Raw genomic sequence first — 66,990 nt, 5'->3', positions numbered from 1 at the left:
GATTTCAGCCACAGATTTCGGTGAGTTTTTGACGTAATTAAACAAAAAATCGCATACCGATTATTGAATGATTATCATAGATTACGATAATTCCTTGTATTTTAGTTTTTCATGATTAATAAAGATATTCATGAAGGAGTCGCACAACCACACTGAAAAATGACAACGTCTGCGAAGGAATACAGGTGCAGCCGCTTCGCGACAGCGACTGCGTGTAGTTACAGCGATCCCCATAGTATAACACGTAGGTTGCTTGTAAACAAGGGGGTCCTCGGCGCAGTTGACCAATCGTGCACACGTATTTCGATCACTTGTCTTGGTAAGCAACAAGGCTGTTTACGCGATGTTTCAGACGAATTTATGAATGAAAGTGAGTAGCATGACATCATGCCATGACCATACTTGGAATAAGCAGAGGTAGAGCTTTCTGTAGGTACCAAATGTGTCAGGGTTCAACGCAGAATATCTAAGACACGATCGCCAAAAGAACAGTCATTTTCGCCGTAAGCGAAGGCGATTTGGTCTTTAGACGTAAGATTTTGGCCAACATTTGAGATTGACATCCCACTTTTCTCTTCAAAATTCCACATTTTGTAGGCTGTATTTTGAAATGTTGTTGATATCAGTCAGAAACTAGAAAATTTCCCCTACAACGTGATACCAAAATGTCAATTTGGTCCCTGAGGTAGGTCATTTTTTTACCTTTTTCGGGCTGTAGCGCGAAATCACATTTGCCGAGAAGTTTCGGGTTTTGCCAGAGCGGGTCTCATATAGACGTACGGCAAATCAGCTCGTACACATTAGGTGACGTCACTCAAATCCGATGTTTCTTGTAGCGAACGGAGCTACGTGGTCATGGAAATTTGGGTGTTTTTCAATCTCAAAAACAGTTTGGGGGTAAAGTTACATCGTCTAAAAGATATCCAGTTTTGTTAACTAGCTTCTTAGCTTTCCGTAGATATCAAACTTGTCATATTTCTAGATTCTCTATAAATTTCTGCTTTAACAAAACTTATTATTCAATTGTTTTCGGAGAGGACATTTTTTGATGGAATATGCATCTCATTTACACTTCTGTACCAAATTTTTAAACTAAGTCCTAAAATCACGAAACATACAAACTGCAAATGTCCTCAATTCATTTGTCCATTCAGATGCAATATAATCATATTATAGGTGATTAGTTTCATAGATGCACACTCTTAAACTTTGAAAAAATCAAATGAGACTGAAAAAATTACCAAAAATGGCTCATTTTGACATATTCTGAAAAATATTCAAATTGTACCTGAAAATCTTTTGCTGTTTAAGGTCATGGTAACTGGGCCTGATCGTATGCAACAAAAGATTTTGTATGTACACCATTTTTACGCAGGATGTTCATAATGTCCAAATTAACAGTGTGTACCCTGATTGTAAAACAACCCATATGCAGCTTGTTTACTTTACGTTGTAGAATACTTAAATATTAAAGAGGTTTGTGTTCAATTGTGCCTCTCCTGAACTTTGAAAGAAGGATATTACAACTAAAGCACTCTTTGGTAGATGAAATGGCATGTTCATCACTCTGACAGTAATTTGCCTGCAACATATATACCTTCAGAAATAGGTTCTTGTTTTCGTTGTCACTTAGATTTTTCATGAGCAAAATGTATTACCGTAATCTCTCTTGACTGATGGCTTCTGGCTGTATTTGACTCCACATTGATAGAATCTTCTGGCTGCCTTGCATTGCTGGGAGAATGGCTGGAGTAGCAGGCTGTTATGAATAAATAAAAACAATGTTTTCAATAATTAATCTTTACAATTTAAACTAACTGTATGAAGTCTTTCTCCAGTACAGTGATGCAACTAGAATCAATAATAATTCATAATGTCCAAATTAACAGTGTGTACCCTGATTGTAAAACAACCCATATGCAGCTTGTTTACTTTACATTGTAGAAAACTTAAATATTAAAGAGGTTTGTGTTCAATTGTGCCTCTCCTGAACTTTGAAAGAAGGATATTACAACTAAAGCACTCTTTGGTAGATGAAATGGCATATTCATCACTCTGACAGTAATTTGCCTGCAACATATATACCTTCAGAAATAGGTTCTTGTTTTCGTTGTCACTTAGATTTTTCATGAGCAAAATGTACAGTAATACTGTCATTTAGGATGTTGAAAGGTGTGCGACAAAACCCGTCGCTCGCACCACCTTTCAATTCCTTGCCATCACCATGGGTAGAATTTAAAAACATGCCAAATAATTTGATGGCAAAATCTGGAAAATCACATGATCCAAATGCAGTTTCATATTTTCCTGCACAAGAGTTCAGTCTGGTCTATTAATTCACCTTTTTCACAGTGAGTGGAAAAAAAACTGCAATGGGAAAGGATGTGATCAATGAAGACACTTACTTCATACGTCGGCATTGAGGTGAGACATTGGGTCATTATTAGTTTGCCCTATCTATGAAGAAAGAAGGTGAGAGGGCTGGAGATGGCAGCCATCATCCCATCAGAAAAGAGAGTATGAAGAAAGAATAGGAAAAGATGATTCTAGAGTACATGTATTGGCAACTAGGAACTCTTCAGTTGACCTGTTGATTACAGATAGGCTGTTGATTACAGATAGGCTGTTGATTACAGATAGACTGTCCCAGTGCCTGAATTTTAGTATGGGATTTTCCACATTTTTATAAGCCTCAAACCTGTTGCAAACGTGAGCAGGTCGCCCAGGCTGTTTTCATCTGCAATGAATTCACTATGTGCATATCCGTTGCAAGTATTCAGATGTGAATCCACGAAGGTTGTTTGTGAAGTATGTATAGTGGTACAATGTTTTCTGGTGTGGTAATGAAAGAATACATATTGTATGCAGATGTGGACTTAGCATGAAGCGATATCAATGCATAATTGTGATATGGCTGGGTGCCATCTCATGCCTTTTAAATTTCTTTCATTGAAATTTATCTGCTCTTCCCAAAGGAGTTGCTGGGGGGAATTTCTGGGGAACTCCTTCTCCAAGGTCTCCTTTTGCTGCTTCATGACTTTTGAAAATGTTTCATTCTCCACTTCATTGACTGCTTGAGCTTCCATATTGAACTTTTTTTTTAAATTTGTGTTTTCAATCTTTGAAGCTTTTGTTTGAGAGATTTCCCTTTTTTTTTTCCTGTCTCAGATGTTTGCTTAGATAAATACTTTCTGGAAAAAAGCTTTACATGAAAGGAAAGAAAATTTTGTCTTCTTTTCAAATCGCTTCACCCCCACCAGTGCCCTCAACAAGAAATGTGACATATTTCAACATATCGCATCAGTATACGAATTTTGATGCCAGAAATTACACGTTCTATAGATAATCCGGGCTTGTGCGCACACCGCTTGTGCACTTCTTATGTCCACAAAGTTTCACAATGCTCCTCCTCTGGATCCTGAAAGTTTTACCTCTTCATTTTTTAGCACACGTGAAATATTATAAGATATATGAAAGTGTTTTCATATAAATTCAAAGTAATGCTTACGAAACTGATCATCCATTTTGAAACCTTTAAATATGACATGGATAGTGTTGCTGTAATAATGATTTTAAGTATTAGGGCTAAAATTGTCAAAAATCCCTCACATCCTACACCCACAGCACAGATTTTGCGTCTTGAACAACAGTGGATAAGACCCAGTAGTATCCGATGTCCTATTTTATTAAAAAAAGCATATTTTTGTGTCCTGATTGACAAAACGTAGGTTGATTTAGACTCTCTTAACCTAGTTAAATTTCAGGCATTTTTTTTCTGTGATCAACGGCTTATTAAGCGTGAAGCCATCATTGAAATGATGAAAATTCCTGTGAGTCCTTAGTTTTATTCAGATTCATTTTAAGCTTTTTTTTTTTTTTAATATTTCATTCATGGCATGTTCACAGGTCCAAAAATTCCTAAAAAGACTTGTTTGAACCTCTTTGAAATTATTTTTATGCCTCCGCCACGAAGTGGTGCCGGAGGCATTATGTTTTCGGGTTGTCCGTCCGTCCGTCCGTCCGTCCGTCCGTAATGAATTTTGTGGACAAGGTAACTATCGAAACCTGTTGAGGTATCCTAATGAAACTTGGCATGTATGTGTATTGGGGGGTGAAGTTGTGCCTATCAACTTTTGGGTGCACATGCTCAAGGTCAAAGGTCAAAAGGTCAAGGTCAAATACATAAAATTTCACTATTTCCACCATATCTATTGAATGCCTGAAGATATTTTCTTGAAACTAAGTGTATACATGTTTTACCCAATTAAGATTCTCTGGTGAAAGTTTGGGTCATGAGGTCAAAAGTCAAAGGTCAAAAGGTCAGGGTCAAATACATAGAATTTCACTATTTCCACCATATCTATTGAATGCCTGAAGAGATTTTCTTGAAACTTAGTGTATACATGTATTACCCAATTAAGATTCTCTGGTGAAAGTTTGGGTCATGAGGTCAAAGGTCAAAAGGTCAAGTAAAAATATTAAAACTTCTTTTTTTTTCTCCGTACCTTGGAAATTTGTTCAAGGTATCTTCATGGAACATAGTATATATGTGACCCGCTACAACAAAATGATCCTAAAGTCGGGTGAGGTCGATTATTTGAAAATTGCATGACAAAATTCCCTAATCTTTCTGCTTTAAATTGATATATAACACATCTTATGAAAATAATCGGGTGCGGAGATATCGATGTTTAAAAGAGAGCATGTCGAGACGTATGTGAAATCACTGTTTCGAGAAAAGCGCCCTAAAAGTTTTCCTTGCGACGCAATCGCGATCAAGGGGCACGTAGTCAGTTTTCACCTCCGGACAATAGAAGGTAAACCCTAGCAACCCCCGAAATGCTTATTCAAGCACAGCGTCGGCGGTCTCCTCACCGACCAATCAGTGACCAGGATGCCAGGAGAAGCGGCTGGACATAGCGCACCCCGCCCGCACGCACCAGTCGACTTGGCAGTGTGTGAGCTTCACGCTTCGGTTAGCGGCAAGCAGCAAACTGACCAATGAGATCACTCCGGTCGTTGTTAGGGGTGGAGCCTGTCTGTGGCGCTCAATCCAAATTTTCGAACCGGTTTCTGCTTGGTTGAAACGCCAAAAACATGGCCCAGAAAAACGCTATTTTTTGGTCTTTCCTTTCATCATTTTGCTTCAAAATTTCGACAGATGATAGAAGACATGTCAGACTCCAATAATATGTCAAAATAAGAAAATCGTAAGTTTTGACCAATTATGATGCTCTGACTTCAAACTCGATTTTCACAGCTTCGACCGTGCGCGACTTTAGGACCTTTTTGTTGTAGCGGGTCACATATATGTACTGACTGGAAGTGATTATCTAGAGAATGTAGGGTTCATGGGGTCAAAGGTCAGGGGTCAAAGGTCAAGTGCAAGACTTCAAAATTTTACTATTACCCTCATATTTATGCAATGCCAGCAGGGTTATTTTTTTACACTTGGTGTATGCGTGTGTAACCTAATAGAAATTCTCTGGAAAGTTTTTTTTTTCTCTTTTTGCCTCAAAGGTCAAAGATCAAGTGAAAGTGCTGAACTAACTTTTTCCTCCATATCTCGGAAGTGGCTCAAGTTACCTTGAAACTTAGTACATATTATGCATGTTCTACCTGAAAGTAATTATCTTATGAATTTTAGGGTCAAGGGCCAGATGAAAATGGTAACAATTTACTATTCAATCCAGAAATTGCACTTTCCTCCACACCTGTACCTTGAAAATTACTCAGTGCCTAAATGTATGAATGGGTCAAAGTCAAGTTAAAGTCCTTAAATCCCTAGATACATGCTCTCCTATTCATCCAATTAAACCTACGTCAAGGAAGGTGAACATTCAACACATTTGTGACAAACTTGTCATTCCAATATTTTGCCAATTTTGTGAAAATGTAATCACACAGTGTCGACATGTACTATCTAGACCTATTGGGAAAATCATGCATTATGGCGGAGGCGTACCAGTCGCCAAAGCGACATTTCTAGTTAAGTATGAAATGATAATTTTGTAGACTAAGTTATTCATAGAAACATCGTCTTGTTAGCCTTTATGAGACCATAACATGAGAGCTGTAATTCTAAGTATTTGCTAAATAATGCAGAAGCAATTGAAAATTAGTTTTAGAATTCAGTGTTGGGTTTATGTTGCTTCTTCTTTCATTTGCATACCCCAATTGTGCTATGACCACATAATATTAGAAATTCACCTCATTCTCCTTCCACATCTTGACCACTCTTGATTTCAACCCCTCGATGTCTCTTTGAATGTTGACTTTTTCTGGCAATTGCAGGAGATTGAGCTCCGAGTTGTTTTGCTGCTATCATCTACGACAAGAGAATGTTCTTCTCCTGCATTATTCTCTACTATCAGTTCGAATGGCCTCTCCATCCTAGAATTATGAAGATAAAACAAATATCAATTACAAGCCCATTATCCTTTTCCTTTTCAACTTCTGCTAGGCCAATCCGGTATATACAATGTATGAGTACCTGTATTGACCAACATGGTAACACATGGTGTATGTTTCTTTGTTGTTCCGTCTGTCTGTAAAGTGATTGGCACATTGCTTGAAATAATGGCATCTTTAGCAACATGTTTTGAGAGAAGAGCTTGTTCAAAAGCCATATACCTAATGCACGTCTTCAATTGTTTGTGAGCAGTCACATTTGCCTTTTCTGTTTCCCTAGCACAGCTTTCTGCCTCAGTTGCATGGCTCTCTGCCTTTCTTTTTTGCTCTTCGATTAAAAGATTAAAAGATCAACTTTTAGAGACTATTTTCAAAATTTTCAAAATGACACAAAACCCCCTGAGAACATGAAAAGTTTTCATGACTCATACAGGAATGTAGAAAGTACTTCTATACACAGAAAGGTCTCAGTAAACCATATTTGGATAGATCATTTCCAAATATGGAGTGTAACATCCAAGGAGAGCCATTGAGAAAAAGGAGGTTAGATGGTGCATTGGGGACTACTCAGCACAGTGCACCGTCAGTGGGTCAAATTCCCAAAATGTCTCCGAATATTGATTACCTGGGTTATGGTAATTCTTGCTTAGAATAAGTGATAGGTACTTTTTAGGTCAGTTTACTGTAACACACACTGTAAAGTTCTTGTTTAATTCTGATTTTATGCCACTCGCACTGGTAGGTTCTTGAAATCACATTGCCCTCTCCCGAACAAACAAGGAAAACGACCATGAAAAAAAAAGAACAACAATTTGGTAACTGGTTGAAAACTTCATATGGGCAATTCCGCAGTTAGGTGGACATGACATGGATAAAAGAAATGTGCCTCTTTATCTTACCCTTTAATCTAGGTATCAACTAATGTCATGGATGTTCACCAATCATTAGGGTCTTTCAAATTCAGTAGATTTTATTTTTCGTATTCATTGATTTTGTGAGATCTAAAACCATCATTTAAAATGTACATGTGGGACTGGGGACGCTGAAATTCACTTAAATGCAAATTACAGTGGGTTCCTTTGAAATTTTTTCCTCAAAGTTTTGCTAAAGGGTAAAAGATGAATACATTTAAATGCTCCAGAAGTCATGTGACATTACAAAAGGGTGAAATGACCTGCTCATCACACAGGGGGCTTCGTGTTTGGGCTGGTCGCAGTTCTATTGTAGCGCCCATATAGGGTCTACGTACTATTGGTGGCCTAAACACAACGTTAAAAATAAAACCCATCTAACAGCATATGCCCTACATTTTATCACAGCATAGGGCATGATAATGCCTAGAACTGTGCCTTTCTACGTAGAAATTGATAAATTAAACCTTACAAGCGTGTAGGAAGGGGTGAACTGACACTAACTTGTTACTGTTACTCAGTGTTCGACGACAGTTAGGCCTACGCTACAGTAGCCTGTTATGCCCATAGCTTTACCTTTCAGTCAAGACACCAACATCGTAAATCATTAGGTAGAATGGGCGCTTTATAAGAGTCCCTGTATTATTACACTTGTACTTGCAGTTTCACCGAAATAGAGCCCCCACAATACTAGTATAACGTTAGCCTTCATGTAACTTGTTACAATGTTTGGATAGACACATTACTAATTAGCCATGAACAGCTAACGTTAGCACTGGCGCTTCAGGGATGGACAGCGCTGTATACAGCGGCAAGGCTCAAACTCGCCAAAAATGTAGGGCGGTTAGTGCACATCTTAACATCTTTTATCTTTGGTTACTGAGTCCCAGAGTTATCAAACACATTCTTAAGCATTCATACAGTAATATGCTCACCTTTAAGCAACTTGGTCAAGCTTCCGTCAGATCATGCCCTCAAAAAACTCCGGCCTGCATGACTTCTGCCTTCAAGACCAACTCAACTGTTCGAGTCAATAGCGTTTGTTTGCAAACATGGTAGGTACAAGTACATACACATATTGTGCACTGAATGTGTGTGTATGACTACGCTATCTAGCATCGCATGAAGCAAAGTGACGGCCAGCGCCAATTCCGGTTTTAGGCGGTTCAAGATAGCGCATGACGTCATTTACAAGTCATCTGATTGGCTGAAAGTTTAAGTCCTTGTTAGATTTAGATTGCGAACAGCTTCGACACTCAACTTTTAATCGAAGCCACCTAAAATAAGTCTTAAAGACTTAAAATATTTTAAGTCGTAAGAAAGATTTAAAATTTAAGTCCTAGAAATTAAGAGAGTATCACTTGCGCTCCAAGGTCACTCTCCCCTCCAAATCTTGTCCCCGTACCTGACTTGCTTCGCGGGGATGAGGGGACAAGTCCCAGCGAGCGTTCGCATTATGGTTTTGGAGGAGAAAGTCCCACAGCTCGGGACTTTCCCCGCGACGCGGGGCCCAAAATGAATGCGGGGAAAGAAGGTGCCGTGGCCGTGGTTGCGGATGTTGTTGCCATGAATGCTGGTCCTGAAGGTCCGGATTCTGGGGGAACGCAGTGTGATGATTGCGTGTGTTCGTTAGAACTGCCGTCATCGTATGGAACTGCTGATCCCTCTCTGTCTGCCGTGCTCGTTCCCTTTGTTCTCTCTCCTCCCTCTTTGCTCGCATATTTTCCCGATCTGCGTTAAGGATGTCCCTCATCAACTGCAACTACATGTAGATGCAAAGATGCATTATTAGAACTAAAGGAAATAATTGCATCAGTAAATGCTGAAGATACATGTCAACAGATGAATGAGTCATGGACTGATGGTACCTTTGTTACAAAGAATTTAGCACCTACAGTGTTATACATGCCTCACATTTTCAAAATCTGTGCCCTAATAAATCATTCAAAGAAGTCCTAGGAATTACCTCTCAAAAAAAAAAAATATATATATATATTATATATAATATAGCTTCATTTCAAGACAATACATATAAAGAATAACTTGAGTGATATTTCACAATTATGATGTCTGCACGAACACCCAATATGGCACCACAGTCACTGTGATGCTTAATGTTGTTTGCTCATGCATTTGAAACTAGTGCACTTTGCAGCTTTAAACTTAACTTGCAACTGGCCCAAACTTGACGATATATTCATGAAAATCATAGCTTCATTTTAGATATTTTAAGGGGTAAGGCTTAGCAGATCACTAAAAAATAGGTGGAAAAATATATACAGTCAGAAATATCTAACATCCAAAAGTCATAGATCAATTATGCATATCCTCATACATCAACAAAGAACATTTTTTTTTATGTCACTCAGGTTCATTTTATTGAAAGAAGGGAAAAAGAAAGAAAAAATAACTTTTCTTGTACTTAACCAGCGTTGCTGTAGCTGCCTCGATGGAAGCCACAATCTCAGTTGTTGGCACGTTGAGCTTTCAAGGAGACTCGTGAAAGCACGACAACCAAGTCAAGCATAAAGTGGGCAAACTTCATGAGATCATGTTGCCGCAGTTGCTTGAGAAATTGCTCCATATTGAACTCAAAGTATATCATCAATGACACATGAGATGGGATGGGCATACTACATATTGCAAAAAAAAAAAGATGCACTGTTGATGTTTAAGCTGAATGTAAATATTTACCATCACACACAAGAAATATTGGATGATTCGTTATAAGTTCATTCCCCTCTATTCTTCATCCAATCTACTGTAGTCTACTACACTTACATCTAGCCTTTGTCCACATGGCAGTTTGATGACTTTGTCCCAAAAGACACTGTTTATCACTTCACTCGTCTCCAAAACTATTGTGCACACCGTTGATACACCAACACCGAATGTGTGGCTGATAGTTCGCATTTCAGTGTTGGTGGCCAGCCTCCACAGCGTGATGGCAAGTCGGTGCTCTGGTCTAATTGCCCATCTAAACTTGGTGTCCATACGTTCAATTCTGTGTCCAATCTCTTGTAGGATATAGTTGAACGTGTCCTTCGTCATCCTAAATGGCAAAATGTGGGAAAATAATAAAAAAAAAAAAACACAATTCTATTTTCCCATAGTACTTAAATAGAAAGATTAGATGAGAACTTACCTGTTTGAAATTTTATCTTTATTTTACGAGGGACTTGTAGGAAGAGAATACATAGAGAGACCCACTTTCGCATGGGCAGTCATTTTTCGAAGCATCAAATGTGGCTACTGGATATTTGAAAGATTATGGAGAACTTAGCCTCTAGTTTGAAAACTTTGGGAGGGAGAGGAGGGAATGTATTCTCTTCTTACAACTCCCTCGTAAAATAAAGATCAAATTTCAAACAGGTGAGTTCTCATTTAATCTTTCTATTTTACTTCTAGAGTCTCCGAAAGAGACTACATTGAGATTTTGAAGCCCAGCAGCCATATTTGTAAGAAAGATAACAGAAATGACTCTATGAATTGTCATTTACCAAAAAGGGTAAATTGTTTATCTTGTCTGGTCATTTCTTTAGTAGAGCAGTTGTGAGACACTTGCTCCCATCATCGAGCAAGGGTTTGCTGTAGAACTTTCTGAAAGTTTGTTCACCCCAGACTGTGCAGTCTGGGATGACGTCCAAGGATGCCATCAAGCTCCTCAAACCAAGGGGCTGTCTTTCTTTCTACCCCACTCATGTTATGGTCTTTAATATCCTCATACCGCTTCCGCAAGTATTTCATCCTCTTGGTCACTGCGTCTGCTGTCCGCAGTATCCCTTGTTGTTTCAGCGCCTCACTTATCTCAATGTGGGCAGCTGCTCTCTTAGGGCCATCAAGCATGGCCCTAATTCATTAATCTAATTCAATTATTTCCAAAATTAACAGTAAACTGTGTAAGCACAATGTTCACTATCATAAAGAACATCTTCAAATCATATAAGCCCTTTTTACACTTGTGTTTCTTAACCCCGGACTTTCTCTGACCCAGGACTATCGTTAGTCCCGTACCAATTTTTTCAGCTTTTTACACTGGCCAATTAGTCCCGTACTATCTCTTGTCCGGGGCTAAGGAGAAAACTGACCTTTTTACACTCGTATTTCTTAACCCCGGACTTTCCAAACCACATGAATATTCATGATTACGCTGTGCACTGTACACGTACACGCACGCACCGGCAGCACTCGATTACCTCGTTTCTGATTGGTCAGTGGGGGTCGGACTTCGTCTCCGTCACTTAGCCCCGGATTATTTTTTCGTTCTGTTTACACTCACTTGCTTGGCACCGCAATTGCGGTGCTAGCACCACAATTGAGGTGCTAACCCTGCTATTTTGCAGGGCCAGATAGTACGGGATTATCGGTGGGGCTAGCCTACTTTGGCAAAAACGAGTGTAAACAGAAAGTGGGCTAAGGATAGTCCCGTACCAACGGTGGGGCTAAGGCCCCCCTTAGCCCCACCGTTGGGACGGGACTAAGTAAAAATTTACAAGTGTAAAAAGCCCTTTTGAGACCATCACTTGCCCCTGAACAACAAACAGTATGCTTATTCACTATTGCCCAAGGGAGGTCACTCAGTAATTGGAAGAGCCCTGACGTACATGTGTTCAAGAACGGCAGGTGTCTTAACTATACGAACACCTGCACGCACACACCGACGTACACACTTAGAGAATTTACTCCCTCTGTATTGACCAGTAACCAAAGTTCATATTTTGTTCTTTATTTATGAAATGAAGAACTAATTAAGTATGGAATGATGATCATCCATAAGAGTGAATATGAAGAAAATCTTGAAGTAAAAAAAAAAAAAAAATCACCAGGGGCACTTTTGTCATGTACAAGTCGAGTGATTTCTTCTCTTGTCCAGCCAGTCAGTTGGAAAATGTGTTCACGTGCACTAGCCATGGCTGGGTTGGGGCACCAAGGCCTCCTCACAAACGCAGCACAATCAAAACTCTCATCAAAGTTCTCTTAATTAGTCTGGTGTGTTGCACTTAACAAATCAAAAATCTAAGAGCTCAATGTAAAACTAGACTCGGAATTTGTCAAGACTGACAAATTAGGTGATCCGATCTCTTCGAAAATCAATGATTTGAGTCCTGATCCAAATGAAGAGTTTGTTTGCAAAAACCGATAAGTCCATTTTTGAAAATTTTGAAGTACGGTCTCTGTAATAAAGTACAAAATAATACCTTTTAAATGATATATTGGTCACTACATATAAAGGTACATTTTGGAAGTTATGGTCAAAAGAAGCACAAATTTTCTTATTATTCTCTTTATTTTTCTTGACCTTTAATCGCAAATATCTCCATTCGGCAAATATGGACTTATCGGTTTTTGCAAACAAACCCTTCAAATATTCATGACCATACAGGTTTCATCTGTGTTGACGGGACATTGGCTGTGTGATGTTTGGATTCTCATTTAGAAAAGGGAATGAGATCTGCCATCTTTGGTACCGAATTCCGTATACACTAACGGAAATACAGAATGAAGTATATTTGACCTTTGACCTCACTTTGCACACCTAAGATGGCGTCTAAGCAAAAAGTGATTATTTTATGAAATGATTCTTGTAACATGGTCTTTGCGTGTGCAAAATATGGGAAAGATAGGACATGTATTCACCAAGATACAGGATGAAACATTTATGACCTTTGACCCTAATTTACATACCCAAAATGGTGTCCGATCAAGTAGTTGTTATATTATGAAATAATGTACGCGACGTGTACTAAACATGGGCAAAATATGGGACTGATAGCCATTGTTGTTGTTCATCTATTGCACAGAAAGTAGTAGAAAGAAAGAAAAATAAAGAAAAAATTATGTTATTTTATAGAAATTTGAAGGAGAAGCATAAAAAAATCAGAAAAAGATAAAGTAAGGAAAGGGAGATTCAGATTAACTAAAGAAAAAGAAGAAAAAAGTGTTTAAAAAAATTAAAAAAAAATTGGCAGGGGTGAGCCTCGAACCAGGGACCTTAGGATTACGAGTCGGATGCGCTACGCAATGACCTATTTCATTCTCCATAGGCCCTGTGTATTAAGCAAAATGACGCTGCATCGAAGCCTCGTGTCATTTTCAACCAAGTTTTTCGACGGGATACCGACGTCGTATGAAAAAATGGAGGGCACACTTAAGATAGCTCAAAGTCTCAGCTACAACATACTAAAATCTGGGAGAAATTCACCGAAGCATAAGTGAGCTAGTGCTCGAATAAGATAGTCATGTCAATTTTCATTTCCAGAAAAACTGCACTCCCATAGAGATAACACGTAAACTGGTCAAATTTGACAAGATTACTTTCAATCCATTTTCACGAGGTGATGCCGTCATCTAATCAAAATGTTGTTATTATATTAATGAAAGAGTATTTAGTAAGCTACAACATACTGAAATTTGGGTACAAATTGGCAAAGGATAAGTGAGATACGCTCGAGTGAACTTGAAATTTGATGACGTAATTTTGAAAATTTACTTCTTTTATTTTATTAAGAGATTTGATATCTTTTAATCACTTTTCCAGCGTCGCCAACCCATGAAATGATATTTACAACTCATCAGCTTTCAGAATATGTAACGAAAATGGGGGGTCACCGTCGATTCTGACGAGTAAAATCGGATTTAAAATTGGCGGTTTTTTGGCATAGTTGCACTGTATATCGCCATTGACGCGCGCGCGGAATTTCAACTTTGACGGGCCCGTATGACGTCATATTGAGTCGGATTGACTTGAAACTTGGTAGAAATATTCCTTGACATTTCAGGCATCCGATCAAAGTGAAAAAATGGGAAATTTCTATTGCATAAGAGTTGTGCGTGCGTATATGTGCGCGCACGTACGCGTCCGTCCAATTTTTTCAATTTTTCAAAAAATGCTCCAAATTGTCTGAAACGTATGCAAAAAAGTTTTGAGCTCGATTTGAGCATACAAATATTTCAACGCGCGCGTACGCGCACGCTTTAAGAATAAATATGAATTTTGAGAATATGAGTAGAATGCGCTTGACTTGAAATATATGTGACGTAAATTTCATTGAATAATTCCATTCCATTAATGAGATATGAATGAGAATGTGTTTTCATATAATGACGTCATAGTGACGTCACGGTCGACTGATCACAATGATTTTACTTGCGCTGTCGTCTTTGGGACATGATACATACATGGTATAATTTTGACATTGATAGGAAGAGGACTTTCTGAGCTAACCTCTGCACAACTTTTGAGGAGAAAAAAGAAAAAGAAGAAGAAAAACAAAGAATCAGTACAGATACAGAAGGTGATCCGAGAGGATACTCGGATCACCTAAATATGGAGTTTAAATGATAGTATGCCAGCTCCTACAAATGAAATCAATTAAAAGATAAACTTTTAGAGACTATTTTCAAAATGGCACAAAACCCCCTCAGAACATCGAAAGTATGAATCGTACAGGAATGTAGAAAGTACTGCAGCTATACACAGAAAGGTCTCAGTAAACCATATTTGGATAGATCATTTCCAAATATGGAGTGTAACATCCAAGGAGAGCCATTGAGAAAAATGAGATTAGATGGTGCATTGGAGACTACTCAGCACAGTGCACTGTCAGTGGGTACCCGCTGCATGCTATAAGGATTAGAACCAACACTTGCTGTCGGGCGAAAGCTCGGTGGTCTAGTGGAGATGACGCCTGTCCGGTGATCAGGAGGTCGTAGGTTCGAATCCTGCTCGAGTATGTACGCCCATGATTTTTTGTCATGGCTACTACTAAAAACACTGATCAATTCAGTGCTTATTTACGTCGATGTAGGGCAATTTGTCAATCAGTTGCAATGAAAACATCTCGACGGAAGAATTTCATGTCTTGAGTTCGTTGTTTATTTCTCCTAGATCGCAGAAGCCAATAATTCTACCGCTAGAATTGAACACAAGGCCACTTTACACTTTCATTTCGTCGAGGATAAGGCATACATTCCTCTTGAAATCCAGTTCCCTTTCTAAGTTTAGTTCTTCGACAATTTGTTGTAACAGGTCTGCATTGAATCCGGGTGAAGAATCTGTGAAGTGTGTGTAATTGCGTAATGTGTTTTGATGTGGAAGGTTGAGAAAGCCTGATTTACGTAGGAGAGAGTAAGCAGAAGATGATGAGTACAGGGCAATACTCAGTCTGAGTAGAGCTGGATGCCAGCGCATGCTCCTGGGTGCAGTGGTCGATGATTTCACCTGCTGTTGCCAGAGTATTTTTTGAGGTGAATCTTCTGGCAACGATTCAAAATATTGTGTAACTGTTTCATCTGTCAATATGCTTGCGAAAGAATCTGCCTGGTCAGCCGGTAAGTCTTTTCGATTGTGTTTGATTAACTCAGCCATCCTGTGCTCCATTGTCGTTATTCGTTTCTTCATGCTTTTAATTAAGGCTTTGGAATTCCTCAATCTTGCTTCCAGTTCTGTGCGAGGCAAATGCTGGAAGGGAACATACTGTGAACTACTTGTAGTTGTGGTGACTTTTGACGCAGCCATAGCCAGCGTGCTCCTATATATGGAGCAAGGTCCACATCGTGGTATGTCGGAGAGAAGTGGGCAGCTGTCATGCCTAATGGTGGCAGCGTCTGGCAACAAATGCCGGTATATATGCAGGTTTCTGCAATAACTGTTCGTCAGATAACACAAATTCAGCATTTCCTTCGCACACTTTCAGCTCACTGAAGGTCTTAAGAAATGACTGCACGTGTGTGATCTGGGCTCACCAGTTTGCCATATGCACGAATAGTCCATGTACCATCCTTTTTTACCGTGATTACCTTGCATGAGTTCCCATCTTCATCAAGTTCGACTACATGAGTTCTGTTGCTTCGATGATAAGTGTTGGATATTGCCCTCCAGCGTCCTGTAAAACATCTTGCAATACATCTCCAAAATTGTGCTCATCTTTCGTACACTTGCACTCTTCATCATGGGGCAAGTACTTCAAGTTTCAAGTTTCTTTATTTCACCAAGCAAAGAAGATATAAAAACAAACAAACACATACAACAACATTAGAATACAAGTACAAAATATCACTTAAACAGTGTAAAAGGAATTGCTTTGGTAGGCAGCAGCCAGAAAGGAAATGTCCCTTATTTTCGGCTGACCTGAAAACACTCGTTAAATTTCTGTTACCAATGTGTTCAAAGCAAGACTAGTAAAACATAAGAACAAGACAAGACTAAGACATAACAATCAACACACAAAGACAATAACAAACACCTGATGTCTCAAAACGTAAAGGGTAAAAACTGATACTCTAACTTAAATGAATTTGGTTGTAATTATTGAAGAGAATTTTTTTATAACCAGACTTAAATATATTCAATGAGTTAGCATTGCGTATTTCAAAGGGGAGAGAATTCCACAGAATAGGACCACTGTAAAGAATAGATCGTTGATAAAAAGATGTACGAGATAGAGGTAGGTGAAAATCACTCGCGGTTCGCGTATTGTAATTATGAATTTGATTATTGTATGTGAAAAAGTCCAAAAGAGTTTTTGGTAATATAAAGTTCTTACATAGATACATAAAGACTGGTCGCCAATATCCCAAGCAACTTAAAAGTTCCAGCATTGAGTCAGCTTGTGAAGGGTGATATTTGTCGGTACCGCTTTTCTCCGTTTGTCCTTCCCTCCTTTCCATCTATGGAGTTTCCCATTGCGTCCACAACAGATTGACGGAGGGTGTATTTCGCTGTTGTCTTCGTTGACATTGAATCCAAAAGCTGACTCAATGCTGGAACTTTTAAGTTGCTTGGGATATTGGCGACCAGTCTGTAGTTCACCACCACAAAGTCTGCACAGACTCTTCAGCCACTCCTTGTGAGTTTCTGTGAGGAATAAATAAAAAGAATAAAAAATACAAATGTATCATCTAAACACTCTAGACAAGTCGTGAAATAAAAAAGTTTTTTTAGTTCTCATCTGGAGGACGTGTGGTCATAAATTCAAGATACTGAAGAAACATGTTAAGTCTAAATTGAGACAGTGCTCTTTCTCTTAAAGGGAAGATAAACCCCAAGAACAATGTGGATTGAGTGAAAGCAGCAACATTAGTAGAACACATCAGTGAAAGTTTGAAGAAAATCGGACAATCGATGCAAAAGTTATGAATTTTTAAAGTTTTGGTGTTGGAACCGCTGGATGAGGAGACTACTAGAGGTTATGACGTATGAGTGGACTACAATATCAAGAAAATATAAAGAAAATACTACAAAAATCCATTTTTCATGAAAATTACAAATTCCATCAACTTGATATTGACATATGTTAAGGGTAGCAATTATTCCCCCTGCTTTCTGAAAGCGGTTGGTCCACTGCTCTTTGATAATTCTAGAAAAGTGAATTTTTGTTGAATATCCTTTATATTTTCTTTGTATTGTTGTCCACTCATACGTCATATCCTCTAGTAGTCTTCTCATCCAGCGGTTCCAACACCAAAACTTTAAAAATTCATAACTTTTGCATCGATTGTCCGATTTTCTTCAAACTTTCACTGATGTGTTCTACTAATGTTGCTGCTTTCACTCAATCCACATTGTTCTTGGGGTTTATCTTCCCTTTAAGTTGCTTGGGATATTGGCGAACAGTCTGTAGTTCACCACCACAAAGTCTGCACACTCTTCAGCCACTCCTTGTGAGTTTCTGTGAGGAATAAATAAAAAGAATAAAAAATACAAATGTATCATCTAAACACTCTAGACAAGTCGTGAAATAAAAAAGTTTTTTTAGTTCTCATCTGGAGGACGCGTGGTCATAAATTCAAGATACTGAAGAAACATGTTAAGTCTAAAGTGAGACAGTGCTCTTTCTCTTAAAGAATGATTAGCGAGTGGAATAAGTTGCCACCATTTGTAGTTGACAGCCCATCTGTAAACAGTTTCAAGTCTAACATAGAGAGGTTCTGGAGTCAAGACAAGAACAAATACAACCTCGAAGGAATATTTTTTTTTTTTGGTCCATGTAATACAGTTTCTGCACAGCACCTAACAAAAAGTAAATAATGTCATGTAATGACCACACCAAGCCGCAAGTTGTGTTTAACTTTACGCCCACATTCAAGATGTATGTTATCAAAGGTACATTATTATTCATATTTTAATGTAAGAAATAATGAGGTTTTAAGACCCAGTGTCAGAATGTTTTATTATGTAAACTTGTTTAATTTAATACATGTAAGTTTCCGTACAGTTAATGACAATGTTGCCTTATTACTGGTTTATACATTAATACATTTTTACATACGTTAATACATTTTGCTTGAAGAATAATTTTACCTTGCTGCAGGGCAATTTGTCGATCAGTTGCAAAGAATAAATTTCATTTTTCTATTTTTCAATCCAATATTTCTAAGTCAGAATAATCTATCCCTTGTGATTGGACTGTACATTTGAGTTTGTTTGTTTGTTCAAATATGCGTAACATTAGCATGACTAAAATTAATTCATATTGACAAGAAAACTCAAATTCTAAAAACAAATTTGCAAGCAAGTCTATGGTGAGTTTATAGATGTCAATAACTGAAGACAATATCTCAAACATTTTTATGCAAGAAAGAATGTCTCACATTACATCGCATTCATTGTTCTAGATAATCGATAAAATATGAGCTATCCAGCCATCTTCTCAGATGGAAAATGAACAAACGAACATAGCTTAAAATGACATTTCCATAAACACACATCATATGACATGTACGGGACTAACCCGTGATACATTCAGCACACGTCTTGTGTAACACCGTATCCGAGCGCCCCATTTGAGTATGTAAACAGTGGTGCAAAGAACCCACATTACTACATAGTGGTCGCCATTGGTCGCTTATGCGATTGAGTGAATCTTGAAGATTGCGACCTGCTCTTTAACATGAAATATCTCTCAAGCATCGGCGGTAAGCGGAACATGTTGTCATAAAAATATGAAAATAATAATCATAAAATACGATTTCATAAAAAAAAAATGTAATAACTCGCCCATTTCTGGACGTATTTTTACAAATCAAGCATCATTGGAATCAGAATTTCTCAGGGAAAACATCGAAAGACAACACGCATGTATAGTACCCAAAATGAAGAACTGCGCATGAGCAGACCCTTGGTTTGTCCAAAGGAGAAGAAAAACTCTTTCCTCCACTGAATTTTCGTCGCGGCAAGGAACCCATGACATCAAACGGGCTGCTCCGAGCTTGCAGCTGTCGCCGCTGGCAAGACTGAGCTGACAAGATCGCTGCGGCACTCTGATCTTCGGGTTAGATTACGAGTGTTGCGTAACTTGGAGGACATTCAGGGTCGTAAAACTTTCTGTTGTAACTCCAGTTCTCTCGTACCTCCTTGCTTAAACTCCATACAGTAGAAACCCAACATGACCTTAGCCAATGGTACTGAAGAGCAGTATTTGAGGGAAGTAACTCATCTTCACATGATCCTAGCCATGTAGCCTGCCTAACTTTATTCAATGCATTTTCATGCTGTTCCATGGCTGTATATCCACTAACACTTGAGAATAATTGAAGTGGTGAGTCAAAGTTATGGAGGCAAGCCCTTTCTGCCTTAAAATAAACACAAAGTATAAGTCTGTAGAATGAGAGAAGACCCATTTCACTGTTATTGTCAACAATGCTACATGCTAAGTTGCTAGTAGCTTCTCCTGAAATAAACGATGCATACTGGAAAAACATAGTCATGAACTTACTTTTGCCTAAATGGGCAAAGTATGAAACAAAATCACACCCAGAACATATGTACAACATTTGAATACATTTCAAAACATCAACATTACTAGAAATCAAAGCAGACAAATCAGAATCAGCTCTTATAGCATCTTGCAAAACATTTACGTTAAGAAATCTTTCCTCCCCAACTTTAGCGTTATACTGTATGCAGACAATCTTATCTGAAAAGTCCAAAGGCAGACTAATCATCCCAACATCTCTATCAACAGAATATATCAGTACATGACCCCGTTTACAGTGCGGGGCTGGGCCGAGCCGCGGCCGAGCCGCGGCCGAGCCCAGCCTCAATTGCGAGGCCGGGCCCCGCAATTTTGTCCTTTTACACTGCCGGGCTCGGCCGCGCTTTTGATTCAAACCTTTCAATATTTTGCCGTAGTGGCGCTCTGCTTGTAAACAAATGCAATTTGGTATTGTCTGGTTTTCAGACCCTTTGCCAAATGAATTCCGTGGCGACGAAGTCGCCGCTGGGGCAAAGGCCTTTGCCGAAGGAAAGAATCCTTTGCAGGACAAAACCACCTTAAACTATACTAGTTTTCGATGTTGAGGGGGTTAATATCCTGAATAGCAAAAGATACAGGCAGAGGGTTTGGAAGCCAGACTAAAATTGGCCGCGCAATTGGCCGCGCATTTGGCCCAGTTTGCGTTTACACCAAGAAAAGGCCGGGCTTGGCCGCGGCTCGGCCGCGGCCGAGACCACCTCCAGAGCGAGGCCAAATGCGAGGCCAATTTTGGTCTCGCATTTGGCCTTTTGCGCGTTTACACTGAAGCGGGGCTGGGCACGGCCGCGGCCGAGCCGTGGCCGAGCCTCGCACTGTAAACGGGGTCCATATGTACAAGCAGTGTCATACACGTGTAAAAATATTTGTGTGTCACTCTCTTCATGGTTATGAATGAGTGAATGATATTCGACCCCCCTACTAGTAACAGCAACACCTGACCACCCTGGTGTGGAGTGTAGGCCAACATGACACCCCCCAGATGTTATAAAAATCTGCTCATCTTGCACCTTACCTTTCACAAGGTCCACAATTTTTCTTGACAGGTATCTTATAAGAGCATGCTTTGACTTGCGAACATGAAAAAAATTTAAACCAATTTGGTGGCGGTAATGTATCATCATCTATATCGCTCAGTGCTGTGTCAGAATCTTCATTGTCTTTATCCCTTCTTGACCTTTCAATTCCTTTTGGTGACATACCTTGTGTATCCACCTGATCAAACAGAATTCTTACATCTTTGAAACCTCTTCTGAAATGGGTCACAACCCAAATATCAACAATAAAACATGCATACTCACTAAATCTCTTGAAGTGCTTCAGTGGTGATGTATAAATTAAATTCATACATTCAGCCACAAGACATGCTCCCTGTTGAGTAATGGTTGGACGACCAGATACTACTTCATACTTGCTTCCTTAACGTTTATCAAGAATGTCATATATCACATATTTGGCACCTTTCTGGGGTAGATTATTGCGGTCACATATTGCTCTCGGATTTTCAATAAACTGACAGAGTCTACTGATCGTTTTTTTTTTTTTTTTTTTTTTTTGTTCTTGAGAAGAAGCCATCAAGCGCTCGCAACAAAGAGTTACGGTCCTAATTTCTTTCTGATAACTTGAAATCTTTCTGCGAGTAACTTTGGGTTTGGCAAATGTTTTCAAGTTATGCTTCCTTAAAACTGGCTTTTCTACACTATCCTCCTGAAGTATTTGAAATTTACAGAAATAGGTGTAAGCATCCTGTCCTATCTTTCTGTATGGAAGTAAACTGCTTTCTTGGTCTTTTGAAGCAGGAACTCTAGTAAATACACGGTATAAACCTGGTTCCTGATCTGGCCTTTCAAAAGAACCGTGTAAAGTTTCACTACAGGGTTTTGGTTGCTGAGCCATGATTGAGGTACCATTCCAGCTACGCACTTGGTCTGCAGTCACAGCAGCATGTGACGCGAGAACATCAATATTATCAATGGTTACATGTGTGAAAGAATCATCATTCAGGGTTGATAAACATCCTTTTACATCTCTGACATCTTTTACATGTTGTAAAAATCTATCAAGGGTGCTTTCTGAGCAAGACAATCCTAACCTATTCATTATTCTTAGTAGCTTTGATGAATGTGACATTCTCTTTATAAAATTGGCCATAATTACATGGAAGGGATAAGTACATGAGTCGGTCATTGCAAACTGCAATAGGAAAACTAGAACAATTCTTCGGATTCTTCTTTGCATTCCATGCGATGTACTTTCATTTGAAAATGATATAAAGTCTTTGGTAAGACAAACGGAAGACTGTTTGAAAAATCGCATTTCTTCTGTATTTGCTGTAATTCCAAATGATGGGATCAAATGATGATACAGCATCTACTAGATTAAAATCAGCAGTTCCCTTTTTGGAGGCCTTAATCAATTTGTTTATATCATCCGCAGTCACTTCACACCATGGTGCTGAAGCATCAGCAACTGGGGTAGGGATCTTGCCTTGGTTCGGAGGGGCGAGTCTTCCCAAAAGATCCACCCAATATTGTTCCGTCCCCTCTGGGAAGGTTGTGGCCACACCTGGAACCTTACTGTCCAGAATGTCTCTGCATGTGCGGCCCCTATCCTTCTTCCAACTCTGCTGGGTCTGTCGGTACTTCCATTGGGATTTTCTTTTCTTTGTCCCGCCCTGCTGGTCGGCCCGAAGGGCTGCAGGGCGGCGTGGTGAGGTGGCACTTAGGAGCCACTCCTCCAGCTTACCCATCAAGAGGTCCTGAGCTCCCTCTGGGGAGGGGACCCGAAGGCCCAACTCCCCAGAGATCCTCACAAAGGCCTCTTTCGGGGTCACCGGTGGAGCTATCCCCTCGCTCGAAGCTAGCGTTGGGCCCGAGCTGTCATCCGTATCGGCCGAAACCGCAGCGGCGGCCTCGATCGATGTCTCCACGGAAGAAGGGGGGCCAGAAGTTTCTTCCGTGGCTTGCTCGAGCCCAGGTTCGGCAGGGTTTGCTCCCACATCCGAAGCCCCTTTACATCTCATTTCCCTGAGGAGGGCTGGGTATCTGGCATTTTTGCGCCGCATACCCTTGATGGATTCTATTGTCCTGTGTGGCACAACTTTAGATATGATTTGGTTTGAATTATAAGTGGAAGCGGGTGCGGAAACCTCCGCACTCGCTTCCAGTCTCAGCTCCTCCTCATCCCACCTCATCTTCGGGTGTGCCCTGATGACATCGGCCACGCCCGAATGGTATTCTTCCGGGTGGGACTTCTACTGTTCTATTTTCTACCAGCTTAGGCGGCAATTCGCGGTTTTGCACCAATTCACACTTTTGCACCTTAACATACGTTTCCTTTGTAATCTTGCAAGCCTTCTTTATCAGGTAAAAAATGCCCTATTTCAAACTGGGATTTCAACTCTTTGTACAGCTATCACTGGTGTATTCTCTAAAATACTGTCACAAATGATAGTGAAATGTGTGTGATAAAACACATCATTTGCATTACCTTCTTTCAATTCCTTACCATCACCATTGGTAGCATGTACAAACATGCAAAATATATTGTTGGCAAAATTTGGAAAATCATATGATCCAAATGCAGTTCGATAATATCCCGCACGAGAGTCCAGTCTGGTTTATGAATTCACCCTTTCGCAGTGAGTGGAGAAAAACTGTTGGGAAAGTATGTGATCAATTAAGAATCTTACTTCATACGTCAGCATTAAGGTGAGACATCGGTTAATAATTAGTTTGCCCTATTCAAGAAAGAAGGTGAGAGAGGTGGAGATGGCAGCCATCATCCTAGCAGAAAAGCGAGAAAAAGAGGAAAGGATAGGAATAGACAATTCAAGTGTGCATGTGTTGGCAACTAGGAACACTGCAGTTGTTCTATTGAGCACAAATCTGCAGCGTTAATATCATGCTTGGTTCCAAAAAGTTCAGGTAAGAAAAACATTTCGTCAGGTTTTCCACTTTCAAACTCTGAGTTCTTGGTGAATGGTTTATTTATTTCGTGAACAACGTTAGTTTGATACAACATAAAATAAGTACATTAAATAAAATAACAAAAAGAAGTTGGAACACACCTAACACAATTCATTAATATACCTTCTTATTATAATCATTACATGCTCATGAATGGAATGTTGAGAGAGTAAAAGCAACTTTCAAATTTCAAGAAGAAAATTTAGAGACAGGACTTGGAGAACAAGTTTGAAAGAACGATTGATTGTATGAAAGAAATAGACTCTAGAGAGGGAAAACGTGAAAAATTACGCACTTGTAGATTTTTGCTTTGTCTGTTGAAACCAGAATTTGAGGTTATATGATGAAGTTTTCAACAGATGAGGAACATCACAACAACTATATTTTTCTGTCAGTGTCAGCAGGATTCATTGTGTAATGTCCAACACCATCTCCATTCTCCATGCTCCATGCACATCTTGTAAGATTTTCGATTGCATGATGTGCCATCGGATGCTATTGCTCTGACTTTAAGTCCGGCTGTTTCAACTTTCAAAACAGCTTGCATTACGCAGTCATAAATTTCCCCACTGTAAAGGGTAGATGTGGGAAAAAATGCTACAGCTTCTTTCAGTAAACAAAATAAACTGCAAACCATTATAACAAAGGTATGAGTGGCTAGTTCATTAGAAGAGTCTTTCTTTACATGTGTTTCGAATTCCTGTAACTCATTGTTTATGTCACCAACATTAATGAAGCAAAGTAATTGTCCATTTGAGATTGAATACACAAGCCCAGATTTCAGTTTCATCTCGTCACAGACAAGGGTCACATTTCTTTGCCAGTCTATTTCTACTGCAATTATTCATTTCCTCCAACATTTGCTGTATGATATCACAATGTACACCTGTCTTGGCATCAGTGAAATGTGTGTATCTGTGGAGTGTAGCGATCACTGGTAAAATCATGAAACCGCTGTCTTTTATCAGGTTATATGCTGCAGGGGATTTACTGTGAATTGCAAAAGCCCAGCGAATGATAGGTGGGTGCCATCGAATTTGCTTCCTGTCAGTGTGTTTAAGGGCTTTCATTTGTTCCTGCCTTAAAGGGGAAGGCTAGTAACTGATCAGTGGGAATCAGTGGAAATGCTAGGAGATGATTGTTCCAATCCTTATGGGATTCATTCAAGAGTTCATTGTATATCTATTGTTGTGTGAAAATGATTTGCTTCAGAATGGTCTCATATTTAAGTAATGTGCAGTTTAATGCTTCCAGGTTAGCGTCCCTGGTCAGTGACGGAGCATTAATCTGCACATTACTTGAATATGAGACCGTTCTGAAGCAAATCATTTTCACACAACAATAGATATACAATGAACTCTTGAATGAATCCCATAAGGATTGGAACAATCATTTCCCAGCATTTCCACTGATTCCCACTGATCAGTTACTAGCCTTCCCCTTTAAAAGTTGTTGTGGCTAGTCATTCTCTTGTAGTTTTTTTTTTTTAATTTTCATCTGAAGCTTGCTCTACAACTTTTTCCAATACATTTTATTGAATTGTCTTTCAATACAACACTCATGTTTAAACATTTGTTGTACCCTGTCCTTAAGTCTATTTAGTTGCTGCTTCACCTTTACATGATCTTTCTGTATTTAAAGTTTTTGTCATTCTTGATTAATTGTCTCATTCTTTGCAAAAACTTGATAATGTCATCGTTTTCCCAGTGGCATGAAGTCCAACCAATCTGCAACTGTTGGATACCAGTTCATCCCATTGCTCTGTCGAACACAACATGTTCTTTCATTTTTCGCTCTTCCTCCGTGAGTTGGCGTTGGAAGACTGGAGGGCGATCCTCTCCCTGTATTGTACATGGTAGATACACACTGACCAGCGCATTGGTCAGAGGACTCCATAGGTTGTTCAATGGGATTCTGTGCAGAGTCTCCGGGGCAGTGAGATGTGATGATCAGTGCATCCAGATTCATATCCTTAAAAAATTGTCCATAATAAAATTCGTTCATCTGATGATTTACATTGAAATCTGGTCCTCCATCGACCACCAAAGTTACAACGGGTTTGAAATCGTCCTTGACCAGAGGAGCTAGGTCAGCCATGTGTGTTTGGAGATTTACTGGGGTGTGAGGTCCTCTAAGTATCACGTGTCAATCACCATTCACAGGTTTCCTGAACATGGGAGATTAAAAAAAAAAGTTTGTTTAATAAATTTCAGTTACATTGCCATCTACAGTAATGCACAAATTTTCTATTCCATCATCAAAGGCTTAAGATATTCTGTAGTTTCTTTTTCCTATTTTTTGTGATTTATTCCATAATTTAATGTGCTTGTTTTTCAAATAGATTCTTTTTTGAAAACTAGGAATTCAATTAAAAGATACTTTATAGTGAGAATGAATTAATAATGAAATTTGAAAAAAAGTGTGATTTATAAATTCATTTATCTGCACAGCATCACATTTTGCAGAAACAAAATTCTTGAACAGAAATTGCATGAGATTGATATCTGGTGAACCCCGATATAACGAGCACCTCATTACAACTAGGATATTTTCCCGGTCCATTATCATTGTTATGCCTCCGCCACAAAGTGGCCGGAGGAATTGTGTTTTCGGGTCGCCCATCCCGTCTCGGTTCTCACGATATCTCAAAAACGGTTTGAGCTATCAACTTCAAACTTAAACCCTGTATACATATCAAGGGGGCAATGATATGAGTAGATTTTGGTTTATGGAGGTCAAAGGTCACTGGGGTCATTATGAACTTGAAAATAGTCCATTCTCGCGATATCTAAAAAACAGTTAGAGCAATCAACTTCAAACTTGGACCATCCACCTAAGCATCGTTTCTGCAGAATCAAAAGAATCACAAGCTCAAATCTCTGACTGAAAAAAATTATTCTGTATGTTTTCAACATTTTCATTTGTAAGGTCATAGTTACCTGCAAATAATAAAATGACAGTAAACAAAATATAAGTAAATAAACAAATATACAACAAAAATACAGTCTGACATCTCTTATCTACCCATGTTTTGACCACAGTTCATCCTGATAAAGGATTTGGCCAGATACACTGTATGGCAGACTCAATCTGTATTACATGTAGCTGCCAACCCAATTCTAGCTACACGTGTAGGACTACCATAATTAACGGTGTATAAGCCACGATTTTTCCGTCAGGAGAAAAATAAAAAACGGGGGGTGCGGTTTATACAAGGTACAATATTTTTCGCCTCGGGTCATGCTGTGTTTTTGCAATGTATAAGCTTTCGGCTTCGTAAGATACTAAAAAAAAATGTCTGATGTTTACTTCTACGTTCGGAAATGAATAACAGTAAAAACATACGGCTCCGTTAGATGCTAAAATAAATTTCAGATGTTTGCTTTTACGTTCGGAAATGACTACGGCTCCGTAAGATGCTAAAACAAATGACAAATGTTTGCGTTTACGTTCGGAAATGACTAATGGTAACATTCAGCTCCGTAAGATGCTAAAATAAATGTCGGATGTTTGCTTAACGTTCGGAAGTGAATAATGGCAACATTCAGCTCTGTTAGATGCTACAATAAATGTTGGATGTTTGCTTTTACGTTCGGAAATGAATACATACATATAACGCAGTGCTTATATAGCGCATATCACTACCGTGGTGTTTTTATGCGCTTTAAAGGAGAGGGATGAAAGTAGAAAGAAGAAATGTAGTGTACAATATGTGTACCATAAATGCAGAACCAAACTCATTCATAATACTTTTCGAACAAAAATGTCTTGAGAGCAGTTTTAAAACTTTAACTTTTTTAAAACTTTTACAAGTTTTAAACTTTTACATGTAACAGTCGGCTCCGTAAGATGCTAAAATAAATGTCGGATGTTTGCTTTACATTCGGAAGTGAATAATGGGAAACATTCAGCTCTGTAAGATGCTAAAATATATGTCGGATATTTGCTTTGAAAGTTTGACGTTCGGAAATGAGTAACTTTTCTTTTTTTTTTCTTTTTTTAGGTCAAAAGTCGGGGGTTCGGCTTATACACCGTTAATTACAGTAGGCATCATGTACTATACGCCTGTAACATTTGCAAACATCTGCAAAAATCACTGTGTGATCTGTCCAAATAATGGAGAGATCCATTCAAAATGAAACCAGGTAACAGAGGGCGGAATGTAAGATTATATGAATAACGAGGAGAGAAATTTGACAGCACACAATCAGCAGGTGTGCATAAACATCAAACAAAAACTAGAAGTATTACCAATTGTTCAATTGTACCAAATCATGACTGGAAAAGAAACTTCATGTGAAAAAAAAAAAACATATTTGTAGCACTAATGTCTTTCCTAAAGTTTTCTGAATTATTTCAATTTGAATTAACATCTACCTGGGTCATAGTGGCCATAAAACGGCGGCAATTGGTGGCCCGGATTCTCTCTGGAGACACAAGCTCTGCCTCTTGTGCCACAGATACTACTGCATAACCTCCTCTGATGACTCCTGCTCCTGTTCAATAAAAATATAATAAAATGAAATTAACTATATGGATATTGGAATGTGCACAGTTGAAGTAAAGGTTTAGCGAGATCTTTAAAGTATTGCATATTCTGACTGATATGACTTTAAAATAATGAGCTCAAGATGAAATCAATTATTGTCCCTCAATATTTGTGATTTGGTTCCCGATCCCAAAATGTATTTTGATCATTGTCCTCATTGTGTACATACATCTAGCAGATTTGAAGCTGATTTGTTAATTGCTTCTCTAGGTATCTCAAGAACTTTATTAAGAATGTAATGGTCTCTATAAGCTTTAAACATAATCCAGAAATCTAATCAGATCATTATCTCTCCTATAAATATACATGCGCAAGGTTTAAACTTGACCCGTCGATCAGTTCTAGAATTACCACATATAATTATATGCTATTTTACAATACATGTATGTGATGACCTCTGTGACCTTTGAACTTTGACCGCATGATCCAACAAGGTGGTTCTCGACCGAGAGTCGCATGTTTTCACAATCAATAAAGCAAGCAAATAAAGTTTTGACCCTAGATGACCTTTGACACCATCCTCATCAACTAACATCTGGTATTGGTATTACCCAAGGATCATTTGTTCTAAGTTGGAAGGAAATTGATGTAAAAAATAGACAAATGAGAGCAAGTTCAACAAAAACTTTCAATTTTGTAAAAAAAAAAAATAATATGCACATGCCCTTCTATCACTTAAAGGGGTCTATAGTTTTGGTTGAGTCCTAATTTCAGGTTTCTTACATTTTTGGTGAGATAATGAGAAACCTCTACTGAAACATGAAAGAGCATGTAATTCCATGAGGAATTCAATGTTTATTTGATGAAAATTGGTTTTGAAATGGCTGAGATATCCAAAACAGAGCGATTCTAATAAGTGTGGGACCCACACTTTATTACGATTGCTTTGTTTTACTTTGTTTTTGGATGTTTCAGTCATTCCAAACCCGATTTTCATCAAATAAACTTTGAATGCCTCTTAAAATTGTATGCTATGTACTATTTCATAAGTGTTTTCTTGGTATCTCGCAAAAAGTTTAAGGCTCATTTCTCATCTCCACCAATACTGTATTATCCCTTTAACCTTTTCACCCCTAGATAACTTTTGACCTGACCATTCTCCTCACCGCACATCTGGTATTACCCAAGGATCATATGTTCCAAATTTGAAAAACAAGATATGAACAAATAGAGAAAAAAGCGCAAGTTGTTTGAAAAAAGTAACGAAAAAATGATGCACATATGCCCTTCTATCACTTGAACTTTTGACCCCTATATTGACTTTTGACCTGATCATCCTGCTCACCGCACATCTGGTATTGCCCAAGGATCATGTGGTCCAAATTTGAAAAAAAAAGAAGATAAATAGAGAAAAGAGAACAAGTTGAATAAAAACTCAAACATTTTTGTAACAGACAAACCAACCAACCAATCAACAGACAGGAAAAGTGATTACTAGGTCTCTGCCAGAATGTTGTTCAGTCGAGACAAAAATCTAATCTGATCATTGACTCTCCAGTGTGCATATTATGTACAAGGTTTAAAGTTTATCCGCGACTTTGTTCTGGAGTTATCGCTATTTTAAGGTATGTAATGACCTCTGTGACCTTTGACCTTCTGACCCCAAATCTCATCAGACCGCCATCCTTGCGATGTGCATACATGTACCAGATTTGAATTTGATCCATCAATTGGTATTATAATTATCATGAAAACAAGTCCTTGTGAGATATGAAATGACCTCTGCAACCTTTGACTTTTGTCTAGCTCATGACATCAAAATCTAATTAGGTCATCACCCCAGTGTGCAAGCATGTACCAAGTTTGTAGATGATCCGTCAGTTGTTTCTTAAGTTATCGTGAGAATGAAAGTGTGACTGACAGATGGATGGACGGACAACCTGGAAACATTAATGCCTCTAGCGACATTTTGTGGCGAAGGCATAAAAAACAAATTGTATGGTCATTATAGAATTGAAAATTCTTCAAAAGTGAAATCATTGGAAATTATCCTTCATCTATAGATTTGTGCCCCTCAAATTCAGTTCAGTTGCTTTACAGTACAACATGCAGCCTGGAAATCGGGAAGACTGGGATGTAATGCTACCATCATGATGGAGTTTTCCAATTTCTCTCCAGGTCCAAAGCATATTCTTAAGGCTTGGCATTTCAAGGTTTTTACTCTAACTTCAAAATCTATAGCCATATCCACTGCATGTGCTATTAAAGGGAAGATAAACCCCAAGAACAATGTGGATTGAGTGAAAGCAGCAACATTAGTAGAACACATCAGTGAAAGTTTGAAGAAAATCGGACAATCGATGCAAAAGTTATGAATTTTTAAAGTTTTGGTGTTGCAACTGCTGGGTAAGGAGACTACTAGAGGTTATGACGTATGAGTGGACTACAATACAAAGAAAATAAAAAGGGAATTCAATGAAAATTCATTTTTCATGAAAATTACATATTCCATCAACTTGATACTGACATATGTTAGGGGTAGCACTTATTTCCCCTGCTTTCTGAAAGCGGTTAGTCAAGAACTCTTTCATTTTGCTAGAAAAGTGAATTTTTGTGGAATTCCTTTTATATTTCCTTTATATTGTGGTCCTCTCATACGTCATATCCTCTAGTAGACTCCTCATCCAGCGGTTCCAACACCAAAACTTTAAAAATTTATAACTTTTGCATCGATTGTCTGATTTTCCTCAAACTTTCACTGATGTGTTCTACTAAATGTTACTGCTTTCACTCAATCCACATTGCTCTCTGGGTTTGTCTTCCCTTTAATTTAGCATGATTTCGTACTTATGGAAACTAAGTGAATCCTAATACCAATCTTCCAAGAAATTGCAAACTCACAGATGCCTATTTTCTAACACAAAAAAATTATAACATTGAAGTAATCCTTAAATTCATTTGATCACATTCATTCAGGTTCAGATATATCCTCCCCCAAAGTAGAGATAAATGGGATTAAAAAATTATTAAAAAAAGAATTTTGTAAAGGTTTTCCACCTCTGACTAGTAAATTTGTTGTGGTATATTTTTATCCCACATTCTAATCTATACGTGTGTTTTTTTTTTTCATTAAAAGAAATATAAACACCAGTATAAAACAAGAGCCCCGGGGGGCTAGATGCTTACCCGAATATCGAGGTCAATACATTTGATGCAATCCTCCTGTAAAGTAAGGCCTCTTCTCCATTTTGCTATGAACCCCCTCCCACCAAAAAACAAACAAACAAACAAAAAGCAAAAAAAAAAAACATAAAAGAACATTGGATCGTTCTCCCGTAAGAATGATTCCAAGCAAGTTTGGTTGAAATCTGCCCATTGGTTCTGAAGAAGATAGAAATTTTTCTCCACTCCCCCACACCCCCCCCCCATTCGCCCTCCAAACTTTAACTCCCTTGGAACCCAAGGGGGCCATCCTACATATTTGCCATGAACAACTTATATTCTTCATCTATAAAGGTATCGACATGTACAAAATATACCTTGACTGTAATAATAAGAAAACAGAATAAGTTTACACCCTCTTCCCCTTGGGACCCCTCCCTTCCCCCCCCCCCCCCCCCATGCCATGAATTGCCATGAACATCATATACTCTTTATCTATAAGGTATCTACACAAAACATATCTTGACTGTAATGCTTCTGGGGCTGAAATATGAAAATGTCTTTTTCTTCTTGGGACACCCCCCCCCCCCTCACCGAGCTCCAAGGGGGCTTTCCTAGGTATTGCAATTATAGTTACGTTCAGAAGGGAGCCCTTAACCTCGAAGTTAGGAAACTTCGAGGTTAGAGCTTGTAGTTAGGGACTGTGAAGACGCACTCGTAGTTAGCAAACCTCGAGGTTTGCTCGATGTTTCGAGCCACGAGAAATCTTATGGTTAGCGCTCTAACCACAAGCCGTGGGGGGTCCCCACTCGTAGTTACGCACCGTGTGGACACAAAAAACAACGAACTCGAAGTTAAGAGTGACCTCGCCGTGAACCCCAGCCCCCACAATTTCCCTCTGCTTCCGGGTCAACCTCCCAAACGCACCGTACCCAGCACAGTATCTAGCAGCAGTAACGTCATTGGTGGCGGAAAGCTACAGCTAAGCACGTCATGCTGTACGACCATCTCTCAAGCTAGTCTGTTCTTATAAATATGTCAAAATTCAAAAGTTGCATAGGCCTGCCTGAAGTTTGCAAGCCAATCTTCATCACTCCATTCCTCCATAACAATGGTGTTCCACCAATGTAGACTCTTGGGGAAAACCCACCACCTTCGCGGTTGTCTCTCTCGCGCAATTGCTATGTTCATCATGAGCTCCATGGATTCTGTTAGCAGCATTCGCTGCCTGAAATGGCGTTGGTATCGCTCCCTTCTATCAGCTTCTTCTGACAGGTATCGTTTTTGTTTCAGTGACCTCACGATCACTGGGACAAGAAAATCGGAAAAATCCACCGATGACTCGCATTCGAGGGCCAGCGGAATCACCGCCCATTTTGCCGGCTCCATTTTCCTTCACTTTCAGATTTGAATTTTCCCGGTCGATGGCGCGCCCGTTCCCGCGCACCCCTCGTAATCTCGTATTGGGGTCACCGCGAAACTTCCGGTTTTGTGGTTTTAACATCGAGGGAGACCCACTCGTAGTTTCGGGGGGCAGAAGCGTAACCTCGAAGTTTCGTAACCTCGAGGTTACAATTCGTCGTGTGGACACACGTCGTAGTTAGGGGGCAAAAGCTAAACCTCGAAGTTTCCTAACTTCGAGGTTAAGAACTCCTGTCTGAATGTAACTAATGAAACTTATGTTCTTCTCCTATAAAGTTATTCACATACATCTTGACTGTATAAATGCTTTTGGGTCTGGAGCAAATTAAGGTTCTCCCGGTTATCTCTTTTGGCCCCTACCCCTGGACCCCCTGCCCAACATGAACAGCAACGGGACCGTACCCCCTAAGGATGATTCCCACCAAGTTTGATTGAAATCAGCTAACTTGTTCTGGAATAGAAGATGAAAATGTGTTTTTCCCTTGGCCCCACCCCAAATTTTCACCCCCTTTAGGGACCCAAGGGGGCCATCCTGGGTCTTGCCATGGACAAACTACATTCCTCATACATAAAGGTATCTACATACAACATATCTTGACTGTACTGATTGTGGGTCTGGGGAAGAAGATTTTTAAAGTTTACCCCCTCTTTTCCCTTTGGGGCCCTCCCCCTAGGGGCCACATGCCCAACATGAACAACATTGGTACCCTACCCCATATTAAGGATGATCCCCACCAAGTTTGACAGGAATCTGAGATTTGGTCCTGAAATAGAAGATCAAAATGTGTTTTTTCCCCTTTCGCCCCCATCCAAAACTTTCACACCCTCTAGGGCCCAAGGGGGCCATCTTTGGTCTTGCCATGAACAGACTTTATTTTTTATATATAAAGGTATCTACATACAACATATCTTGACTGTACTGATTGTGGGTCTGGAGAAGAAGATTTTTAAAGTTTACCCCTTTTTTCCCTTTGGGGCCTTCCCCCTGGGGGCCACATGCTCCACATGAACAACTTGGGGTCCCTACCCCTTAAGAATGATCTCCACCAAGTTTGGTTGAAATCCCACCACCGGTTCTGGAGAAGAAGATGAAAATGTAAAAAAAGTGTACGCACGACGCACAAGGGACGACGGACAAAAAGCGATCGCAATAGCTCACTCTGAGCTAAATATGATACTTATCACTGTTTGCAAACACATGATGGGTTTCTTGAGGATATCCCAGCATCTCTCCTCACCTCAGCTGAGGTCACAAATTCCAAGAGTGGCTTCATGTCCCCACTTACAAGAAGGGGAACAAATTTGCCATGCTAAATAATGGAAACAAAAGGAGAATATATTATCTACTTGGGAAACTTAACTCTACACTTACAATTAACACCGATCCTAAAAATTCAACTTCGTGAGTTGGTACCCACGGGAGGTTAAAGCTAAAACACAAGAAGCAGGATAGATGTAAACACAAATCCTGCAAATCTTAATAGTTTGAACATTTGGGTTTTATTTTTTGATAATGAATCAATAAAATAACTACTCTTTGTAGTTGTTGCTCAGTACACAATGCAGTATTATTATAACTTTTGATTTTCTTTCTAATAATTTGCAAAACAGGAATTTACATCATCCGCTCAACTTTGTTAACAATACCAATACACTTAATATTAATTATCATTATCATTATTAATATTATTATTGTTATTGGCATTACTATTATTCATTTATTTCATCAAAGAAATAGATTGAATACAATGAAATACAACACAAAAAGTTACAAGCAACTTAATGGGAAGGGAAAAATATTCAAAACAGAATAAATGCCATATGTGGGTCAGAGTGACAAAAGCAAACATATAAAATATAAAATATAAAATATAATATACAAAATATATTTTTCCCCTGAAGTGCCCCACCCCCAAATTTTAACCCCCTACAGGGGGCCAAGGGGGTAACCCCCAGAGTTCTGAAGAAAAACTTTCCTTCTTCACTTATAAAGGTATCTACACAAAAAACATTGTGACTTTCCTTCTTCTGGGTCTGGAGATGTTTGAAATTTACACAGTATTGGGCCTTCAGGGCCCTCCCCCTGGCCCCCATTGGGCCCTACAGTTATCATTTGAACAACTTTGCATCCCCTACCCAGAAGGATCATTTCTGCTAAGTTTGGTTGAAATTGATGAAAATGTAAAAGTGCAATGATAGTGATTCGTAACCACTCAAGGCAAGAAGGACAGGGTCCGTAATCATCTTTTGAGAAGGAAATTTCATCTTCGTTCAATCTCCAAGACAACAGTAGCTCTCAACTTTTCTTTTCCAATACTTTCACATTATGCATGTTGTCCCCTTTGTTTCTGAGGATTTGCAGAAGATGTTTCTCTTTTTCTGTTTTTCTTGGTTTTGTGTGTCATTTGATGATTGCTTTACTTCTAGTCTCATCTTGATGCTGTTTTCCAAGAACATGTTGCGAAAAGTTTGATACCATTTTTCTCACAGTAGGGAGGGGCAGCAATGCCTTGAATTATACACTCTGTCTGACTTCTTCTTACACCCATTCCGGGTTGTGGAGGACTTCTGTACTTTTGTGACATATATTGAACTATCCTGCACATCTTTTATGACTTCATCGTCAAACCTTTTCACATCCTCCGCATCAGATGTTGATGAGTCATTCGACCTGCTCTCACTCTCATTATCACTGGCGTCAGGCTCTATCAGTCTAGTATCACTGTAAGTTTCTGGACATTCATAAGAATGTGTAGGCGAGATTGACTCAGAATTTCTTGATGTGAAATCACTGTCAGATGAGTGTGATTTGTCCCCATCCTACTTCTCAGGACAAATAATTTGAATGACGAATGTTTGAAATAGAATTTGAAAAGTGCGAAAATGAACCAGAAATATATTACGCACGATACGGTAGGCCTTATCAGTATTATAGCATGCATACAAAAACATACATAACCATGCCACAGAGACACTGTACACAAAACACACTAGTATACATTTGCAATACATATATGTACACGTGTTTACACGTTCGGTACCGGGTTGACACGACCCAGTTTATAAATATGTGTATGTGGATAAAGTGAAGAATGTGCCCTGTGAAAGTACAGAGAAGCAGCCCCTTCAAATAAAATATTGGCTCGATTGCCAATGTAGTCGCACAGGTGATTTTTTATGCTTAAAGGGAAGATAAACCCCAAGAACAATGTGGATTGAGTGAAAGCAGCAACATTAGTAGAACACATCAGTGAAAGTTTGAAGAAAATCGGACGATCGATGCAAAAGTTATGAATTTTTAAAGTTTTGGTGTTGGAACCGCTGGATGAGGAGACTACTAGAGGTTATGACGTATGAGTGGACTACAATATCAAGAAAATATAAAGAAAATACTACAAAAATCCATTTTTCATGAAAATTACAAATTCCATCAACTTGATATTGACATATGTTAAGGGTAGCAATTGTTCCCCCTGCTTTCTGAAAGCGGTTGGTCCACTGCTCTTTCATAATTCTAGAAAAGTGAATTTTTGTTGAATATCCTTTATATTTTCTTTGTATCGTTGTCCACTCATACGTCATATCCTCTAGTAGTCTCCTCATCCAGCGGTTCCAACACCAAAACTTTAAAAATTCATAACTTTTGCATCGATTGTCCGATTTTTCTCAAACTTTCACTGATGTGTTCTACTAATGTTGCTGCTTTCATTCAATCCACATTGCTCTTTGGGTTTACCTTCCCTTTAATTGGTAATGGAGGTAGGACGTAAATGACTCTTCAACTCCACTCTTGTCTGAGCCCCGATGGTGAAATTCATTGCTAGCAGTCCGAACGAGACGCGTTACTCCCTCTTCCCCACTTACTACAGTGTTGCCCAGTTTGCAGTCTAGCAATATCCTCGTAAGATTTGAGGACCTTGTTGGTCTCCTCGGCGAAGTTAATGAAGGGATGCATCCGACAAAAAAATCTACCAAATTCTGCAGCCGGCTTCTTAACTTAACATCTTTAGGCAATGTCTCCCAGTTTTTTATCACTTCTAGAAGAAGCTCGGTCCTCTTTGCACTCATCCGGCTACTGAACTGCTGCATTGTAAGCCCGTGGTCCGTCATTGTAGATTTGATATTTAGTTATCAGTGCATTATTTATCTCCTCCATGTTTCTTTCACCGGAAGTACTCAGTGCCTTAGCAAGTTCATGCATTCGCAACTCAAAATGCCTTTACTACTGAATCTGTATCTCCACTTCCCATCTCAGTTAGGGCAAATGTCTTATGTGTCCCATCACTCAGGGAGTGTGCATTGAAAGTTCTGGTACTTGTGATTGTACTTGGTGGTCCCATCACCATATATATGATTTCCCAGTACTCCAGTAGAATCCCTTCTTTCAAAAATAATGAAAGTCACACATTCACTATGAAGATATCTATGTAGATTGTATTTATTTTCGTCCACGACAATAATTCAAGCACAGTAATCAATGGAGCTGATATTTTAGGTTTTCACTTTTTTGAAGCACTAAGTGAAAAACACTGTTAAAGCAAGGCAATGTCTTGATGTCATTTCCCATGGCCCACTAAACCAGTATATCTGGTGATATCAATCTGCAGTGATTTTCTATTCATGCAGAGAGAGAAATTTCAGTTAAATAGTGCAATGAAAATTTTGCACATCTCATTTCCGTAAGGTCATGATTTCCTATTCATACCTCTGCCATGTTCACACTGCAAGCTGTCTTGCGCTGGAAAAGTTTTACTGCAATAAAGCTCTGTTTCAAGGTTCTCCCCTCTTCCTCTGAAGTGAGCGAAGACTGTAGTATGCTGATAATTGTAAAATCAAACAGAATGACAATGATAAAACATACAATGCATTTTGAAGTATCATAGATTGATTGAGAATAGATGTGTTTATTCATTCATGATATCAATGATGTTACTCATTTTTTGGATAAGAATATCATGTTATAGTTTAGAGGGTATTTCAAACCAAAAACTAATTAAAGAAACTACTATACCTGTCAGGAGATTCAAAATTTGAAAGGCACTGCTGTTGGTTAGATAGTCTGGACTCTGCAGCATGTTCTTGGGAATTTCATCCCTGAAAATAACCCTCTTGCAATCAGGGCGAACACATGGCTGGCGAGTTTTGCTCGTTCTTTTTTAATGCCCTGTTCATTGTTCACTGGGCCAAGATCACTAAAGCCAAGAGCTTTCCACTTGAGGTGAAAAACAGACCACTTTTTAAGTTCATTTCATCCATGATGACACATATATTTCCTTAAATTCAGGCATTTCTGTCAATTCATGTTGGCTCATTATGTGTTCAAGAAGTTGGATATTGTTTCAGGGTTGTACATCAGTGAAGTGAGAATATCTAAATAATGTATTCTCATGGGAAAGCTGTAGAAAGCCAGAATTTCTTAAAAGATTGTACGCAGATGTGGACTTTGCATGGAGGGCGATGCACATCTTAGGTACAGATGGATGCCATCTCATCCCTCTAGAAGATGTTTTGGCAGCCTTTGCCTGCTGCTCCCACATGATCCTCTGTGCGGACCACTCTGGAAGTGAATTCACGAATGATTCTTCCCTTTTTAGTACATCGCGAAAGATATCATCCTGCTCTGCTGGTATCTCTTTTTCCTTCTTTTTCAACGATCTTTGATATTTTTGTTTCCAACTTTTCTATCTTTCTTTTCATCGTCTGAGTGGTTATTGTCGATGTAGTTAGATGCTGTTGGAGTGTTTCCCTTGATAGGTGTGCATATGGAAAGGGCAGTGATGATGGTGTTGTGGAAGACTTTGTATATGAGGCCGCAAGTGTGCTCCGATATATTCTGCAGTTTGATGTAGTTTGACTTTTGCAGGAGTTTTGGCCACATCATTCCGTCCTTCAGATGCATTCAAAGTCATGGGACGACCGTCATCGTCAGGGGGGTAAAACTTCCACGATATAAGGACTCGTGTAGGCGATAAGAGACTCAAAAGAAAAGGAAAGAAAGTAAAAAGAAGAAGAGTCATCCAATTAGTGACACGCGCAGCCAGGGGAACGAGAATATCTTTCCGTCCCCTCCAGGAAGGATGTGACCGCGCCTGGAACCTTGGCGTCCAGAATATCTCTGCATGTGCGGCCCCTATTCTTCTTCCAACTCTGCTGGGTCTGTCGGTACTTCCATTGGGATTTTCTTTTCTTTGTCCCGCCCTGCTGGTCGGCCCGAAGGGCTGCAGGGCGGCGTGGTGAGGTGGCGCTTTGGAGCCACTCCTCCCGCTTACCCATCAAGAGGTCCTGAGCTCCCTCTGTCTGCTGCACGTTTTTGTCTTTCATGTTCAATTTTCTTGGATAGTTTCTGTTTTTGTTCCTTGAAGAGTTTGTCCTGTGTGTCCTTAGCTGTGTAGGTTATTGATGATGATGATGATGTACGTGTACTGGATTCAGATGTTTGTGCGGTCATGTCATTTGAGAGGATGATTTCCGTCAGGTGTTGGAACATTTGAAGAGAAGTGAACTGAACTTGGTTTGCGCTTAACTGGAAGTGTTCCTTATTCGGTGCTCTGCATTTGAGTGTCTTTTGCATAAACTGCAACTGTGAGTATATTGCTCTTCGTGCAGTATTTTCTCCCTTCAACTTTAGTTCATCGTATTTATGTGAAGCTTCTTCCACAGTGGTCCATACCCCCCCCCCCCCAAGAGTCACGATGTCAGTTACAAGGGCAACAGCTTGCTTCCTCTCCTTGTTTGTACATACGTTTTGTACACACTTTTCAGAACTCATGGTGTCACAGTCACTGTGTTACAGAACATATATTTATATTCTATGTCATAATTCTACTGTCAATTAATTCTTTCCACTGGGTTCTACTTGGTTATTGTCATTGAGTCTCTGATACACCCATTCAACATTACCAGTTTTCAAAATGTTCATTAACTTCACAGATTTGGACAGAAAATCAAGTGCGCAAAAATCCATGTCCATTTTGCGTCACGGTGTTACGGTTCTAATTAATGGCTCATAACTCATTTATCACTGAAGTTTTATTCATTCTTTTCTTTTCAAAGTTGCTTGTGATGATAGTCATAGATACACAATAAAACATTGTTCTCAAGTCTTACTGATTGTTTATTATTTTAATACAGTTATGGAGTGAAAATCTAATCAAAGTGTCAGTGTTACAGTTCAAAGTTTACCTTATTTTGTTTTTTTATTAATGATTTATAATTTCAATCATGTCTTGTTTTATCTTGACGTGTTACACAGCTATGTCAAACATTCACTGTAAATGATTGCTTCTAACTACCTACAGGGAAAAATATATGAGTTGTGAGTACGACAATAAGATTTTACATACAGTTTGTACACACTTTGTTGAAGTCACGTTGTTACAGTCACGGTATTACTGTGCACTTAGTTATAATCTAAGTCACAATTCTACTGTCAATCAAAATTTTCTTTCACTGGGTTCTACTTGGTTATTGTCATTGAGTCTCTGATACACCCATTCAACATTACCAGTTTTCAAAATGTTCATTAACTTCACAGAGTTTGGACAGAAAATCAAGTGCGCAAATATCCATGTCCATTTTGCGTCATGGTGTTACGGTACTAATTAATAGCTCATAACTCATTTATCACTGTGAAGTTTTATTCATTCTTTTCTTTTCAAAGTTGCTTGTGATGATAGTCATAGATACACAATAAAACTTTGTTCTCAAGTCTCACTGTTTGTTTATTATTTACATTTATTGAGTGAAAATCTAATCAAAAGTGTCACAGTGTTATCGTGGAATTGCCCATTAAATAAACTTACGTCTACTTGACTGGTCATCTTCTTGAACATCTCCATCAGGGGCATCGTCTTCTTCACACGACTCTGCAGTGAAAATAGAGAGATGAGAGACTTGGGAGAGGGGGTTTGTCCAATGTTTCAAATTTTAGAAAGACAGTTGACTTCAGAAAGGTTGACCTACTTAAAGCACAATTCTCCGGTATGTGGCACTTTCAGTAGCTGTCATTCTAATTATGTTAAATGATCCCTCAACAGCCTACTATACAGATTTCTCCTCTGGACGTCACAGCCTTGTGGCCCTATACACCGCACCTCAAGTGGGCACAGAGTACTCCAAGTACCTCTTCACCTTCAAATGTTTTACATCATGTGTAGGTGGGCTCAACAGGAGAAAGATCCAGCTGGTCTTCACACTAGACAACAAGAGTGGGAATATCCTTGGACGTCATGTGTTGGATGTCAGGGTATGCGCTTGCCCAGGGAGGGATTGGAAAACGGAAGAGAAAGCCTTTGAGAGGTCCAAAGCACCTCAGAAGAAACCCCTCGAGAGGTTGGAGCAAAGTGACATTAGTGGTGGGCGTTACATCTTTCTCAAAGAAGGCGAAGAAGGACAAAGAGACGTTCTACATTGTGGTTCAAGGGTGTGAGAAGTATGAACTCTTCAGGAAGATCAAGGAGAGTCTTGACTTGATGGACTGTGTTGAACCGAGTCAGATCAGCCAGTACAGACAACAACAAGCTCAGCAACAAATGCAACTGAATCAACATATCTGCGATGAGCTGCAACGCTACTACAGGAAAAAAGAGTCGAAGAAACCGAGTGGGAATGAGAAACAAAAGTGGCACACCTCTCTCTCTCACGTATGTTTTTCTTCTATGCATATTTTACAAGAAAAATACTAAAACACTGCCTTTCAGCACTCTTTCGAAAAGTGGGTGTGATCATTTCCTGTACAATGTCTTGAAAAGATGTCATACTCCCAGACATTGAAATTTGTACCTCTGTGTTACTGTGACTGTCAATAGATCTAAAGAACTAAACTGGATCAAAAATCATTCCATGGGTTTCTAGATACCTTCCCCCTCCCTTTTCCTCATCGAATGAACCAGGATATTTTTTTTACTACACTGGGCTGTACTACCACAACTCTAGGAACATGCGGGTGAATGTATACTTCCAGCATATATGAATAAGCCTCTGTGGATTAATGTTGTACTGGTATATCAGAATGGAAAAGTGTTTTGGAATAAAGATGTTTAAGAATACTTGTACTCACCATTAAGATTGACATTGATACTGTCCAAGGACATCCCAGAACACTCGTTCATCTGTCCCTTTTCCATTAGCAGCAGTATTTTTGCGATCTTAGCTACCTGTAGTGTGTTCTCGGGCAATCTATAAAATTCTCTATGTACTTGGAATGTTGTGGCCCATAAAGGTGGCGAGTACATCCAGTTCATTGTCCTTCAGACATAATATCTGGGACGTGGTTGCCACATGTTTCCTCAGCTGAGTGGATGTGATGTTTTCTGGATGTTCTGCTCCAGACGACTGAGCACACTTTCTCACAGCATCACAACCCCTTTACGGTGTGGTACAACCTGGGCGTGCAAACAGGTACATATTGGACTCTAGGACTCCAGCATCTTGCCTAACGTTTTCATCTGCCAAAACATCAAGTGCTTCTTTCATTCCCTTCGTCAGAACCACAGGAACTGTTCTCCCTCTCTTTCCGGGTATTTCAACTCTTGACAGTTTCTTGCAAAGCTCCTTTTCAAGCTTGTTGAGGCCCTGTAGAACGTCTTTGTTGACTTCTCCAGTACGTTTTTTGTAGTTTTCTACTGTCATCCTTTCCACCTCTCCACTACGCTTCCTATTAAACAGGACAGTCTGGGCAAGCATAGCTTGACCCAACTTGGAGAAATCTTCCCTGCTTACAGAACCTGCTGTGATGTGTGCCATTGACTCCTGCACCTGGCCCTGGATGGTCTTGTGCACCTTTTGTATGTCAGATGACAAAGGAATTATTGTTTGTTGGTCTGTTCCTCTTTGCTGCGTACAGAGTCTTGAGGGCACCTGTTGAAACTTTCTCAGCCCATTCAATAGAGCACAGTTCACCAAACTGTTCAGCCTTTTCTTTCTGACTTGTGTCCATTTTTTTCAGTGCATCAGCCATAAGAATCCTGGCACACTTTTTGAGTGAGTGTCCTACTTTCAGCGCTAGTGAAGGTGTCTTATACTTCCCTGAGCTTTCATCCAAGCCTGCTAAATTGTTGACAGCTCTGACCACATCATCAAACACCTGTGGGTCAATGGTCTCAGACAAGCAGTTGATGCCTGGTCTTATAGATCTCATTTGAAGGAGTAGCCGACCCATTTCCCTCAACTTTTGTCCAACATAGTTGTAATGGTTTTCTGAATCCTGGAACTTTGACAGAAGTTGTGCACCTAGCTTTATGATTAAATCATCATGCCGCACTGCCAAACTAACATCATCATGAGTCATTCGACGGAAGACCTCATCCCGAAGTCTTACAGGCACTTCTTTTGGCATTGGCAGCATCATGGAACATTGAGACTGAAAACTTCCAGATCCCTTTCTTTCGCTTCCAACACACTTCTTTCTGTGTTTCCATAGGTCACTCCTAATGAACCATGCAAAACACTGAGTACAAGGCAAGAAGTCTTTCACTGCTGTTTCATATGTTGGTCGTTTGTAAGGAATGATCAGACCCTTTCCTTCTCTTAGAACTTGAAGATTATGGGAATGGTTGCCCTTATTGCGCAAAATCTCAAGTAAATTATGCCTATTCTTTGACTTCTTTGGATGTGCCATGATTCTTTTCACTTCAATTTCATTGGAATGATGCATTTCAATGTGTCGGGCAAATTTTGGTGTGTCTTTTTCACAAAAGACACAAAAGTGACGTTTGTCCCACTTCCTTCCAGTTGCATTATTTGCTGTTAGAACCTTGATATCCTGAGGTTTCTCTGCCATGTCCATCTCTTGATTTCCAGCATGGTTTTCTGATTCAGGTTAACTGGTATTGGGCTCATATGGATGATTTGCTCTGGATGTACACGGTATGTCCATCTCTTGATTTCCAGCATAGTTTTCTGATTCTGACCTATGTGTAAAGCCAGGTTGACTAGTATTAGCCTCATATGGATGATCTGCTCTGGATGTACACGGTATGTCCATCTCTTGATTTCCAGCATAGTTTTCTGATTCTGACCTATGTGTAAAGCCAGGTTGACTAGTATTAGCCTCATATGGATGAGCTGCTCTGGATGTACGCGGTAAGCGATATGGAAAGACATCAGAATCACAATCATCACTGCTGACTCCACTTGGATTCACCCATGTTGGGTCAGCATCATCATCATCATCATCTATTTCTTCCTATGGAAACAAATAAAACACAAAGTAAATGCAAATGCAATGATCAAAATGAAATATTTTGCCAAGCAAAGCTGGATCTGAAAATAGCTGAGGAATGTCTCCTCATAATTATCACCTATTTCTATTAATACCCCCCATAAAGAGTCATCTCTATAAGTCACTTTATGACATGATACCAGACACAACACACATCAATCTTTAAATATTTGCTTCTTTCTTTTACAGCACCCCCCCCCCCACATACTTATGGTCAACCCTAAATATGTTTCATACCTAAACTTTGGTATTTTCTGCATCATCTCTATGGATGGATTTTGACACAGAAATTGTTTACATATTAAAACGAGGACATACATGTATCACTACTAAGCAATTTGAGCATATTTATTGAGGATCCCTATAGAAACCCTTCGAAGGTACAGTGGAACGTCGTTATAACAAGGTGCTTGGGACCAGAGAAATTACCTCTTTCTCTCAAAACCTTGTTATATCAGGGCATAAAATACAATAGAATACAAAGAGTTGGGACCAGAAAAAATACCTTGTTATAACACGAGTTTGTTAGATCACTGCTCTTTATAACAAGGTTTGACTGTATTACTTACCACAGATTCTTCCATATCTTCATGAGCATCTTTTTCGCTGTTTCCTCCGTTTACTGGAGTTTCCTTGGCCAGAGTGGACTGCAATACATGGAAAAAAAATATTTCAACAGCAAATTCATCAAAGAAATTGTTTATATATAAGAATGAGGACATTACATTACTTCCTATGCTAATTTCTCTTAATTTCTCTTCTTTTTCTTTCTCTCTATTGCATTTTTGGTGCAGTGTGCTGGCAATGGTGTAGACATACCCCTCCCCTGAATCACTAAAGAACACACAACTTGTTTGCAAAAATGTGTGAGAATATTACACTGCAAATATAATAATGAACTTGTTTCAATAAATGTATGAGGACATAACACTGCAAATTTGACACAGAAATTGTTTGCATATTCAAACGAGGACATATCATAGCTGAGCTATCAGCATATTCATTGAGGATCCCTATAGAAACCCTTTGCAGGTATTACTTACCACAGATTCTTCCATATCTTCATGAGCATCTTTTCCGCTGTTTCCTCCATTTACTGGGGTTTCCTTAGCCAGAGTGGACTGTACTACATGGGAGAAAGACATAAAATATTTCATCATTGAAATATAGAACTACATGAGGACATTACAGCAGTAAATTCATCAAAGAAATTGTTTATATATAAGAATGAGGACATTACTTCCTATGCTAATTCCTCTTCTTTTCTTTTCTTTTTCTTTTTCTCTACTTCATTTTTGGTGCAGTGTGCTGGCAAGGGTGTAGACATACCCCTCCCTCCCCCCCCCTATACACTAAAGAACAAAGTATTTTAGGAGAGAAATAAACGTGTGAGAATATTACACTGCAAATGCAACATTGAACTTGTTTCAATAAACGTATGAGGACATTACACTGCACATTTGACACAATAACTGTCTACATATATGAATGAGGACATTACATTGCTTCCTATGCTAATTTCTCTTCTTTTTCTTTCTCTCTATTGCACTTTTGGTGCAGTGTGCTGGCAATGGTATAGACATGCCCCTCCCCCTGATACACTAAAGAACACACAACTTGTTTGCAAAAATGTGTGAGAATATTACACTGCAAATACGACAATGAACTTGTTCCAATAAATGTAAGAGGACATAACACTGCAAATTTGACACAGAAATAGATATCATATTCAAACGAGGACATACCATAGCTGAGCTATCAGCATATTTATTGAGGATCCCTATAGAAACCCTTTGCAGGTATTACTTACCACAGATTCTTCCATATCTTCATGATCATCTTTTTTGCTGTTTCCTCCATTTACTGGGGTGTCCTTGGCCAGAGTGGACTGCAATTCATAAGAAAAAGACATAAAACATTTCATCATTGAAATATAGAACTATATGAGGACATCACAACAGCAAATTCATCCAAGAAATTGTTTATATATAAGAATGAGGACATTACATTGCTTCCTGTGCTATTTCTCTTCTTTTTCTCTTCTTTTTCTTTCTCTCTACTGCATTTTTGGTGCAGTGTGCTGGCAAGGGTGTAGACATACCCCTCCCCCCCTCCTATACACTAAAGAACAAAGTAGTTTATGAGAGAAATAAATGTGTGAGAATATTACACTGCAAATGCAACATTGAACTTGTTTCAATAAATGTATGAGGACATTACACTGCACAGAAATTGTTTATATTTATGAATGAGGACATTACATTGCTTCCTATGCTAATTTCTCTTCTTTTCTCTTCTTTTTCTTTCTCTCTACTGCATTTTTGGTGCAGTGTGCTGGAAAATGTGTAGACATACCCCCCTACCCCTCACATATACAATAAAGGACACAGCGCTTGTTTGCATAAATGTGTGAAGATATTACACTGCAAATGCAACATTGACCTTGTTTCAATAAATGTATGAGGACATTACACTGCAAATTTAACACAGAAATTGTTTACATATATGAACGAGGACACAACATTGCTCCCTATGCTAATTTCTCTTCTTTTCTCTTCTTATTCTTTCTCTCTATTGCATTTTTGGTGCAGTGTGCTGGCAAGGGTGTAGACATACACCTCCCCCTCCCCCTCCCCCATCCCTATACACTAAAGAACAAAGTAGTTTCGGAGAGAAATAAATGAGTGAGAATATTACACTGCAAATGCAACATTGAACTTGTTTCAATAAATGTATAAGGACATTACACTGCAAATTTGTTACAGAAATTGTTTACATGAATGAGGACATTACATTGCTTCCTATGCTAATTTCTCTTCTTTTTCTTTCTCTCTCTCTCCCCCCCCCCCCTTGGACTTTACAGGGTTAAAGCTCATAAAGCTCCATAATCAAACCAATTATGGAGTTAATTAATTGTATTTTTTATGGATTTCCAAAATTATACTTTGGCTTTAAGGACTTATTGTGATTTATTTGAATCATGTCCAGGGAGGCTTTTATAACCCAACATATTCTTCCCCAGGAAATAAGCAACTAAAACTTACTGTAGATACATGTTCTTCAGTCAAATGTGTGTCAGTCTTAGCAGGCTGGTCTTCACATGGAATCTGCCCCAGTCCATCTCCATCCCTGCTCCCATTATCTCGGCAAGCTGCTTGACTCTGAATGACACAAACAAACAGAGAAAAATATCATCAAATTGTTACCTTCTTACCAAACATTGAAATTGTTGTAGCTATTTTGACATATTTTATAACTAATCTACCGCATGACTAAAATAAAGTATCATAGAATAAAGGAGGACCTTTGCATTTGGGAGTACATGTGTGTGTGTGTGTGTGTGTATGGGGGGGGGGGTTGGGCTTTGACCTACATATGTATAAATTTACATGTATACAGACATCTGCATACAATTAACACCAAATCAAAACATAAGACTATGAAATATGCACTTTTCATATATGAATTACAAATCTCCATTGAGAACTGTAACTAAGGCCAAAAAAAAAAAAATTGTTGCATTGGCGTAACCCGCCCGACCCTAAAAATTCCGCCGACCCCATGTTTTTTTATTATTTTTTTTTGCTATCGATATCAAATATCTTGTTGATTGCGATCGCGATCGCACAAACCCGGAAGTGGAAACGGCTCGGGGATATCGGATGTACGAGGGAGAGATCTAGCATTCAGACTGCGATGTATTGTGCACAGTTTTGCTATAGGTTTCTTGTGTGGAGAACTTACACGAATCTGTATATGTGGGACTGTAATAGAGATCGCCGTGTGCGATGAAAAGATCGTGCATATGGGTCAATTTGCATCTATCTTATCTAAGTCAAAATAGTAAAATATGAAGTGAAAACATTCAGGATAGGGATTTCAACATCTCTAAATTCTGTGAAGGGGTATAATTCCAGTAATACCGGCCTCATAAATGATTTGTAGAATAGATGAACACAGCACATTCGGGTCAGCAGTTGTTAACTGTTTACTGAGCTGAGCACGAGTTTTACACGTAAAATGCAGGTAGCAAAAAAAAAAAAAAAAAAAAAAAAATCCGCCCGACCGACCCTATTTGAAAATCTCATGTTACGCCAATGCAACAATTTTTTTTTTTTGGCCTAAGCACCAGTTAAAGCCCAAGTATAGTTTTGGTATAATTGAAAAAGTTTTCATCAATCTGTTGAAAACTATAGTATTTTCCCTCCAGACACCAGGAAAAAAAAAAACATGTATACATAAAATTACTGTAAATGATAAATTTACCAGTTTAAATTAACAACCACTACAGGGAGCTATGTACACAATGCTATGGTAAAAATCTTGGGGGGACCCCGAGATTTTACATTTTTGCTATCAAAAATATTTCTTAAACTTGATGGATTTTGAGAAAATAATTCACAGGACTGTTAACCCTAACAAGCCCAAGCTATTTTGACCCCTCGCAGGCCCAAGTGTGTGTGTGTGTATGTGTGTGTGTGTGTGGGGGGGGGGGGGGGAGGGCACATTGTGCCACCCCCTACATAACTTTTTTATCATTTGATGTAACATCATCATATTTGGCACATGGGTAGAGTAACTCATACTCTATAGAGTACCGAAGTGTGACGTCATAGCTATTCATCACCATGGAAACTGGTTCTACACATCCCCACACAGCCCACGAGTCTGTGGACTCAACGGTTGCTAACAATAAACGTACCCAGTTCCAGTCCATCGCCTGAAGCCTTGCGCAAGGAGCTCTTGTGTAGAACCATCACTAGGCTAACACAAAAGACTGTGACATCATCACTTCGGTACTCTATATGACCGTACATTTGAATTTTCTCTCAAGGTCATCCATGGAGGGCAGTATTTACCAAAATAACCAAAATGTAAAGAAATACATAGGAAATATGCATAAAACATGATTTTTCTGCACATATTATCTTTATCCCCATTATATATGTCTTATTATAGATCAATCATTTTCATATTTGCCACAAATGATAAGCAAGTGGAATCTTATTATTTATGATTGAAATTTCTCAAGGTCACCATGTGGGGGCGCTGTCCATATCAACACAAAGAAATACATTATGAGACCTAAGATGAAATGTCTGGGATGGGTACATGTATAGTTATGACATTTCATATCTGCATAATAGTGGAATTTTGAGATTGCAAATTGATAATATGATAAAATAATGATATTAGAGGCATAACTTGGGTGAAGGAATCAAAATAACACATAAGTAGAAGGGCAATCTTTAGAAAATATTGTTTTCAATTATCTCTATTATATCTCTTGTTTTATGCCTGTGTCACATAAAAACAAAGGAAATAATAAAAATTTCCCAGGACCATAATTACTTCATATTTTGCTCTTTCAGCAAATTTCAGCCAAGAAACACCCATTTCATACACCATAATCTTACATGAAATGGGAACAGAAAAAAAGATGCAAAATCTGACTGACATGGTTGCCAGTTTGTGGTTGCCATGGCAACCAGCAACATCAAATATAGCTAAATTGTATATCAAAATGCTCGCAATAAGATTTTAGGAAAAGTCAACAAATTTGGTTAAAATTGGATCAAGGGCGAAGGAGTGGCAAATGAAAATCTGGTAGGGGGGCACAATGTGCCCCCCCCCCCCTTGGACTTTACAGGGTTAGAGCTCATAAAGCTCCATAATCAAACCAATTATGGAGTTAATTAATTGTATTTTTTATGGATTTCCAAAATTATACTTTGGCTTTAAGGACTTATTGTAATTTATTTGAATCATGTCCAGGGAGGCTTTTATAACCCAACATATTCTTCCCCAGGAAATAAGCAACTAAAACTTACTGAAGATACATGTTCTTCAGTCAAATGTGTGTCAGTCTTAGCAGGCTGGTCTTCACCTGGAATCTGCCCCAGTCCATCTCCATCCCTGCTCCCATTATCTCGGCAAGCTGCTTGACTCTGAATGACACAAACAAACAGAGAAAAATATTATCAAATTGTTACCTTCTTACCAAACATTGAAATTGTTGTAGCTATTTTGACATCTTATCTAATCTACTTCATAGAATTCGACATCTTTTATAAGTAATCTACTGCATGACTAAAATAAAGTATCATAGAATGGAGGAGGAAATTTGCATGTGGGAGTACATGTGTGTGTCTGTGTGTATGGGGGGGGGTTGGGCTTTGACCTACATGTATGTATAAATTTACATGTATACAGACAATCTGCACACAATTAACACCAAATCAAAACATGAGACTATGAAATATGCACTTTTTATTTATGAATTACAAATCTAAGTTGAGAACTGTAACTAAGCACCAGTTAAAGCCCAAGTGTAGTTTTGGTATAATTGAAAAAAAGTTTTCATCAATCTGTTTGAAATAAAGTTTTTCAATCCAGACACCAGGAAAAAAAAAACATGTGAACATAAAGTTACTATAAATGATAAATTTACCATTTTAAATTAACAACCACTATAGGGAGCTATGTACACAATGCTATGGTAAAAATCTCAGGGGACCCCGAAATCTTACATTTTTGCTATTAAGAATATTTCTAAAACTTGATAGATTTTGAGAAAAAATTCACAGGACTGTTAAAGCTCATAAAGCTCTATAATCAAACCAATTATGGAGTTAATTATCTTTTTTTATGGATTTCCAAAACTATACTTTGGCTTTAAGGACTTTCAGTGATTTATTGGAATCATAATCAAGGAGGCTTTTATAACCCAACATATTCTTCCCCAGGAAATAAGCAACTAAAACTTACTGTAGATACATGTTCTTCAGTCAAATGTGTGTCAGTCTTAGCAGGCTGGTCTTCACATGGAATCTGCCCCAGTCCATCTCCATCCCTGGTCCCATTATCTCGGCAAGCTGCTTGACTCTGAATGACACAAACAAACAGAGTACAATATCATCAAATTGTCTAAAATATTAATTAAAAAAAGTATTAATCATTAAATGTAGCAACACATCTTTGCAAGGAGAGAGAAAATTTTAGATCCCAATTCAAGTATGATCATAAGCAAAAAATATAACACAAAGTTTCTTTTATTTTCTTCGTTTTCTAAAGGTGTCTTCCTCGTGCCTCAACAGAAAAACAATCAAATTGTTTCACTCAAACTTTGCAATATTGTAAGTTTTACATGATCTGTCATTTCATTTCACATTGAAATGAGCTTATTTCTTTTCAAAATACAGAAGTTTTACAAATGTGTGCTACTACCTTTAAAGGACAAGTTCACCTTCATTAACATAAGGATTGAGAGAATGTACCTGTAGCAATATTAGTAGAACACATCATTGAAAGTTTGAGGGAAATCGGACAATCCGTTCATGAATTTTTGAAGTTTTTGTGCAGTCACCGCTGGATGAGAAGACTACTGTAGTGTATGATGTCACATGCGTACAACAATGTAAGGAAAATATAAAGAGAATTTTACACAAAATTTCATCTTTTGAAAAAAGTACACATTCCCTTGACTCGTTACTGACATACACGGTATGTTATGGGTAATAATATTCCCATTGCCTTTAGAAAGAGGCAAGTCAAGTGCTCTTTTATTATGCGAAAAAAGTGAAAATATGTTGAATTTTCTTTACATTTTCTTTATACTGTTGTACTCATATGACATCACGAGCCTTAGTAGTCTCCTCATACGGCGGTTCCAACACAAAAATTTTAAAAATTCATAACTTTTGCATCGATTGTCCAATTTTCCTCAAACTTTCACTGATGTGTTCTACTAATATTGCTGCATTCTCTCAATCCTTATGTTGCCTGAAGGTGAACTTGTCCTTTAAGTAAAAACATTCATTTTCACTCAAACTGTGCAACATTGACCAGTGTAAAATTGTTAACATGACAGTTTTACATTGATTCATGACTTGGCATTTCACTAGAAATGAGCTAATAAATTCTTTTCAAAATCCAAAATGATGTAAATTGCACAAGTGGCCTATTACCTTTATAACTGTTTTGGATTTGACATATTTGGATATTTTATAAAAGCTTATCTACCACGTGGCTAAAACAAAGTTTTACAGAATGGAATGTCATAACTAACTGTTACCGTCTAACGTGTTGCTAACGTTACTCATTTTTTAGGTCTAGACCACACTGGTCTAGACTACCTTATGAAAATGGAATTTTCAAATGGTAGAATTTAAAAAACTATCAAAGTGAATCAAACTTACAGTAGATTCTTTTGTCCAAATTGGGTCTCTATATCCATCCCCGCAGTCTGCCTCTGACGGCTCTGTCTTTGACTCCGAGACTGATGAGTCCGAGCGATCACGGGGATCTGGTTCTGGTAGTGGTTGGCTCCGGCCCACACAAATTAAAACCAAAGACATGGCTAGGCCAACACATGACCAATACAACAATCTTTTCCAATTCATTTAAATCATTAGATTTAGAACGATAACATAAAGATAATGTAAATGTAAAAAATAAACGATAACTGAAAACACGAACCAGCTGACAAGGTTTCGACACGGTAATCTTCTCTCGAAACTTTATTTTAGAGATTGCTCGGTCGAAACGCAAAGTATGTATTCGCGGCACAGGCACAGAAGATGAGCTCGAGTCGCGTGCATGCATTGCCCGTTTGTGTACCATAGGACCTTGTACTTCGCGCGCGATCGGATGCGTGGCACACGTGTGTGTGAATCCAGCAGCTGTGTGTGTACTGTACGTACTTCTACCTCTACCGATCTATTTTCTACCAGCTTAGGCGGCAATTCGCGGTTTTGCACCAATTTACGCTTTTGCACCTTAACACCCATCCGAAACAACTGCCCTGACTCGCAATCCTACCGTCTCTAATGCCGTAACAGTTTCCATCACACAGTCATAAATCTCGCTGCTTCTTAGGGTCTTTTTTGCCACAAGTCTCTTCGCATGTGGCTTCGGGGCTCTGCCCGTAAACAAATTTGTAAAGTATGCCTCGCAAGCTTGCCATAAGCTTGCGGATTAGCTTGCCGCAAGCTTGTGGGCCAGCTCCTGGCAAGCTTGCAGGGTTCCAAATTATTAAAGGAGCTGCCGCAGCCTTGCATGCAAGCTTGCAACCTTTCAATGGAAAAACAAATATTCTCACCTTTTATTTCATTGAGTTCCTCAGGGTCGAGAGCATAATTAGCCGTATCTCCCACATTGTTGATGGCCCTTCAGGTCCCACATGCCTTCCCGTGGGCCAATGTCTCCTTGCCGAATACACTCTCCAGCAACGTGAAGAGGAGGGCTTCCTTTGTTTTCCCCTTCCTGAAGGCTTCCCTCTTTTTCATGTCCCCCATAATTGTAACCCCTCCAGCATAGAAAGGGACGAGTGTCTTAAAATCGATAGTTCTAATGAAAGAAAAACTGGAAAAATTATTAGAATATGACTACCGCTCTGTTATGCCACTTTCCCACCAAAACTGTTAGTGTTAAAGCCCTTCCGACAAAAGACATTCATTGAGTGACCAATGCTTAGACATATCTCTTTTGTTATCTACTTAGATTTAACAGATCTATTGCTTACTTTGACTTAGCAATATCAGATTAATCGAACCCTCATTACATCCATATTGAGCCCACTGGTAGTACAACTCAACTCACTTCTGTGAATATTCCTAAGAACTGGTCAGGCAGTGTTTTCTAAAACTTTCTGAAATTTCAGAATGTCAGCTTAATTAATTCTTATCCAATTCTGATCGTTTTTGTACTGTTTTTAACGGAACATTTTCCCTCTTATGAAATTGTTAAAATTTTGAGGTTGATTTCTAATTTCCTAAACATTTGTGACACACACAAAGGCTAATAGACATTTTCCCTCTGCTCCCACGACCCCCAGAAAGAGAACTGACAAACTTCTGTTGTTTCTTTGTTATGTTCCATTTCGCACCTAAGAATTTCTGGAAGAAATGTCAGTACAATAACTCAGTGTCCCTTCTTCATTCAAAAATGACCCAGCATTAAACTCCAACACTGGAGATACTGGTGGCATGACACAAGGGACAGGGCTACATTTCGAAAGTTGTGATTGATGGAAGCAATTCGTTTGAAGTATTGGTGCTTCGCCTCAAAGCTCATACACCTATAGCCACGCATAGGACCATACTCGGAAATAAGTCTGGGATAGTGAATCAGAAAATGCAACTTGCGAGGGAAATGATCAGGTGAGTACAGTGCAAATAAGTCGTTTAGGTCCACTACTTCCTGCTGCAAATATGCTAACCAGGATTTCTAAACCACTGGTGCTATACTGATATCCACAATCTCTGCAGGAAAGATACAATTCCCATATTTCACTTCCTTCTCGTACAACATCACCAAACATGAATGACAGCAGATGGAGCAAACGCAGTTTCTGTGATGCATTTATCTTACATTGTTGTTATTCTGTCACAATGTGAGGAGCTGGCAGGAGGTTTGTTGGCTACATTGTTCTACCATACTTGAAGGCATTTATCCGTTGTCCAACTTGGTCGTGTGTTACGTTCTAGGAAGTCATGCATAGTATCAGCAGGTTGACATCAAAGTGTTCCAAATCACTAAATGCACAATGGCCATTGGCACCACATGTTGCACTATTTCATTGATCTGTGCAGACTGCCTCTTGATGATATATGCATGAATGTCCGTGGTGTTGAGAACATACTCAGACTCGTCAAATTTCTCAGAAATCTGAGTTATTTGCCATGCAGTGACGACAAATTCTTCCAGAGGAGAAATTGGTAGAAAATCCGCCTAAAGAATGACTAGATAGGTTGTCTCCACACAGGGCTATGACAGTTCCTACACGATGATGGTGGATACCGTCAACCATTATGGTAATACCTTCAGTCTCTAGGTTCTTAAGGTCTCTGACTAGAGGTTTCAAAATAGCTTTATAGCCATATCTCTGAGCAAACTTGTATTTCATGAGCAATACTAGATGCGTGATTTTTCCAGAATAGAGCTCCACGTAGCCTCTACATTATCCTGTATAAACTACAATGCCAACATCTTTTATTGGCCTCGCTTTCCACCCAAAGGGTTAACCACCTCAAACTTACCTGCTTACAGACAAGTCTCAAGGCATCAGGATGTACACAGAAAAAGTCACTGTTCTGAAAATGCATGCCTGATGTGTAACCATGCAATACATCGGGTTCTTGCGTTGCATGTGATTCTTGTGAACGGTAGTCCATATTCTTGGTAAAAGTCCATGTGGTGTTCCTCTTGATTTTTGTGGCCCTTAAAAAAAAGGGCCTTTGGTTTTTTACTCCTCAGTGGCTAGAATCCACTCGTACAGATCTTCGAAGTAGATGTGGTGATCCTCTTTGTAGCTGCCGATGACTTCAATTTCCTCCTTCTCAACGCAGAACTGACAGTTGCAGTCAGGGTCAGTGGCGAATTCCATAGCTTATCAAATGCCAAGGCACAGGCTCCCAGCCATTCGGATCGTCAGAACTTGTACAGAGTTGATGTCACTTTGAGGATGGAGAAAATTCTGAGTCTCACTGCCTGAGAAAATAGCAAACTTGGGGATTGGGGACATCTTTGAGGGCCTCCAAGGGGGCATTGTGTCCATTCATATATTCTATCACACTGATAGAAACCTGAAAAGTATACTGTATTCAGAAAATCTCATGCAGTTTCAAAAAAAAAAAAAATGTTAAGACTGGCCCCAATTCTGTTCCAGCGCGACAATCTTACATGAAATATAATTCATATTGTCACCCTTGCGAAAATGTAAAAAGTTGTTCGCACAGCGGACAATGCATGACGGACGACGGATGGTGAATGATTGCAATAGCTCTCAGGCGAGCTAATAAAAAAATGTACAATTTCTTTTTTGCTCTTTAGCTCCAAAACCTTTCCATGTCTTTCTATTAAAAAGGAACAAAAAAGAAAGTCGTAACCCTTTTTTCTAACCTAAAGGCAGATTATGAGAATGTGAACTTCAACAAGACTGAGGAGTATGCATAAATAGAATTAGAATAAGGCACAAAGTTACGTATATACCACATGTAATTTCAATAACTGTGATACAGTGGCTAATGATCAAAGGTCTATACGCTAGCTCGCTTATAAAGATCTAAACAACCTTGAATATGCTTGGCCTCCCTTACACATTGCAGTTACTATGCGAAACATCTGTACTGTATATTTTTGTATTTTTTTCAGAGTACTAAATTATTGATTATTCAAGGATGTGTGCAGGCTGATGGGCACATATTCTTTTATAGGATTTGTGTGGCCTTTAAAAAGGCCTTTGGTATCTATTCCTCATTGCTTAGAACCCACTCGTACAGATCTTCGAAGTAGAGGTAGTGATCCTCTTTGTAGTCGTCGATGATTTCCTCCTCCTCCTCCTCATCATCGGCGCAGAACTGACAATTACAATCTGGGTTGGTAGCGCACTTCATGGCGGCAATCAAATGCCAGGGCGCAGTTTCTGGCCGTCTAGATCTTCGGAACTCTTACAGAGTTCACACTGACAGTTTGGCTCTTCGGAGCAAGCTTAGTTATTGTCTCTGATGGTTTTGGAAGTGGTGTGGCTTCATGGAATTGAACCATCAGAGAGTGAACCACATCTCTTACATCGCATCCTTTCAGAGGAGAATTGTTCCATGCTGCCTCAGTGCCGATTTTGTGGAAAATGTGATATGGTGACTGTATACCTTCAGTAACTCTAGCATGACTTACTGGTGAGAACAAATCAATACTGAAAGGGGTCTGCATCTACAGTTCTCCATGCCTCGTTCCAGCATCTTTCATAGACTGAATAAGCTTGTTTTACTAGCAGAGGCTTGTTCTTTAGAAGCTGTTTGCTGACATGCTCTACAACTTGGGCTAAGGCATAAGCAGGGGGATCCCTCATTGGTGTTTCAGCTGTTCTGTCTCCTGGTGGCTGACTATAGGGTGGTGCACATAAGTATGCATACCTCATGGCATTAACCTGACTAAAGTGTTCATAACTTCCATATTTTTTTAAACAAAACTTCATATTTATACCCCCGCCAAACGAAGTTTGAAGGGGGTATATAGGAATCAGTGGACGGTCGGGCGGTCGGGCGGTCGGTCGGGCGGTCGGGCGGTCGGTCCGTTGCAAATCTTGCGTCGCAAACTACTTCCTCAGTTTTCAACCGATTCCCATAAAACTTTGCACAGATGTGTGCCTTGGGTTGTAGATGTGCAAGACATATTTTTTGACAGTACCCAAAAGTACGTTGCCATGGTAACGGCATATTATGGGCAAAAATGGGTACAAATCTTGCGTCGCGAACTCCTCCCGCAGTTTTTGATCAATTTTTATGAAATTAGGTACAGATGTTCATCTGAATATGTTAATGTGCAAGACACATATTTCCGCAGTGGCAAAAAGTGCGTTGCCATGGTAACGGCATGTTATTGGTGAAATATAGGGCAAAATGCTTCATGGCAAAACTGCTTCATCAGTGTTCTTCCAATTCTCATGGAATTCATATTGAATGTTTGTCTTAGGATATAGGTCAGCATGACACATTTCTTGACAGTGACAAAAAGTATGTTGCCATGGTAACAGCTCACATATTATGAGCCAAAATGATGGAAAATTTTGTGTTGCAAACTACTTCCTCAGTTTTTGCCCAATTTCCATGAAACTTGGTACAGATGTGTGCCTTTGGTTGTAGATGTGCAAGATGCATTTTTCGACAGTACCCGAAAGTACCTTGCCATGGTAACGGCATATTAATGGCAGAAGATCAAGGAAAGATCTTGCGGATTTAACTACTTCCTCAGTTTTTTGACCAAAGCTTATGAAATTTTGTTTTGACCAAAGCTTATGAAATGTTGTTTGGCGGGGGTATAACTAGTCGCTGTAGCGACATTTCTAGTTTTTTCTTAATGCAAAGATCAGACAGTACAGAATTGTATTCATGCCTAAGATATGCCAGTTATGAGTTGCTTTCCTCCTGATTTTTGATAACATTGTTCTTAACAAAAGCAGTAATTAATCTTTTTGGTTGGTCAGTCAATTTGCTTGTCTTAACCTTCTGCTTCCCGTCTGAGAGATGATGATGTTCCTTCATAACCCAAGTGGCTGTAAAAAATCTTTTACTTGTTGTCTTGTCTGTTAAGTATCTGTGCATTTCTCTTATGATTTTGCCTGCTTGTCATAGTTCAATTACCCTCCTTCTTTCTGAAACAGAATGATGCATTTTCCTGTTGTTTCTTGCCATTTGCCATTAGGCAGTTTTTTAATTGAGTTGACATGAATTACAAGGCTAAAAAAATTGCGCAAGGACCATCGTATGCAGCTAACCAATGCACGACGTATGTAGGGACACCAACTATTTTCGTTTCCCTGTGCAAGCCCCGAACATGTCACGACCAACATGAAACATGAACCGAAAGTTTACACTCCTGTTGAGAAGTTTCAGGGAGCGGCACACTATGGACAGAGTCAGCAATGAAGATCTAATGGACGGCCTGAGCCCACTTGAAAAGAAACCCGCAAGGAGGTAAAAATTCATAATGTTACTTTTTTATTAACCGTGTTAGGTTATTCATAAAGATGCTTATTTCTAAAATATATATTACTCCGTTCCCTCGCAAAGTCCCTCCTCTTTTTTTTAACTTTTCTCTGCCTCATGCCTGCCATGTTCAGATTCAGAATCACTACAATCGTCTGGTTTCCCTTGGGTTTCCAGTCGCTGTCATCAGCTTCTAGGTCTTCATATTCAGACCCACTACAGTCACCTGGTTTCCTGTTGCTGTTAATAGCTGCTCTGAGGTCATGGTCAGACCAACCACAGTCATCTGGTTTCCTGTTGCTGTGATCATCTGCTCCTAGGTCTTTATGTTCAGACCCAGCACCTCCCCCTGGTTTCCTGTTGCTGTAAACATCTGACGTTAGGTTGTGTTCCGACCCACCACAGTCATCTGATTTCCTGGTGGTGTTAACATCTGCTCCTTGATCATATTCAGATCCGCTGCTGTCACCTGGTTTCCTGTTGCTGTTAACATCTGACGCTAGGTTGTGTTCAGCCCCAGTACAGTCATCTGGTTTCCTGTTGCTGTGATCATCTGCTCCTAGGTCATCTTCATATCCAGACCCACCACAGTCACCTGGTTTCCTGTTGGTGTGATTATCTACTCCAAGGTCTTCATGTCCAGACCAACTACAGTCACCTGGTTTGCTGTTTCTGTGATCATTTGCTCCTATATCTTCCCGTCCCGACCCACTGTTGTCACCTGGTTTCATGTTTCAGTGATCATCTGCCCCTAGGTCTTTATGTTCAGATACACGGCCAGAATCTATTCAGAATAAAGAAGAGAGAGTATAATCAGAGTAGAATCACCTTTATACATGATCACATGGTGAATGTTGTAAATGCATTTGACAAAATATACATATTTAGTTGATTGGCCCTGGAAATTCCCATAGACTGCAATGTAAAACCTCATTTACCTACCAGGTTTTGGTAGATTTACATAAAAAGTAGTCCCCATAAATAAAATATTAATTTTTTCCCTATATTTGACCCATGTCATTCCAAATGATTCTGGCTTGTTGCCAGTGTTAGTATAATAACCATACGCCACAAAAAAGTCAAATGTTGTGATTCATTCAGACACTAAAGGCTAGCATGCCAGGCAGCAAGCATGGCTTTAGCCTTAGGGACTATTTAGTAAGACTCGAGACTAAGTTTGGTGCTACTTAGCTAGCTTACCTGAGCAGGAAGATGTAGCTGTAGAAGGGTGGGCAGATCTTGATCTGGAGCAGACTCACTGGTGTCATCACTCTCCAGGACTGAGCCTTGTGGTGGGTTTATTGAGGGTCGATGTCCCAGAAACCGATTCAGTTCATCGTAGAATTTCATTGTTTTTCTGTTGTTTCCTGACTTATTGTTGTGTTCTGGCACTTTCTTAAATTGGCTCTTTATTGTATGGCAAGCCATTCGATGTTCACAAAAAATATATGCACAAAAATATATGCGCAGTTCAAATATATTTCATGTTTATGAAGATATATGGGCTGAAAAACAAAGAGCATCAATAAATGTATGCGTTGTGAAAAAAATTTATGCATTGTGAAAAATATATGGGCATAAATAAATATATTCGTTGTGCAACAAATATTTTGTGGAAAAATATATTCGATGTTCACCAAAAATATATGTGCAATTAAAATACATTTCATATTTATGAAGATATATGGGCTGAAAAACAAAGAACATCAATAAATGTATTTATTGTGAAAAAATATATGCGTTGTGAAAACTAAATGAGCATAAATAAATATATTTGTATATATAGTATACATATGTATAGTATAATATGTGTCAAAAATATATGTGCTGAAAAATTGTGAACATATGCTGTAATAAAAAAAAAAAGAATTAGCATAAATAATACATATGCACATTTGTGGAGAAGATCTTGATCTGCCGCTGCCTCTGCCACGTCCATAGCAGCCATGGCTGAAAACTGCTCTCAGCTCATGGCTGATTGCACTTCTACTAGCGGTACTGGCGGTAGTCCCCCTTGTGCTCCTACTGCCCATACTCGAAGACGCACCGCCAGTGGTGTCACCAGTACTGGCAGGATTGACCCCAACACGAGTTGCAGCTCCTCGCGCCGGAGTTACAGTAGATGGGGCAGGCGGCGCGGTGGGTGTCGCTCTGCCTCTTGTTGTGGGTGACGTTGACGTTGTCACTCGGAATAGATTAGACAAGGTCCCAAGAGTTTCATCTAGTTGTCTTAAGATATGCTGCAGAATTTCCGCCATATCTGTCACGTGGTATATAGGCCTAGGTCTGTAGCTGAAACAGCTGATCGTCTCACAAACTCAGGTGATTTCTTCTAGGACTTGTAATAGGCGATCGCAATACTTTAACCGCCCTTCACACAGGTATACCAAGTTAGTACCCCATGGCCCACGTGCACGTGTGTGCCGCCTGCATATATATATGTTGTTGTTGTTGTTGTGATTTTAAGGCGTGTATTGTTCAGTTATGGATATTTACAAGTTGTATGTATGCCTAGTCTGGTTTCCAGACCCTTTGATAACTGGACTTTCTTGTTTTTTTGTTTCCAGCCCCGGAGGACGCGGTCGTCACCTTTTTTGTAGAATGTATAGCAAAATAGTACGAGCAGAGGGTCTGTAAGTCAGACTAGCTAGTGCCATTAAAATCAAAACAACAATAACATCATGGTTCCTTGCAGAACTCGATTGTACTTGTCGCGCCATCCTGCGCCATTACTGCATTCTGGCTGGGACATGTACGGAGTCTGAATAAGACTCATGTGAAGACTGTGTCTACGGAGTGCATATATTTTTTCCTTCCAGACATATTTTTCCGCACGCATACAAAGCCAAAGGATAAAAGTATTGAAGTGCTAATTTCTAGTTTATTATTTATATGAAGTTCATGAAGGAAATTTTAGATTGCACATATATCACTATCTTGTATATTTTACACATATTATATGACAAGTGAATATATTTATTTATGCTCATTCCTTTTTCATTACAACATATATTTATTAATGCTCTAATTTTGAATTTATATATTTCAAAACACATGATATTATGCTCACATATTTGTTGCCCGATACAGATCTATTTATACTCATAATTTTCCAACACACATTTTTTTCACAATACATGTATTTATCAATGCTCCTGTATTTTCTTAGCTCATACATTTTTTCACAAAACATAGATTTTTCTTGAACATCTTATTTCACAACGCATATATTTGTTAATGGTCATATATTTCATCAGCATCATATATATATATATATATGTATATATATGTACATATATAAACATAGAATATATTTTATTTGTGCATATGTATCTTTGTAATCATTGAATATATTTAAATTTTGCATATATATATTTTTTGTGAACATCAAATATATTTTGTTTTTTCCCGTATGGCTTGCCATATTATTGAGTTCTCTGATTTTAATTTTCACCTGTTTGGCATCCTTTTGTCAATAAGTTCTGACTTTTTAGCTGACACTTGGTTTATCGTCAGCCAATGATTACAGCATCTACATGTGTACAAAAAGCAAAAGAAATTGCATATTAGAAAACCATAATCCTATATGCCTCCCCAGTCTTTGAGAGCAACAAAGGCGAGAGAGCGTTGTACATTTTTGGATGTATAAAAACATGAACACTAAAAAACAGAACAAGAAAAGGAATGAACAACAACTTGAACAGGAACACCTGTGCACAAAGTTCAAAGTCAGTATGTGTGCAACGATATAAAAGAGGTCTCTAATCTGGGAGCATCAAAACTTAAGGGTCATTCCGGAACCATACAATTCGGCTTTGGCGAGCTACTTGATGGTGTCCTAAGGATCAAGACAGATCAAGACAGATCTCACTCTTGCTTCCCTCGTGGAAATTTAGGTTTGATTTATTAATAAACTCTAAAAAAATGCATTCGAGACGATCCCCTTCACAACTCATCGCTGCTACTGCCGTGGTTATCGGACTGGCCTTATGTAATGTCTGCTCAGTTTGTGCTCATGCTGTAATCATCAAGAAGTTCTGACTTTTTAGCTGACACTTGGTTTATCGTCAGCCAATGATTTAAAATACAGCATCTACATGTGTACAAAAAGCAAAAGAAATTGCATATTAGAAAACCATAATCCTATATTTTGGATGCCAACATTTGCCAGCCGCCTGCTGATCAGTGCATACACTGGCTTCTTTTTTTGCTTAGTGTCTTCAGTCTCTCTGAAGATTTTCTCCTCGCCCCAGATCCGTATGAGGGCCAACACCTCTGTGTCCTGCCAGTGAGCCCCTGAGGCCGACACAGACTGAGTAGTACATGCATCTGCATGTAGCTATGTAGGCTAGCACCACATGATCACGATCTCGACGCCTCTTTGCACAGACATGACCGAGTCGGACTCTCGGAGAAAATGAAAACTTTGTCTTTGAAATTTTTGTTTTGAACTCGACTTACCTTCCCACTAAAGCAGAAAGGAAAAACAACCAACTTCTTCGCTTCAAACGATCCCCATGGAGTGAATACTTCGAGCTCTATCCGTAATCAACAATCGGAGGGCCACAAATGAACTTACAAATTTTGTGTTACCTCAGATCAACAGCTAGGCATGCAAGAAGATAGCTAAACCGTACAGGTGTAGTTACTACTCGTATATGGTATACAGTACGAGAAGCAGCTGAGCAAATCGGATGTTGACGTTTACGCGATACAAATGATGGGATTAAAAATACCGATTTTCTGAATCTTGATCGCGCTCACACAAACGACGCTTGGCAAAATAATTGCAATTTTTCTGAAAAATCACACTAGTAGTGCGAGTTGGATCGCGATTAGGATCGCGAAAATTAGTGAGATTTTTCTGTCCACACCGGAAAAAAATTCAAAATTTTGATCGCGATAAGAAAATCAATTTTTAAATCTCACTTTTTCCCTTGTGTGTGAACTGGCCTTTTGTGAGAGTATTATTTCTTGTAATTGTCCACTTCATGCAGAGTTGGGTCAAAGTTGGCTGTCGGATTCTTGATGTTTGTTATGACATCCAGTTTTAAGTCGTTCATGGCTGATGACAATTGTTGAATTTCTTCTTTACTCTGTATTCTGTGTGTGTCAAGCTTTTCTTGGAGTTCATCTCTGGAAGCTTCACTCTCTGACAGTCTTCTCTTCAGTCCTCTTGTCTCCGTTTTTTCGCCTTGGAAAGCTCAGTCTGCAGTTTCTGCTTCCTGGGGGTGTCTTGATAGGGTTGAGATCTTGGCTTTTGGCAGGTGTCTGTCACCAATTCACTCTATTTTCCTGAAACCACTACTTGGCAAGATTCGAGCAATGCTTGGGGTCATTGTCCTGCTGTACTCTGTGGTGACTGGGGTACACTTGCCTGATGAATGGGAGGAGCGTGTCGTTTAGGATGCTCTAGATGTAAAAGGCAGAGTCAATGATGCCACTAAGACTAGGAGATTTGTCGGGCTACATGGGCTTCTGCTTCCTGGGAGTGTCTGGTGTCTTGATAGGGTTGAGATTTGGACTTCGACAGGTGTCTGTTACCAATTCACTCTATTATCCTGAAACCACTGCTTGGCGAGATTCGAGCAATGCTTGGGGTCATTGTCCTGTTGTAGTCTGTGGTGATCGGGGTACACTTGCCTGATGAATGGAAGGAGCGTGTCGTTTAGGATGCTCTAGATGTAAAAGGCAGAGTCAATGATGCCACTAAGACTAGGAGATTTGTCGGGCTACATGGGCTTCTGCTTCCTGGGAGTGTCTGGTGTCTTGATAGGGTTGAGATTTGGACTTCGACAGGTGTCTTTTACCAATTCACTCTATTATCCTGAAACCACTGCTTGGCGAGATTCGAGCAATGCTTGGGGCATTGTCCTGTTGTAGTCTGTGGTGATTGGGGTACACTTGCCTGAGGAATGGGAGGAGCGTGTCGTTCAGGATGCTATCTAGCAGGCGGAATCAATGATGCCACTAAGACTAGGAGATTTGTCGGGCTACGTGGGCTTATGCTTCCTGGGAGTGTCTGGTGTCTTGATAGGGTTGAGATTTGGACTTGGAAAGGTGTCTTTTACCAATTCACTCTATTATCCTGAAACCACTGCTTGGCGAGATTCGAACAATGCTTGGGGCATTGTCCTGTTGTAGTCTGTGGTGATTGGGGTACACTTGCTTGATGAATGGGAGGAGCGTGTCATTCAGGATGCTATAGACATAGAAGGCGGAGTCAATGATGACACTAAGACTAGGAGATTCATCGGACTACACCTTGATATTCCCGCCCACACGTGTAGTTTCTAGTGGTGCTTCGGGGTAGTCCTCATTGGACGGTCGTGACCTTCCTTGTTAAAGCAAATGCTCCCGTTGCTGTTTAGTTGAATTGTTGATTCATCTGTAAAGATGACATCATCAAAAGATTCGTTCGATGCCTGCCCCTCCCAGCTGAAGTCCAGTCTCGTCGTTCTATTCGCAACGCGAGCCATTTGAAAGTATCGTGCCTTACAATTTCTCCAGCCCAGTTGACGACGCAATCGCTTCAGACACGTAACTGTGGCTTTGACATTGATGAGATCCTTGAGGATACACTGAAAATTAAATGCAGTAAATTTGTTGTCGTTTTCATATAATTGGTCTCTTATCTTGAAGAATGGCTCCAGCTTTAAAGGCTTGCGTGTCGGTGGCTTGGCTAGAATTCAACCGATCTTCTGGTACCTCGACAGGAAGTGAGATACAGACCCACAGCTCGCTTGAACGTCTTCGGCCTGTAGTACTCTCACTATTGTTGTTGACTTCAGTCCCTCTGTAGCTATGTATACTATACTTTGTTGAACAGACTCAGACATTCGACCCATTCTTCTATGACCATGATTCAGTTAAAGTTTAAAAAAAAATAAAATCTAACAATTGTATTCTAAAGTTACAGATTTTTGAACTTTTAGTACTGCTATGGCTGGATGAGGAGACTGTTAACAGTTTGAAGGTCACATGCATTGAACGATCTAGATATGTGTATAAAATACAACTTTATTTCTCCACAAATCAAAGCATGTAATAAACAATCTGAAAGAGAAGTAATACAGTGGACCATTACAACACAATTGACAATGACACAAATATGAAATCATAATACATTTGGATTAGCTGTTTCTGGTAAAAAATCAGAATAAAATTATTTTAACATACCTTTAACCTGACACCAAAAATATTAAGTAATCATATACAAGTGCCAAAATTCACTGCCAATGAATTTGATTAAATCCACCCCACATAATCTTTTTATGCATCTAATAAAAAAAAAAAAATGAAGAAATTTTCCAATCAAAATAAGAATGCAAAAAACATATCCTTTTGGATGTCAGTTAATTTTCACTGGTACTCAGTAAATGTTGTGCAGTCCTCAATAGCAGTTAGCATTCCCTCCTTGAATAAGTTGTAACTGTTTAGAATTGGTAGCATCAAAGTGAGAAAACGTGTATTTGCATATGGGAATTCAGCTGAATGTCGTTTCTCTTCTGCTAATGATGCTGGATGACTTAAACCTATTTTGGGCTTTCCATGAATCCCAGGTGTAGGATCTTCCTTGTTCCGGTGACAAAAACCAATAGATGCTCCAGATCTCCAGCATCTACAAAAGAAAAAAATCGCGCATGCTGCCATCGTGTGATTTTGCTGCGTTACTAGCCTGGATTACTTGCCTACATTCCTCAAGCTTTTGTTTGAGTGCACCTATTTTGTTTTTCCTCGCTCTCTTCGACGTCCAATACATCTTCGCTTTCTCACAAGAATCACGTTATTCAGCAGCAGTCTTATTCTGGGACTGCAAGCGCTTCATCAAATCTTTTAGCTCTTCTTGAAAACGTCGGCACTTTCTACTTTCGGAGATATACCTTGATCTCACAACATTGAGTTCCCATTTTAACCTCTCAACTTCCTTTTTTGTTGAGTTTGAGTCGAGTCTTCATTGAGATCTTAATTATTGTACATCACTTTCTACCATACCCCTATTCTCCACAAGTGTTGCAACGCTCTCCTTGACAACGCAGCTCCAGGGCAATGCACTACGCGTATGACGCGCAGAGCATTGTTATGTTATGTTTTTCCCCATAGACTTAATACAGTATTGATTAGCTGTTTTAGCCACTTTTTAATGTCAAATATTTGTCCAACTCAAA

General features: G+C 39.2%; 2 protein-coding genes and 2 pseudogenes across 2 annotated transcripts; 1 reads left to right on the top strand and 3 right to left on the bottom strand.

The window, feature by feature from the left end:
• Positions 1-15,177: 15,177 nt before the first annotated feature.
• Positions 15,178-18,930, bottom strand: LOC140240258 (uncharacterized; annotated as a pseudogene).
• A 665-nt stretch (positions 18,931-19,595) lies between these two features.
• LOC140240256 (uncharacterized) lies at positions 19,596-23,267 on the bottom strand (annotated as a pseudogene).
• A 16,294-nt stretch (positions 23,268-39,561) lies between these two features.
• On the top strand, positions 39,562-42,552 carry LOC140240255 (cellular tumor antigen p53-like). Its single transcript, XM_072320044.1, is given in 4 exon segments — positions 39,562-39,592; positions 41,113-41,440; positions 41,442-41,757; positions 42,445-42,552. Coding segments are annotated over 4 exon segments (783 nt in total).
• Positions 42,553-42,905: 353 nt separating this feature from the next.
• Positions 42,906-43,733, bottom strand: LOC140240254 (uncharacterized). The gene has a single exon (XM_072320043.1). The coding sequence runs from the start codon at positions 43,731-43,733 to the stop codon at positions 42,906-42,908; it is 828 nt and encodes a 275-aa protein (XP_072176144.1).
• Positions 43,734-66,990: the final 23,257 nt, after the last annotated feature.

This window comes from Diadema setosum, chromosome 16, assembly GCF_964275005.1.
Source record: "Diadema setosum chromosome 16, eeDiaSeto1, whole genome shotgun sequence".
Taxonomy (NCBI): domain Eukaryota; kingdom Metazoa; phylum Echinodermata; class Echinoidea; order Diadematoida; family Diadematidae; genus Diadema; species Diadema setosum.
The sequence above is the reverse complement of the archived record's forward strand: the minus strand, read 5'-3'. Positions and strand labels throughout refer to the sequence as shown.

What these genes read in the sequence shown, in the direction of transcription:
- LOC140240254 (XM_072320043.1), bottom strand. Translation starts at nt 43,733, where the DNA reads ATGGCACATCCAAAGAAGTCAAAGAATAGGCATAATTTACTTGAGATT.